The following is a 72,089-nucleotide window of genomic DNA, read 5'->3' as shown; positions in this document are numbered from 1 at the left end:
TACATAGCTTGAAAGAAAACAATATTCAACTGAAATGGAAACTTTTAGTTCTTTAGAAAATTAGGTATACCAAATGATGTTTTGCCTCAGAGAGCAGGGAGGCCTGGTATGTGTGTAGGGGGTTATTCTTTTGGTGACGGGGAAGAGGAATGGGATGAGGAACTGTTGGAGGGTAGACTGGGAAGGTGATAATGCCTGGACTATAAAAAAATGATTAAATATGATTTGAAAAATTCAGCCTTCTGCTAATGTAATTAATGGCAAAGAGTGAGCATTATTTAGTGATCTACATTTGTTTGGTCTCCCTCATATTGTTATAAACACCAACATAAATGACCTTGTTACTACTGAAGGACAAGTCAAAAGACCAAAAATAGAAAGTATAAATCACATGTTTTTTTTCTATTATGTTTAAATTTTGCCAATGAAGAGGTACTGGGGCTGATGACACCATCCTGGAACACACTCAAAAGGTGAATGATGTAAATATAGGGACCTCTTGTCATCCTACTTATTTAAAAGTTTTGAAGACATTCTCTACATCCAGTAACTCATATGTGTCTGTAAGTCAAATACCTACTCTAGTGAGAATCATCAACTGAATGAAGGTCAGTTGACAGGAGGTCAAGTCCCTAGGACTTGGTCTGTGACACAGGATTATGAGAATGCAAATAGGGCACTGCCCCTTTCCATCAGATGTGGTAGACCTGTGCCACATCTGACACTGGAAAGATCCTACTTCCTAATACTCGCTAGAGAACTGGCAGGAGCAGGGCATTCAATAAGAATTGCCCCCATTCTGTAATTACCCCATTCTGTAATCACCCCATCCTCTAATTACACATTTGTTAGAAGTTATGGCCATTATGCGAATGCCCATACAAATTAAAATAGACAACAGTCAGACATATGTCTCTAATAAGATGAAGCAGTTTTTGCATATTATAACACATGTTACAGTCATATCACATAAACCTACAGGACAAAAGATTGTGAAGAGATCTAATTGAACTCTAAAGGATATGGTTAACAGGCAGAAGGAGTCAACAAACCCCCCAAAGATAAATTATATAGTGTCTTAATAATCTTAAAACTTTTAAATGCTAGTGAACAAAACACTACAGCTGCTGAAAGACATTGTTTTGTGGAAAAAAACTACTGAACTAAATCAGCTTTTTTATATTAAGTATATTCTAATAACAGAATGGAAAACTAGAAATGTATTAGGCTGGTGGAGGGGTCATGCTTATATTTCTGCAGGGATAGAAAAGCAATGGATTTCTTGGGTTTCTTCCTAGTTGATAAGGACCACACATGGCCAAGAAAGACCTCCTGAAGATCTTGGTGATGGTGATTCCAGCTCTGGAATCAGCGGAAACTAAAATGTCTATACACAGCCAATAACATTTATGGGGTACACAACTCAAATGACTTGATATTACATACCATCCTTTAAGATGGCATGTATAGAAATTTATATTGCACTTTGATTATGAGATCAAACTAACATCTAGAGAAAGGCAGTTGTCTTTATTGATCTTCACTAATCAATCTGTGTGTGCTCCACTGAATGGTTTTATAGAACTATATTGCTTGTTAGTTTTATATACTGCAGAGAAGTAGAAGTGAAAGAAAAGAAAAACAGTTCTGACAAGATTCAGACTCTAGGATGCTGAGATTCTGGGACCTTCCGTTCCAGCTCCTTGCTTGATTCTACCTCAACTACATTGAAGCTCTTTCTTTTAAAGACTTGATTCCAGAACTTTTCCAGAACTAGGTCACCTATCCAGCGTTTCAGACTGTCATAGTCAAAATATCAGCTAAAATGAACATTTTTAGCACATAGTGACTGGGAAGGCAAATGGTGCTTCTCCTATGACAAAGCCAATTTTCCTATTTCTCCTTGGGACTCCAGAAGGGAATTCTTTGCCCCTATTCAGCTGGAAGCACACAAGAGAATATTTTCATCCCAGTCCCTTATGTTTAGGTAAATGATTCTGGTGAATTTATGAATTATGGATACATAGTCATTTTAAGGAATACTTACAAATGTTGTAGCTTTAAACAGGGTTGGAACTAGAGAACTTAAACTCTAGGCTTTCTACCTTTCCTTTCCAAATTTCTCTCCTTCCTTTATAGGTATGAGAGGGGGAGGAAGAAAAAAGGGAGGATATAATAATATCATAGAAATTAGAGCAATAGACAAACAGAGATAGTTTATCAAATCTACTCTTTTTTATTTGATATATACTTTATTTACATTTAAAATTATTTCCTCTTTCCTGGATCCCCCATCCCTGAACATTCCATAAGCCCTTTTCCCTCCCCCTGTTCCCCAATAAATACTGTACTGCTTCCCTGTCCTGGTATTCCCCTATACTGCTGCACTGAGCCTTTCCATGACCAGGGTCCTCTCCTTCCTTCTTCTTGGGCATCATTTGATGTGTGAATTCTTTCTTGGATATTCTGAACTTCTGGGGTAATATCTGCTTATCAGTGAGTACATACCATGTGTGTGTTTTTTTGTTACTGAGTCACCTCACTTAGGATGACATTCTCCAGTTCCACTCACTTGTCGAAGAATTTCATGAATTCATTGCTTTTAATTGCTGAGTAGTATTCCATAGTGTAAATATACCACATTTTCTGTATCCATTCCTCCATCAAGGGACATCTGGGTTCTTTCCAGCTTCTGGCTATTATAAATAGGGCTGCTATGTACATGGTGGAGTATGTATCCTTATTGTATGCCAGGGAATCCTATGGGTATATACCCAGGAGTGGTACAACAGGGTCCTCCGTAACTGCCATGCCCAGTTTTCTGAGGAAACACCAGACTGATTTCCAGAGTGGTTGTACCAATTTGCAATGCTACCAGCAGTGGAGGAGTGTTCCTCTTTCTCCAAATCCTCACCAGCACCTGTTTTCTCCTGACTTTTTGATCTTAGCCATTCCGACTGGTGTGAGGTAAAATCTCAGTATTGTTATTTGCATTACCCTGATGATTAAGGATATTTAACATTTCTTTAGGTGCTTCTCAGCCATTTGATATTCCTTAGGTAAAAATACTTTGTTTACTTCTGTACCCCATTTTTGAACAGGGTTATTTGGATCTCTGGAATCTACCTTATTAAGTTCTTTGTATATCTTAGATATTAGCCCTCTGTAGGATGTAGTGTTAGTAAAGATCTTTTCCCAATTTGTTGGTTTTTATTTTATTCTTTTGTCAGAGTCCTTTGTCTTACTGAAACTTTGTAACTTTATGAAGTTCCATTTGTCAATTCTTGATCTTAGATCATAAGTTATTGTTGTTCTGTTCTAAAAATTTCCCCCTTTACCCATGTGCTCAAGGCTCTTTCCCAGTGTCTCTTCTATTAATTTCAGTATGTCTGGTTTTAATTGGATGTCCTTGATCCACTTGGACTTGAGCTTAGTACAAGGAGATAAGAATGGATCGCTTTGCATTCTTCTGCATGCTGACCTCCAGTTGAACCAGCACCATTTGTTGGAAAGGCTATCTTTTTTTCCACTGGATAATTGCAGCTTCTTTTTCAAAGATCTAGTGACCATAGATAGGTGGGGTCATTTCTGCATCTTCTATTCTATTCCATTGATGTACCTGACTGTCACTGTCCCAATACCATGCAATTTTTAAGACAATTGCTCTGTAGTACTGCTTGAGGTCAGGTATACTGATTTCCCCAGAAGTTCTTTTACTGTTGAGAATAGTTTTAGCTATGCTGAGTTTTTGTTGTTCCAGATGAATTTGAGAATTGCTCTTTCTACCTCTGTGAAGAATTGAGTTTGGATTTTAATGGGGATTGCACTGAATCTGTATATTGCTTTTGGAAAAATGGACATTTTTACTATATTAATTCTGCAAATCCAAGGGCATGGAAGATTTTTCCATCAGCTGAGGTCTTCTTCAATTTCTTTCTTCAAAGACTTGAAGTTTCTGTCATACAGATCTTCCATTTCTTTCGTTAGAGTCACACCAAGATACTTTATATGGTTTGTGGCTATTGTGAAGGGTGTCATTTCAGTAATTTATTTCTCAGCCTGTTAATCCTTTAAGTATAGGAAGCTACTGATTTGCTTGAGTTAATTTTATATCCAGCCACTTTGCTGAAGTTATCAGCTATAGGACTCCTCTGATTGCGTCTTTTGGGTTGCTTAAGTATACTATCATATCATATGCGAATAGTGATAATTTGACTTCTTCCTTTCCAATTTGTATCTCTTTGACCTCCTTTTGTTATCTAATTGTTCTAGGTATAATGTCAAGTACTATATTGAATAAATATGGAGAGAAAGGGCAGCTTTCTAGATCTTGTCTAGTCCCTGATTTTAGTGGGATTGCTTCATGTTTCTCTCCGTTTAGTTTGATGTTGGCCACTGGTTTGCTGTATAGTGCTTTTATTATGTTTAGGTATGAGTCTTGAATTTCTATTATTTCCAAAAACTTTAACACAAAAGGATGCTGAATTGTGTCAGTTGCTTCTTCAGCATCTAATGAAATTGCACTGTGTTTTTTTTTCTTTGAGTTTGTTTATGTAGTTGATTACATTTACAGATTTCTCTATATTGAACCATCCCTGCATCCCTGGGATGAAGCCTACTTGATCATGGTGAATGATCATTTTGATCTATTCTTGGATTCGGTTGGCAAGAATTTTACTGAGTATTTTTGCAATGATATTCATAAGGGAAATTGGTCTAAGGTTCTCTTTTTTGTTGGATCTTTCTGTGGTTTTGGTATCAGCAAAATTTTGGCTTCATAGAATGAGTTGAGTGATGTTCCTTCTGTTTGGATTTTCTGGAATAATTTGAAAAATATTGGTATTAGGTCTCCTTTGAATGTCTGATAGAATTCTGCACTAAAACCATCTGGTCCTGTGCTTTTTGTTTTGTTTTGTTTTGGTTTTTTGTTTGGTTGTTTGTTTGTTTGAGAGACTATCAACTTCTATTTCTTTAGGGGTTACAGGACTATTTAGATGGTCTATCTGATCCTGATTAAATTTTGGTATATGGTATCTGTCTAGGAAACTGTCATCATCCAGATTTTCCAGTTGTGTTGAGTATAGGCTTTTATAGTAGGATATAATTTTTTTATTTCCTGAGTTTCTGTTGTTTTTTCCTCCCTTTTCATTTCACTAATTTGGGTATTGTCTCTGTGCTGCCTGGTTAGTCTGGCTAAAGGTTTATCTAGCTTGTTGATTTTCTCAAAGAACCAGCTTCTGGTTTTGTTGATTCATTGTATAGTTCTTTTTGTTTCAACTTGGTTGATTTCAGCCCTAAGTTTAATGATTTCCTGCTTCTTACTCCTCTTGGGTATATTAGCTTCTTTGTGTTCTAAAGCTTTCAGGAGTGCTGTTAAGCTGCTAGTGTATGGTCTCTCCAATTTCTTTTTGGAGGCAATCAGAGCTATGAGTTTTCCTTACAGCACTGTTTTCATGGTTTCCCATAAATTTGGGTATGTTGTTCCTTCATTTTCATTAAATTCTAAAAAGGTTTTGACTTTTTTCCTTATTTTTTCTTGACCAGGGTATCATTGAGTAGAGCATTGTTCTGTTTCCATGTGTATGTGAACTTTCTGTTATTTTTGATGCTATTGAAGATCACCATTCCTCCATAGTGATCTGATAGGAGGCATGGAATTAGTTCGATCTTCACTAACAGACTGGATACTTAAATAGTACCCAACTCTTTGCTACATACAGGAAAAGCATCTCATTGTCAAAGACAAACACTACCTGAGAGTAAAAGCCTGGAAAACAGTTTTCCAAGCAAATGGTCCCAGGAAACAAGCTGGAGTAGCCATTCTAATATCAAATAAAATAGACTTTCAACCAAAAGTCATCAAAAAAAAAAAAAAAGGAAAAGAAAAGAAAAGAACATGCAAGGACACTTTATACTCATCAAAGGAAAAATCTACCAGGAAGAACTCTCAATTCTGAACATCTATGCTCCAAATACAAGGGCACATTCATTCATAAAGGAAACTTTACTAAAGTTTAAAGCACACATTGCACCCCACACAATAATTGTGGGTGACTTCAACATCCCACTCCCCTCAATGAACAGACCAGAGAAACACAAACTAAACAGACACAGTGAAACTAACAGATGTTTTGGACCAAATGGGTTGAATAGATATCCATAGAACATTTCATCCTAAATCAAAGGAATTTTACCTTCTCCAAAACTGACCATATAATTGGTCGCAAAACAGTCCTCAAGAGATATAAGAAGATCAAATTTACTCTTAAACAAAACATTACATAGTGATATGTTGATGAAAAGTTAAAGCTATAATTTCTTAATTGGTACAGAATTTATTTTGATACAGAATCGCTGTAGTCTCTTAATTATCATATAATCTGGAGAAGGCAGTTCTGATATTGAGGTTGTTATAAAGTGGTACCATCAAATAGAAAAGTGATCTTCTCTAGTTTCCAAAAAAAATGGTATGGGAACAGGTGAGGTCTAGTTTCCCAAATGTAAGTTGCTCTCCATGGCATATGTGTCTGTGTGGATTAACTGATGCCAATACTTGGTAAAACAACAAAGTAACAATAATATTATTTCACTTAAAAGAAGTAGAAAACATTTTAGATTTCCCAAGTTATGCTTCCTGCTTCCTGCTTCTACCATACTTACTTGACAGTAGCTTTATCATCTCCCTAGAAATAAGCAGCTCTTGTGATAAAATGAAGAAAATATCATCTTCTCCAAGCACACTTAAGAAAAGTACTCATTCTTGCATAACACACAGAAGTGAGGTACTGTAACTGTATTATCAGGAGAAACTGTACTGTGTATCAGGGATTTAGCTCAGTGAAAGTGAATGCCTAGAAAGTTTTGTTTATCTGGGATACCATGGTATAAGTCAAACCTTCAGGTTATAGGCAAAAATAATTTCAAGTCAATGGCAAACACAAGAGCTTCAATAAAATCATAAAAGAAACCAGCCCAAAGACACACCCTTATCCCCACAGGAAGCACAGGAAAAACACAGAAAAGACAAAAGCAGAATAAAAATTTTCTATGCATCCTACAGATAAAACAGTAAGCATACAGAACTAAAAACTTGATTGAAAGCTCTGAGAGAAATACTGAAAGACACAAATGAAGAAAACCTATTAAATGGAAAAATGAACTTCCCTTAGCAAAATGTTCAAGTAGGAGCTGCTGATTTTTCAAGGAAAACTTTCAAAGCCAGAAGACCCTACTGTAATACATCCCAATTGGTAAATGAGAGCCAACAAAAATGATATAGTGAGTAAAAATATTGTCATGATAAAGAAAAAACCTTTTTCCAGAACATAGACAGCCAAAACAAATTTTATACTCAACAAACTAATCAAAAGGTACCAGGAGAAGCATTATTTTTGGCTGAAGGGAGAAATGAGAATAACAGAGGGATGCAGAAGAATATGAAGCCATAATCACTATGACACAAAGTACCACTGAGAACAAAACATCAAAAATCAACCTCATGTAAACCATAACTAGCACATACATATAAATAACACTTTAATATTAATGGTCTCAATTCTCTACTCAAAAGTCAAAGACTGAATGAATGGATCAAGAATAAATTTAGATTTTTCTGCTGCTTCTAAGAAATCCATCATATGCCCTACTTTAATATGAATGGATAATAAAAATATTCCAGTGTAATCAGGAAGAAATCAGATGTGTCACTACCCTAAATCTGAAAAATTAGTCCTTGAACTAAAAATAATCTGAACAGATTTAAAAAAGAAGAACATTTCATTCTAATCAAGGGATTTATTGACCAAGACCACATTGACATCCTAAACAAATATGTATCAGGGACACACAATTTCATATAAAAGAAAATTTACAACTGCATTAAAAGATGCAGGTTAACTCCTGGGCATATACCCAGAGGATTCCCCAGCATGCAATAAGGACACATGCTCTACTAAGTTCATAGCAGCCCTATTTATAATAGCCAGAAGCGGAAAAGAACCCAGATGTCCCTCAATGGAGGAATGGATACAGAAAATGTGGTATATTTACACAATGGACTACTACTCAGCAATTCAAAACAATGAATTCATAAAATTCTAAGGCAAATGGCTGGAACTGGAAAATATCACCCTAAGTGAGGTAACTCAATTACAAAAGAATACATATGGAATGCAGTCACTGATAAGTGGATATTAGCCCAGAAGGTCTGAATACCCAAGATACAATTAACTTATCAAATGACACCCAAGAAGGAAGGAGAGGGCCCTGGTCCTGGAAAGGTTTGATGCAGCATTGTAGGGGATTACCAAGACAGAAAAATGGGAGGGGGTGATTGGGAAATGTGCAGAGGGAAGAGTGCTTATGGAACTTATGGGGAGGGGGGAACAAGGAAAGGGGAAATAATTTAGAATGTAAACAAAGAACATAGAAAATAATAATAATAATAATAAATTATTGAGAAGAAAAAAGATGCATGTTAACATAAATGAATTAATAGTAGGTGAATTCAGTAACCAACAGGATTTGTGTCCTAGGCCTGTAAATTTTTGAAATGAGGAATTATATTTGCTCTTGGAAATTCATGAACAGTTCTCTCCATTTCTCCCCCTCTACTTCTCTCTCTATTCCCCTCCCTCTCTCCCTCTCCTTTCCTCTCTCCCACTCCATTTCTCCTTCCTCATATTATTATTCTCTCTTTTCCCCTGTATGCCTCTTTCTGTTTCTCTTTTGCAGTAAATCGCCAACCACAATCCCATGTGCAAAGAATGCACAACTCTGTTTTCCTCTTAGCCCTGCTTTCATTGTGTCTCATAATTTTGGATATGTTGGGCTTTCATTTTCGTTAAATTCTAAAAAGTCTTTAACTTCTTTCTTTATTTCTTCCCTGAACAAGTTATCATTGAGATAGTTGTTCAGCTTCCAGATGCATGTGGGCTATCTGTTTTTGTTATTGTTTAAGACCAGCCTTAGTCTGTGGTGAGCTGATAGGATGCATGGGATTATTTCAATCTTCTTGTATTGGTTGAAGCTTGTTTTGTGTCAAATTATATGGTCAATATTGAGGAAGGTACTGTGAGGTGCTGAGAAGGTACTTTCTTTTGTTTTAGGGTGAAATGTTCTGTATATATCAGTTAAGTCCATTTGGTTCATAACTTCCATTATTTTCTATGTCTCTCTGATTAGTTTCTGTTTCCGTGATCTATCCATGAATTAAAGTTGGGTATTATAGTATCCTACTCTTGTGTGAGTTTCAGTGTGTGCTTTGAGCTTTGGGAATCTTTCTTTCGCAAATGTGGGTGCCCTTGCATTTGGGGCATAGATGTTCAGAATTGAGAGTTACTCTTGATGGATTTTTCTTTGATGAATATGCACTGTCCTTCCCAATCTTTTATGATAACTTCTGTTTGAAATTGTATTTTATTAGATAGTAGAATTGCTACTCCAGCTTGTTTCTTGGGACCATTTGTCCAGAATTTTTTTCCAGCCTTTTAATTTGAGGTAGTGTCTGTCTTTGTCACTGAGGTATGTTTCCTGTATGCAGCAAAATTCTGATTCCTGCTTACATATCCAGCCTGGTAGTCTATGTCTTTTTATTGGGGAATTGAGTCTCTTGATATCAAGAGATATTAAGTACCAATGACTGCTGTTTCCTGTATTTTTGTTGTTATAGATAGATTTACGTTTCTGTGGTTCTCTTTTTGGGGAATTTTTGGGAGAAGATTAGTTTCTTGCTTTTCCTTGGGTGTAGTTTCCCTTCTTGTGTTGGAAGTTTCCCTTCTATTATCCTCTGTAGGACTGGATTCATGGAAAGATATTGTTTAAATTTGGTTTTGTCATGGAATATTTTGGTTCTTTCTCTGTGGCAATTGAGAGTTTGACTGGGTATATTATCTTGGGTTGGCATCTTTTTTTCTCTTAGGGTATGTATGAAAACTGCCCAAGACTTTCTGGATTTTAGAGTCTCCTTTGGGAAGTTTAGTAAAATTCTGATGGATCTCCCTTTATATGTTACATGACATTTATCCCTTACAGTTTTCACAATTCTTTCTTTGTTTTGGGAATTTGGGGCTTTTAATTATTATATAGCAGGAGAAATTACTTTTCTGGTCCCATCTTCTTGGTGTTCTGTAGGCTAGTTGTATGTTTATGAGCATCATTTTTTTAAGTTAGGGAGAATTTCTTCTATAATTTTTGTGAAGCTATTTGCTGGCCCTTTGGCTTGTGAAAGTTCACCCTCTTCTATACCTCTTATTCTTAGTGGTATTTTCATTGTGTACTGGATTTATTTAATGTTTTGAGTTAGGAGATTTTTTTCTTTTTTGTATTTTCTTTGACTGTCATGTCAATGTCATCTATGGTATCTTCTATACCTGGAATTCTCTGATCTGTCTCCTGTATTCTGATGGTGATGCTTGCATTTGTGACTCCAGACCTTTTTCTTAGGTTTTCTATCTCCTGGGTTGTCTCCCTTTCTGCTTTCTTTAATGTTTCTATTTTCATTTTTAGATCCTGGATTACTTTGTCCAATTCGTTCACCTGTTTGATTGTCTTTTCCTATATTTCTTTAAGAGATCTATGTGCATGCTCTTTAAGAGCTTCTACCTGCATTCTCCTGTATTTCTTTAAGGGATTTATTTATGTCATTTTGAAAGTCCTCTGTCATCTTTATGAGATGGGATATTAGATCTGAATTTTGCTTTTCAGGTGTGTTGGGCTATCCAGGGCTTTATGTGATATGGGGGTAGAATTGGGTTCACATGTTGTCAAGTAGCATTGGTTTCGGTTGCTTATGGACTTGTCCTTGTCTCTCCTCATCTGGTTGTCTCTTATACTAATTGCCCTTGCTGCAACTGACTGAAACCTGTCCCTCTTGTGATTCTGTTTGTGTTAGAACTCCTAGGAGTACAGCTGACTCTGTGACCCTGTGATTCTGGAATTCTGTGATGCTGAGACCATGCTGTTTCAGAGCTCCTAGGAGTCAAGCTTTCTCTGGATATTGCAGGACAGTATGGGGAATCAGAGCCCTGGTTCCACTCTGGGCACATGTGAAAGCCAGAAAGAACTTATGCCTCTGGCTGGGTGGGACTTTCTGCATTTCTGGATCTCAGTGGGTCCCAGCTATTTTAGGTGTTGGGACATATGTTGTGGCCTCATCTATGATCCTGGGTGTGTGATAGCACCTAGGAGTTGAGCTTCATTGGGTGTTTTGGGAGTGGGGAGTCTTAATACTTTCTTTATGTTGTGATTCTGATATTGTTGCATCTAACTTATATTGATGTACCAGATTTCATATATTTTCCTCTAGACTCTGTTTCCAAATTTTATCGCTATCTCTTTGCAGTTTAGTCTGATCTGTGAAATTATGCATCCTCTTATTCTCCCATTTTTTTCCAGTGCCCATCTCCAACCTTCATTTTCCTCTTTCTGTTTTTTATCTTGATCTATGGAATCTGAAACTTTACTTCTAGTATTTCTTCTGGCCATATTGCCAAGTCTTAAGTTTATTTCTCTGTTGCTCAGCCTAGTCTATGAACTTCTGAAATTCGCTTTCTAGCATCTCTTCTAACTTTTGTCTCCAACCTTTATTCTCCTCTTTCTTTTGCTTATTTTGAGCAATAAAATCCTGTGTCTTTAGTTCTATTGTTTCTGCTAATCCCTTTTCTAAGGTATGGAATACTTAGGGCCATGTCTTTTGAAAAGACAAAGTAAATCAAGAGAATACATGCTGCAGTACATGTAAATGAACAGTATCTATTTCCTTTAAATCCATCCCTGTCAAACCATTGAAAATATTATCCCATAAAGTCCAAAATTTATGTATTGTGTTTCTCCTCTTTAAGTATCAAAAATTACATATGTATGTATATATTCAATGTATGCCAATTATTAACTGATCCTGAGCTCTTTGTATCTTTGTCTCCCTCTGCTGTTCAATTAAGAACAATTCATAGTTACTTAGCCTTTTTCTCTTACTGCCTTTAATAATCTTTCTTTGTTAAGTATATTTTGGGTTTTGATTATTATGTAATGGGAGGTATTTCTGTTCTGTTCCAGTCTGTTTGGAGTTCTGTAGTCTTCTTGCATATTCCTGGGCATCTCTCTCTCTCTTTAGGTTGGGGAAGTTTTCTTCCATAATTTTCTTGAAGATATTTGCTGGCGTTTTAAGTTGTAAATCTTCACTCTCATCAATGTCTATGATCCTTCGGTTTGGCCTTTTCATTGTGTCCTGGATTTCCCGGAGGTTTTGGGTTACAAGCTTTTTGCATTTTGCATTTTCTTTGACTGTTGAATCTATGGTTTCTATGGTATCTTCAACATCTGAGATTCTTTCTTCTATCACTTGTATTCTGTTGTTGGTATTTGCATCTATGGCCCCTGATTTCTTCCCAAGGTTTTCATCTCCATAGTTGTCTCTCTTTGTGATTTCTTAGTTGTTTCTACTTCTGTTTTTAGAGCCTGGATGGTTTTGCTCAGTTCCTTCTCTTGCTTGTTTGTGTTTTCCTATAACTCTTTAAGAGATTTTTGTGTTTCCTCTTTCATGATCTCAGCCTGTTGACCAAACTGCTCCTGTATTTCTTTAAATGATTTTTGCATTTCCTCCTTATTGACTTCTATCTTTTGACCCATATTCTCCTGAATTTCTTTTAATAACTTTTGTGTTTCCCTTGTAAGGGCTTCTAATTTTTGATCCATTTCCTCCTGAATTTCTCTAAGAGATTTATTTATGTCCTTCATGTGTTCCTGTAACAGCATCATGGCCAGTGCCTTTACATCCAAATCTTGTTTTTCTGGTGTTTTGGGTATCCTGGACTTGCTGTTAATGGAGAATTGGTTTCAGATGCTGCCATATTTCCTTGATTTCTGTTAGTAACATTCCTACATTTGCCTTTTGCCATCTAGTTCTCACTGGTGTTAGTTGGTCTAGTCACTGGCTGGCGCTTCAACCTCCTTTGAGCCTATGAGGCTAATTCTACAACACTGGGTGGCTAGGTTTCCCATGTTACAGGTTGCTGATATGCTGCCCTCCTCTGGGGTACCATTGGAGCCCTGGTGTGTCCTGCCCCAAGCAATGTTATGCTTGGGTTGTCTCTGTGGAAGGGTACTGCCCGTCTGCTCTGTACCAGAAAGCAAGGATGGCAGTGGGGATCCCTCTGGGCACCGGCCCCACACCTGGCTGGAACACAGGAACTACTGTTCTCCCAGTTCCTGGGCACAGGTGGCAGCCAGCATCTCAGTTGCCTGCGTCCTCCAAGGTCTTACAATTTGGATAGCTCAGTACCTAGGGTGCCCTGTCTTCACTGGCTGGGGAAAAAGATGGTGATATTCTGTAAGGCAATGGACACTGTCAAAAGGACAAAACCACAACCAACAAACTGGGAAATGATATTCACCAACCCTACATCTGATAGAGGGCTAATATCCAATATATATAAGGAACTCAAGCAGTTAGACCCCAGGGAACCAAATAACCCTGTTAAAAATGGGGTGCAGATCTAAACAAAGAATTTTCACCTGAAGAAATTTGGATGGCTGAGAAGCACTTTAAGAAATGTTCATCATCATTAGTCATTAGGGAAATGCAAATCAAAACAACCCTAAGATTTTACCTCACACCAGTCAGAATGGCTAATGTTAAAAACTCAGGAGACAACAGGTGTTGGGAAGGATGTGGAGAAAGAGGAACACTCCTCCACTGCTGGTGGGATTGCAAGAAGGTACAACCACTCTGGAAATCAATCTGGAGGTTCCTCAGAAAACTGAACATGACACTACCGGAGGACCCTGCTATACCACTCCTGAGCATATACCCAGAGGATTCCCCAGCATGTACTAAGGACACATGCTCCACTATGTTCATAGCAGCCTTATTTATAATAGCTGGAAGCTGGAAAGAACCCAGATGTCCCTCAATGGAGGATTGGATACAGAAAATGTGGTATATTTACACAATGGAATACTACTCAGCAATTAAAAACAATGAATTCATGAAATTTGTTGGCAAATGGTTGGAACTAGAAAATATCATCCTAAGTGAGGTAACACAATCACAAAATAATATAAATGGAATGCAGTCACTGATAAGTGGATATTAACTAGCCCAGAAGCTTTGAATATCAAAGACACAAGTAGCATATCAAATGACTCCCATGAAGACGTAAGAAGAGGGCCCTGGCCCTGGAAAGGTCTAATCCAGCATTGTAGGGGTGTACCAGGACAGAGAAAAAGGAGGGAGGTGATTAGAGTATGGGTATAGAGAAGGCTGATGGGACATATGGGGAGGAGGGAACTGGGAAAGGGGAAAAGCTTTTGGAATGTAAACAAAGAATTTAGAAAAGAAAAAAGAAAAAGAGAAAAAAAGAACACTTCATAGTAATTCTAGTACTCTTCTTGAAGCAGTAGGTACAAATTTGCTAAGTAAGCATATGTGAATTTAAGCAAACCCACTTACTGCTCAAACCCCACTTTACAATATGTTTCCTCCTCAGTGAATTATCTTCCATAGAATACTGTGTCATTCTTTAAGTGTGCACCTACACTCAGCAACTCAGCCACATGTCCATATCCTCAATTTGTGCCATGGTAATTTACCAAAGAATGAATATAGATCCATGTGCTGGATAGCTTTATGTCAATTTGAGTCTAGTTAAAGTCAGTAGGAAAGCTCAATTTTAAAAAGCCTCCAAAAGATATAGCTGTATTCAAGACTGAAGGGAATTTTATTTTTGGTGATTTATGGGAAAGATCCAACTCATTGAAGGTGATGCTATTCCTGGGATGGGTCTAAAAGGAAGCAGAAACTCTAAAAGCCAGAAGATATTGGAAAGATGTCATCCAGACCACAAGAGGACACAAATGCCAGCCAAGGCTACTAAAGCCAGCAAAACGCTCAATCAGAATAGATGAAGAAAACAAAATATTTTAAGACAAAACCAAATATAAACAATTTTTTTCTCCTAATGTACTACTACAGAGGATAATAGAAGGAAAACTCTTAACATGAGGAACATAAGTACACTCAAGAAAACATGAATTTAATCATCTCACAACAAACCCAAAAAGAAGAGAGTTAGACATAGATAATGCCACCTTTAACAACAAAAATAACAGAAACAAATGATCAGTGGTCTTTAATATCTCTCCACATCAGTGAACGCAATTCCCCAATAAAAAGACTCAGGGTAACAGACTGTATATGTTAAAAAGATCCAGCATCTTGCTCCATACAAGAAACATACTTCAGTGACAAAGACAGACACTGCATCAGAGTAAGAAGATGGAAAAAAGTTTCTCAAGTATATGGTCCTAAGAATCATGCTGGTTTAGCCATTCTGATATACACTAAAACAGACTTTCAACCAAAAGATATCAAAAGACATGTGGAAGAACACTTTATACTCCTCAAAGAAAAATCATTTCTGAGAATCTATGCCTCAAATGCAGGGCACCCACATTTGTAACAGAAACTTAATAAAGCTCCAAACACACATTGAACCTCATAAACTAATACTGGAAAACTTCAATACCATACACTCACCAATGGACAGGTCACTGAAACAGAAACTAAACAGAGACAAAGTGAAAATAACAGAAGTTATGAACCAAATGGAATTAACAGATATCTACAGAACATACACCATAAAGCAAAAGAATATATTTTTATTTTTATTTTTATTTTTGATAGATATATTCTTAATTTACATTTGAAATGATTTCTGCTTTCCTGGTCCCCTCCCCCAAAATTTCCATAAGCCATTTCCCCTCCCCCTGTTCCCAAATCAACCCTCTCCTACTTCCCTGTTCTGTTATTCCCCTACATTGCTGAATTGAGCCTTTCCAGGACCAGGAGCCTTTCCTCCCTTTGATGTCCAACAAGGCCATCCTCTGCTGCCTATGCATCTGGAGCCATGGGTAACACCATGTGTACTATCTGGTTGATGTTTTGTCCCTGGGAGCTCTGGCAGTACTGGGTGGCTTATATCATTGTTCCTCCTATGGTTCTGCAAACCCCTTCAGCCACTTGGGTCCTTTCTCTACCTCCCCCATTGGAGACCCTGTGCTCAGTTCAATGGCTGGCTGAGAGTGTCCCCCTCTGTATTTGTCATGCACTAGCAGCGCCTCCAATGTGACAACTATATCTGGCTCCAGTCAGCAAGAATGGTGGGCATTGATAATAGTGTCTAGGTTTTGTAACTAACAGAGACAGAGTGTGGAGCAGAGTTTAAGTGAAGGAATATTTCTTTCTCTCAGCTCCTCATGGAACCTTCTTCAAAACCGATCATGTACTTGGACTCAAAACAAGCTGTGACCCATACAGGAAGATTGAAATTATACCATGTATTCTATCAGATCACCACAGACTGTGGCTGGACTTCAATCAAGCAAAAACTAAAATAACCCCACATACTCATGAAAGATGAACAACTCTCTTATCAATAACTTTGTTAGAGAATAAATAAAGAAATTAAACAATTTCTAGAATTCAATGAAAGGAAAGCCATAGAATATCCAAACCATTGGGACATGATAAAACCAGTATTACGAGGAAAATTCATAGTAATGAGTGCCTTCACAAAGTAATGGAAGTGATCCTATACTAGCAACTTACCAACACATCTGAAAGCTCTAGAACAAAAGTAAGCAAACATACCCAAGATGAGTAGACAGCAGAAAGTAATAAAAGTCAAGGCTGAAATCAAACACTTAAAAAAATAGAAAACTATACAAAGAATCAACAAAATGAAGAGCTGGTTCTTTGAGAAAAATCAACAAGATAGATAAACCCTTATCCATACTAAGTAAAGGGTACAAAGGCAGACATAATCCAAATTAATAAAATGAGAAATGAAAATGGAGAGATAATGATAGAACCTGAGGATTCTCTTATGACAAAGCCTATGCTAAACAAAACTGGAAAATCTAGATGAAATGAATGGTTTTCTATACTGACACAAGTTACCAAAATTAAATCAAGATCAGATCAACTATCCAAACAGTTACAAAGGAAAAAGAGGCAGTCATTAAAAATCTTGCAACAAAAAACTACTTCAACATAAAACTCAAATACTTACTGTCATGAGCCTGATATAGCTGTTTTCCGGGAGGCTCTGCAGAGACTGACAAATACAGATGTGGATGCTCACAGTCAACCATTGGACTGAGCAAGGGAAGCCCAATAGAGGAGTTAGAGAAAGCATCCAAGGAGCAGAAGTTGTTTGTAACCAATAGGAAGAACAACAATATTAACCAACCAGATCAGCAAGAACTTCCAATGACTAAACCACCAACCAAAGAGTACACATGGACTGACCCATGACTCCAGCTGCATATGTAGCCGAGGATTGCCTTATCTGGCATCAGTGGGAAGGGAGTACCTTGGTCATGAGAAGGCTTTATGCCCCAGTGTAGGGGAATGGCAGGGTGATGAGGTAGGAGTGGGTGTGTGAGTGGGAGAGAACCCTCATAGAAGCAGGAGGGATGGGAAAGGGTAAAATTTGAAATGTAAGTAAATAAAATACCCAATAAATAAGCCACATTATCATTTCATTAGATGCTGAAAAAGCATTTCACAAAATACAAAACCCCTTCAGGTTTTAAGTCTCAGATAGATTTATGCCTCATACCTAAATACAATAAAAGCAAATATAACAAACCAACACCAAACATAAAATTCAATGAAGAGGAACTAGAAGTAATATCACTAAGATCAAGGACAAGACAAGGTTGCTCACTCTTTCCCTATCTATATAATATAGTACTTGAATTTCTGTCTGGAGAATTTAGACAACAAAAGTAGATCATTGGACAAAAATTGGGAAGGACTATAGTCAACATATCACTATTTGCAGATGATATAAGTGATTACCCAAATTATACAGGTAAACGAAAATTTCAGTAAAGTGTCTGGATACAAAATGAACTCAAATGAATCAGTAGCCTTCCTTTATACAAATTATAAAGAAGCTGAGAATTTAGGGAAACCACTTCCTTCCCAATAGCCACACATAATATAAAATATCTTGTTGTAACTTTTACAAATCGAATGACCTTCATTAAAAGAACTTCACGTCCTGGAGAAAGAAGTTGAAGAAGACTTCAGATGATAAGAAGATCTCTCATGCTCATGGATTGGTAGGATTAAAACAGTAAAAATGACCAAAAACAACTTACAGATTTAATGCAATCTCCATTACAATTTCAAAACAATTTTTCACAGACATTCAAAAAGCAATTCTCGATTTCATAGAGGAAACAACAACAACAAAAAAAACAACAAAAAACAAAACAAAAACAGGACATCCAAACAATTTTCAACAACAAAAAAAGATATTCTGGAGGAATCAAGATTCCTGATCACAAACTGTACTAAAGAGCACTAGTGATAAAAACTACATGGTATTGGTACAGTGACAGACCAATGGGATAGAGCTAAAGAAGTCAACCCACATACCTAAGAGCACTTGATCTTTGAAAAAGAAGCCAAATCTATACAGTGGGTAAATGACTGCATATTCAAACACAGGTGCTTGCTTAAGTGGAGGTCAGCATGTAAAAGAATGCAAAGTGACCCATTCCTTTCTCCTTTTACACAGCTCAGGTCCATGTGGATCAAGAACCTTCTCCACATAAAACCAGATACACTGAAAATAATAGAATAGGACATGGGGGAAGGTCCTCAAACACATGGGCACAGACAAAATTCTGAACAGAACATCAATGGCACAGGCTCTAAGATCAATTGAGAAATTAAATTTCTTGAAACTGAAAAGTCTCTGTAAGTGAAAAGACACTGCCAATAGGAAAAAATGGCAACTTATAGATTGGGAATGATCTTAACCAATCCTACATCTGATAGAGGGATAATATTCAAAATACACGAAGAACTCAAGAAGGTAAACTCCAGAACACTAAATAACCCAATTAGAAAATTGGGCATAATACTGAATATAGAATTCTTAACTGAGGAATCTCTAATGGCCAAAAAGAACCTAAAGAAATCTTCAACATCTTAGGTCATCTGGGAAATGCAAACCAAAATGACCATGAGATTCCAACTTATACCAATCAGAATGGATAACATTAAAATGCAGGTGACAGCAGACTCTGGTGAAGATGTAGAGAAATGGACAAACACCTGCATGGCTGGTGAGACAGTAAGCTGGTGTAACTATTTTGCAAATCTATTTGGCATTTCCTCAGAAAAATGGAAATAGTTCTACCTAAAGACTCATCTATACTATTGCTGTGCATATACCCAAAAGATGCTCCAACCTCTAACAAGGACATGTGTTTCACTATGTTCTTAGCAGGCTTATTTATAGTAGCCAGAAGCTGGAATGAACTAGGTTGTCTCTTAACTAAAGAATGGATAAAGAAAATATGGTACATTTACAAAATGATACAGCTAAAAAACATCATTCTCAGTGTGGCAACCCTTAAGAAAAAGAACATAAATGCTATGTACCCACCGATAAGTACATATTGGTCCAAATGCTCAAAATACCAGTGATATATTTCACAGACAATATGAAGCTTAACAAGATGGAATGCTAAAATGTGGGCACTTCAATCCCACTAATAATGGGTAACAAAAGAATCATGGGAGTCAAAAAGAGGGAAGGTTGGATCAGTGGGGAATGGAAAAATTAAGTAGGTAGGGAAGCAGTAGAGAAGCCTAGAGGGCCAGGAGAATGTGTGGAAATATGCAGGTTCTGAGGATTACCATGGGAGAAAATATAGAAGGTCCCAGAGACCCAGGATATGAAAAACTCCCAGAACTCAATGGGGATGACCTTAAATGAAATGCCCAACAGTGGGCAAATGGAACTTGAAGAGAAAACCTCCAGTAGATAGACAGGGTCCCCTAGGGAGGAATTTGGTCATCAACCCACCCTCAAATTTTCCGACACAGAAATGTTCTAGTCTATAACAATTACAAGGACAAAAATGGAGAAGAGACTGAAGGAAAGGCTGTCCAGTGAAAGGCTCAACTTGGGATCCATGTCATAGTGGGACATGTGGGTTATTTCCAATTTCTGGCTATTATGAATGAGGCTGCTATGAAGATACTGGGGCATGTGACTTTGTGGTGTGCAGAATCTTTGGTTTAAGTAATGGTATGCCCAATTTATATGCCTAGTAGTGATATGGCTTGGTCTTCCAGTATAACTATTTGCAATTTTTTCAAGGGCTGCAAAAATGATTTTCGGAGGGGTTGTACCAATTTGTAATCCCACCAGCAATGAGGGAGTGTTCTCATTTCTCATCATCCTCACCAGCATCTGACACTTGAGTTTTTGATCTTAGCTATTCTGATGTGTGTAAGGTAGAATCTCAGGGTCACTTTGATTTGTATTTCACTGATGACTAAGGATAGTGAACATTTCTGCAAGTACTTATTTGCCATTCAAGATTCTCCTGTTGAGAATTCTCTGTTTAGCTCAATTCTCCATTTTTAATTGGCATTCTTAGTTTGTTGGTGTTCAATTTCTTGAGCATTTTATACATTTTACATATGAGCCTTTTGTCGTATGAAGGGTTGGTGAACGTCTTTTCACAGTCTGTATTCTACAACCACTTTTGTTCTATTGATGGTGCCCTTTGCTTACAGAAACATTTCAGTTTTATGAGGTCTTATTTATTAAATGTTGATATCAGTGCCTTAACCACTGAGGTTTTGTTCAGAAAGTTTTCTCCTGGACCAATGAATTCAAGGCTATTGCCCACCTTCTGTTCTATTAGATATAGTGTATCCAGGTTTATGCTGAGGTCTGTGATATACTTGGACTTGAGTTTTATGCAAGGCAATAATTATGGATCTATTTGCATTCTGCAACATGCAGACATCCAGTTAGTCCACCACGATTTATTGAAGATGGTTTTGGCTTCACTGTCAAAAATCCATAATTGTGTGAGCTTATTTCTGTGTCTTTAATTTGATTCTATTGATTAACCTGTCTGTTTCTATAGAAACATGATGCACTTTTTATTGCTATTGCTCTGTAGTACATCTTAAAATCATTGATGGTGATACCTCCAGAAGTTCTTTTATTGTCCAGAATAGTTTAAGAATAATCTGAATCTGTAGGCTGTCCCTGAGACCAGGCACCGGGTAGATGCCCAGGAGTCAATGCAGCTGACCTTAGACAAGATGCCCAATAGCTGGAACATACAACCTGAAAAGGCCACTATCTATAACCATGCAGGGCCTCAGAGGACACCAACCCACCCATAAAACTTCAACCCAAATTTTCCCCCATTTAAAAGAAATACAGGGACAAAAATGGAGCAGAGACTGGCAGAATGGCCAATCAATAACTGGCTGCCTTGAGACCTGTCCCATGGGCAACCACTACTACATGAAACCATGAATGATACACCATTATGCTTACAGACAGGAGTCTAGTATTACAGTATCTAGTATTCTCTAAAAGTCTCTAACCAGCAGCAAATAGAAACAGATGCAGATACCTACATTTAAACATTGGATGAATGCCAGTGACTCTTATGGAAATGTTGGGAGGAAGGACTGAAGACTGTGAAGGGGATAGGTTCCTCACAGAAATAACAACATTGTAAACTATCCTGAACCCCTGGTAACTTTCAGACTCTAAGGTAACCAAAGAATATACATGTGCTAGACAGAGGCCCCTGGCATATGTGTGACAGAGGGCTATCTTGTCGCGCCTCATCAGAAGAGCATACACATAAACTTGCAGAATCTGTGAGGTGAGGACAGGGAAGGAGCAGTATTTGGGATGTAAATAATAAAATAAATAAACAGAAAAAAATTTCACACCTAGAAGTAACATGATGGAACAAATGAGATTAGTTAGAAAAACTTTTATTTTCATATGAAAATACAGTAATGTAAACAGAGAAACAAAATTCTAACAGATAAAATATATTTTAGTGAAGACTGATCACCAACTATCACCAAGTATGATGAGCATTAAAAATATGAAAAATTCTTGTGATATAATCTACTTTAAAATACTTTGAGTATTCCAGTAGCTATAATACATTGCCAAGAAAAATACTGAAGACATTTCTATAGAATGAAGGTTCTGTATTCATTAGTACCAGAAAGTGTTTTTGCTATTTTAAGTTTAAATGACTGATATTGAAATTGAATCTGAAGTATAAAATATTAAAATACAGTCTGATCCCTAACACTATTAATTATACTCTGTTGCAATTGTAGATAAGAGTCTAGTATAACTGTCATCTGAGAAGCTCCACATAGCAAATTACAGAAACAGAAGCAGATACCACAGTTAAACATAAAACTGAGGTTGTTGACTCTTATGGAAGAGTTAGGGGAAGGATTGAAGGCTCTGAAGGGGATAGAAACTCCAAAAAAAAAGACAATGAGAGACAGCTAACCTGGATCCTTGGCAGCTCTCAGAGACTGAACCACCAACCAAAGAGAAATATATGGGATGGACTGATGTCCTCTAAACCATAGGGCTGCCTGGTCTGTTCTCAGAGGGAACAGATGATCCTAATCCTGTGGACACTTGATGTTCCAGGGTAGAGAGATAGACAGGGGTTTCCAGAATCTTAGTAGGGAAGTGGAGAAGGTATGGGAGGAGGGACTCTGTGAGGGAGGGACTAGGAGAGGGGACAAACTTTGAGATGTAAATAAATAAAAAAATATTTTTTCTTTTTTATTTATCCTTTAATTTTTTATAACAATATCAGGGAGAGCAAGAAGAGGGACATTTGAAAAGTAAAGGAAAATAGTAAAAAAAAAAAAAAAAAGTACAGTTGCACAAAGACTGCAAGTTTTTCAGCACCTTGATTATTCTCTTATCAAACTGATTTGTACCAAAGAAGTAATTATGGGATAGGTATACATCACAACAGACATGATCAAAAGGACAAAATGACAATCAACAAATTGGGAAAAGATCTTCACCAACACTATAACCAACAGAGGGATAATATCCAATATATACAAAGAACTCAAGAAGTTAGACCCCAGAGAACCAAATAACCCTATTAAAAATGGGGTACAGAGCTAAACAAAGAATTTTCATCTGAAGAACTTCAAATAGCTGAGAATCACCTTAAGAAATGTTCAACATCATTAGTCATTAGGGAAATGTAAATCTAAACAGCTCTGATATTTCACCTCACATCAGTCAGAATGGCTAAGATTAAAAATTCAGGAGACAGCAGGTGTTAGTGAGGATGTGGAGAAAGAGGAACACTCCTCCACTGCTGATGGGATTGCAAACTGGTACAACCACTCTGGAAATTAGTCTGGCTGTTCCTCAGAAAACTGGGCATGAAACTTCTGGAGGACCCTGCTATACCACTCCTGGGCATATACCCAGAGGATTACCCAGCATGCAATAAGGACACATGCTCCACTATGTTCATAGAAGCCTTATTTATAATATCCAGAAGCTGGAAAGAACCCAGATGTCCCTCAATGGAGGAATGGATAGAGAAAATGTGGTATGTTTTCACAATGGAATTAAAAACAATGACTTCATGAAATTACTCAGCAATTAAAAACAATGAATTCATGAAAATATTAGGAAAATGGTTGGAACTGGAAAATATCATTCTAAGTGAGGTAACTCATTCACAAAAGAACACACAAGGAATGCAGTCACTGATAAGTGGATATTAGCCCAGAAGCTCTGAATATCCAAGACACAACTCATATATCAAATCATTCCCAAGAAGAAGTGAGGAGAGAGCCCTGGTCCTAGAAAGGCTTGATGCAGCATTGTAGGGGATTACCAGGACAGAGAAGTGGGAAGGGGTTGATGGAGGAACAGGCAGAAGGAAGAGGGCTTATGGGACTTACCAGGGAGAGAGGGGGACCGGGAAAGAGAAAATTGTATGGAATATAAAGAAAGAATATAGAAAGTTAAAAAAATAAAAAATAAAAATAAATAATTTTAAATTTTCTTTTATTTATTTATTTGTTTGTTTGTTTGTTGATTACAATTCTCAGGAAGACCACAAAGAGGGACATTTGAAATGTAGATAAAGAAAATAGTAAAGAAAAACAGTACAGATGCACTAAGACTGCAAGTTTTTCAGCACCTTGACTATTCCTTTATCAAATTGATTTGTACCAAAGGAATAATTATGGGATAGACATCATACATCACAAACTTCTGAACAGTCATGATGACTGGGTTGTACATTCATAACAGGGCTGAGGTGAATGAGGTTCACACAGTGCATATCCACAAAGAAAACCACTGCCAGCAAGATGGTCTGGGTGGCTCTTTTCTCAGGGGACACTCTTATGTGCCTGATGCTATAAAGATGTTTGCTTTGCCTCTGATGTCTACACAAGATAATCACCATGTATGTGCTTGTGGTCACCATGACTCCTACAAGAAATACATCTCTGGATATTGTCACTGTTGAAATTTACCCCCTGATGATGAAGTTCATGAGGAAGAGTGAGCAGGATTTTGAAACCTTCATCTGGTTAGTCTCACATTGGTAAACAAAGAAGATCAGGTTACTACTTACAGATATATTGAAAGACAAAAACTAAAAGAAAGGATAGATCATGTATTTAGTTAGGTTATGTTTAAATTTTTCCAACAAAGAGGTACTGTGACTAATTGTAACAGCCAGGCACACACTCAGGAGGCAGGTAATGCAGATAGAAAGGCCTCTCATCATCCTCATTGTGCAAAATATTGTCAATACCATGCAGTTTTTATCACTATTGCTCTGTAGTATAGCTTGAAGTCAGGGATGGTGATTCACCCAGAAGGTCTTCTATTGTAGCCGCCCGTGGCCACATGCGAACCGGGGACCTGGAAGAAAATTCTGGGGATAAACGGGAAGGGGACGAAAGAGAATTGAGTTGAGACGACAGTTTGCCGATCAAGTCTGACTTTACTATTATTTAGCCAATATATATAGTCTTTAGAAAACAACCCTGCCCCCCAAATGGCCGAGAATTCCTTGGTTCTTCTTCTCAGTGGGTTGCCTGCTTCCAGTCACATAGGTTTCTGCTGGTCTCCAGGTGAGACTGCCCTGAGGCAGCCTTGGTTGTTAAGGTGAAAGCGGCTGTATTGTTCCCAATGGAACAAGGGCCGGAGATAACACCAGGGGAAGGGTGGAGGCTGCAGGCCCTGAATGTCACAGCTAAATGCTGTGGGGGAAGGGACAATTCCCCCTTAATTATTAATTTTTAACAACTCAGTGGATATAAATATATTCTTCCAATGGACGAGGGGCTTTTACCAGTGTTGAAAACAGAGGTCCGACCCCCTTAAACGTTAAACGACAGGGGAGGGGAAATAGACTGCCTTAATAATTTAAGGACAGTCTCTCAATGTCAACCCCTATGTAGCCGGACGTGCTTTTCAGGGAAATTCGGAAGCAGGATTCTTTTCCTTTTCCCTTGCAGTGCCTTGCCTCTCACCTCAAACTGATGCCCATGTTTGTTATATTAACAAACATGCATAGTTCCGTATACTATGCAGCCTCATTTTTGAGGATCCACTGGTAAAGTAAATATTCTGTGGATACGAGCTGGCTGGCTGCCCTTTATAACCACCCATCCTCATCCTGGTGTCCATTGCTGTAGAGGCTGATCTTCTGAGTGTTGAATCTGAGAGACACCTGCTTGAAGCACAAAAGATTAAGAGAAAAAACCTGTTTGGTCAGTATCGGAAGGCCCAAGGAGTTCAATTTGATTGCAAATTTGTGGCTCAGGCAGGAGGCCTGGCTTGCAAATTAACTGTAAGAATACAAAGGAACCTTTCTTCCCAAGTAAGTGAGAAGTGGCTTAGGGAATGCCTTTGTGAATTAATTATACTTACCAGCAGCTTTAGGGTGTGTTTACCTATTTTACCAATCTCTCTGGCAGCCAACGTGCTCCATCTTCTCTTTGAGAAAAAATACAAACTGACCCTCTCCCCCAAATTAAAACAGGGTCTGGACCATTCCATGTATTAGTTAAAGGGTCCCGCCACTTAACCATGGCATAGGAATTGGAAGTAACTGGGTGCCAATGTCGGTCTGCTGCAGACTGACCTTTAGCATCAGTTTTCAGAAAATTCAAAACAAATAAGAAAAAGGCAAGATGTGCTTTGGGGGACATTGGGGGGGTATAGATTCCCCTTCTTTGCTTTAAAAAGCCAGTTTTTAAGGGTGCGATGAGCATGCTCCACGATTCCTTGCCCCATTGGGTTATAAGGAATTCCAGGTTTATGTTTAATACCAAATTCTTTCCAAAATGAGATAAAGTTCTTACCAGAATAGGCTGGTTCATTGTCTGTCTTAATGACCTTGGGTAATCCCATGGCATTAAAGGCTTGTAAACAATGATCGATTACATTTTTAGAGACTTCTCCCGAAGGTAGGGAGGCAAAAAGGAGTCCTGAGCAAGTATCACTGCAAACATGTATATATTTTAATTTTCCAAATTCTGCATAGTGAGTTACATCCATTTGCCAAATTTGATAGAGCATAAGGCCACGTGGATTAACCCCTAAATGGGGAACTGGGGCTAAAGTAAGACAATTAGGGCATTGTTTTACAATCATTCTTGCTTGCTCCTTTGTGATCTTATGACGGAGTCTTAATGTATGGCTAGAAAGATGAAATTTATCATGATCACGTTTAGCCATTTCTACAGGTTCTAAAACTAAAGCCTCTCCTATAAGAGCTCTGTCAATGTGCTTATTACCCTGAGCCAAAGGTCCAGGAAGACCACAGTGAGCTCGTATATGGCCAATATAAAAGGGATTTTTTTCTAGCAAGAATGATACATTGCAATTGTGAAAACAAGGATCCAGCTGGCGTATTAAAATTAAATGTGCCACAGGTTTCTAATTGTGGTATAGAAAATGCAACATAAGCACTGTCAGTAAAGAGATTAAAAGTACTATCTATAGATTGAAAGACACACAACACCGCTGTCAGTTCTGATAACTGAGCAGAAAGCCCAGGGGTCTCTATAACCACCTGTTGATTATTAATAAGATATCCAACTCTTCCTTTGGAAGAGCCGTCTGTGAAAATTAAAAGAGCATTATGCAATGGCTGTAAAGATGTCATTTTAGGAAATACAACCTCATGCATATTTAAAAACTTTATCAATTTGTCTTGAGGATAATGGTTATCTATAGGCCCTTCAAAGCCTATTTGAGCAGGCAACCAATCTGTGCTATGCTGTTTTAACCAAGCATCTTGATCTACGTTATAAGGCTGAATAATAATATCTGGTTCTTTGCCAAAATACGTTAGCACCTGCTTTCTTCCAAGCACAATTACTTGGGCTACTGCCTCATAATATGGCAAGATATTCTGCCTTGAAGACACCCTCAAATGAATCCACATCAGAGGAGCCTTTTGCCATAATAAACCTGTAGGCAAATGAGTCGTATTCAAAATTAGCAGATGCAAAGGTAAAGAATAATCTATATAGGTAACAAATTGATTTTCAATAGCTTTTCCCACTAGCTGTAAAGCCAAAAGTCCTTCTGAAGTTAATAATCTAGGGGATGTAGGATTAGTATTCCCCTTTAGAATATCAAATAAAGGTTGTAATTCTGTAGTAAGCTTTAAATATGGCCGAAGCCAGTTAATGTCACCCAATAACTTCTGAAAATCATTTAACGTTTTTAAATTGTCCCTGCGAATAATTATCTTCTGGGAAAAATAGCTTGATCTGTAAGATGAAACCCAGATAATTGTACGGATCCTGGGTTTGTATTTTCTCTGGAGCTATTTGCAATCCTTTAGTGGCTAAAGCTTGCTGTAAATCTTTAAAACATAAAAGCAAAGTCTGAGGCTTTTTTCCTGCAACCAGAAAGTCATCTGTGTAATGGATAAAGTAAATATCTGGCCACTTTTGTCTTACAGGCTGAATGGCCTGTACCACAAAATTCTGACATAAGGCAGTGCTGTTAGCCATGCCCTGAGGAAGAACTGTCCATTGATATCTTTTCATAGGTTCCATGAAGTTAATAGAACGAACACTGAAAGCAAATCTTTTGCAATCCTCAGGATGCAATGGAATAGTAAAGAAACAATATTTTGAATCTATGACTATTTTATGAAATCCTTTAGGAATAGCCACGGGAGATGGAAGACCAGCTTGTAAAGATCCCATGGGCAACATAGTTTCATTAACCTTTCTTAAATCTTGTAGCAATCTCCATTTACCGGATTTTTTCTTAATAACAAATATTGGGGTATTCCATAGAGATAGAGTGTCTCTTAAATGTCCTGCCTCTAACTATTCCTGCACTAGCAAAGAGGCAGCTTCTATTTTTCTTTAGATAAGGACCACTGATCAACCCACACAGGATTATCATTAAGCCACTGAATTTTATCGGCGTGGGATGCAGGCAAGATAGTGGCCATTACTGAAAATGCCCCAGACTTCTGGAATTAGGGTTAGGCTGGGAGCTTTTAAACTTTCTAGTGCCTTGCCCTTCTTTCCCAGGCCCCTGAGCAGGCAAGGATTCTTGCTCTATCTTTTGCCTAGAGGCAATTTCGTTAGGACTACACATAACCAGATTCATTTGTGACAAAAGGTCTCTCCCCCAAAGGTTAGTAGGCAAGTTTTGCATAACATAAGACTGGATTTGCCCTGAATTTCCCTCTTTATCTTTCCAAGTTAGAAGTCTCGCACTCTCTTTTGGATTATTAGCATATCCGATGCCTTGGAGATGTGTAAGTGTCTCCGTCAAGGGCCAGCTAGATGGCCAGTCTTGTCCTTTAATAATAGTTACATCAGCTCCCGTATCTATTAATCCTTCAAAACCCTTTCCTTCAATTGTCAATTTAAGGTTAGGTCTCTTATTGGTAATAGATTGAACCCAATACACTCTGGAGGAGCCAAAGCCTTCCTGTCCTCTTTTATCTTTAACGAATTTGGAAGGCAGTGGATGTAAAGGAACCAAAACAAGTTGAGCAATTCTTTGGTTAGCAGGTATAGTTATGACACCATGAGGGGAAGCAGCCATAATTTTTATTTCTCCCTCATAGTCACTGTCTATGACACCTGGAAATCTGCAGCCCCTTCACAGTAGAACTGCTTCGTCCTAGAAGTAATCCCCAAGTTCCTTCAGGTAAGGGTCCAAAAATTCCTGTAGGCAGGATCTGGACACCCATTTCTGGGGGTAATACGACATAGAAGGTGATACTGAGGTCCAGTCCCGTGCTTCCTGGTGTTGCTCTGGCAAGCTCAAAGATAGATTTTCTTGGCTTGGCAGCAGATGTGTTATTACATAAACTGTCTGTCCTGGATGAATTGGGGCCTGGGGTGGGCCCCTCCTCTGGTTTTCCAACACGGGTCTGCCTTGAATATTAGTTTTGGACTCGCATCCCCTAACCCAATGGTTTTCTTTCCTACACTTAGGACAGATTCCTGGGGAGCAAACTGATTGCCCGCTTATACCACCCCTGTTATCAGGGCAATCACTTTTAAAATGACCCAGACTGCCACATTTAAAACACTTTTTATTTCCTCGTCTCTGTGAAAGTATTCCCTGGATGGTGGTTCCCTGCAATGCTGCGGCCATTGCTAGACCCTGATTATACGAGGGGCCAATTTCAGAACAGAGATGAATATAACCAGCCAAGTCTGTCTTCCCCCTGTGAGGTCTGATGGCCTCGCGGCAGGCTGCATTAGCATTTTCATAAGCTAGTTGAGTAACCAACAGATTTTCTGCCTGAGTATTTCCAAAAATTCTATTAGATGTTTTTAACAATCTATCCACAAAATCCTGAAAAAGCTCATCAGGAGCCTGTTTGACACCAGTTAAGTTTCCACTAAGATCTCCCTTTGATGGTAAAAGATTCCAAGCACAGCGGGCAGCCATCGCAATCTGCACATATATTGTGATGGGAAACCCAATCTGATTAGTATTTCCTGTATATACACCTTCTCCCAGTAACATATCTGCATTCCATTCTGGATGGCCTGCCTGAGTATTTACGGTGGCAGTTCTTTTGCTAGCCTCACGCCATTCAGAACTCCAAAACAAGAAATCTCCTCCTGATAAAGTAGCCTTACACAAAGTTCTCCAAACCTGTGGAGTTAAGTTTGACTCTATCACAGTATCCAATAAAGCTTGTGTAAAAGGGGCTGTAGGGCCATATTGAGCTACAGCTGCCTTTAATTCTTTTATCACTTTAAATTCCAAAGTCTGATATTGTCTAATCCTATTCTCCTGGTCTTCAATCTCAAGGACAGGAAAAGCTAAGAGTTCTGATGTATACTGCCCTTCTCCACGAGCCTGGCTTATCACTCTTTCTAGTGGCGATTGGCGCGTCTCAGGCTCATCGTTCTCTCTAGTATTTGATACCCTTTTTAGCTCCTGTAATTCATTAGTCAATTTCTGCAATTTAATTTCAAACTCCAACTTTTATGACTGCATATCTCTCTGGATCTCATCTCCTGCCATCAAAGTCATAGGCGGAGCAGATGGCACGATAGGGGCCCATTCTTCCCCATGAAATTCAGCTGTTCTCTTTTTGGGATGAGCTACCTTTTCTATAATTAGCTCATCAGCACTATCTCTGTGTTTTTGTAACTTAGGGTGAGGAGGGTCCTTCTTTGCAGAGGTCCTCTCCGGCAGGCTTTCTTCTTGAGATTCCTCAAGTTCTTGAATAATATCTAATTTCTCTAAGCCTCCTTCATCTATAATATCCTTTATAAGTGTCCAGAGGCAGAGGGTAATATTATCTGCCTTGGCTGCCTTTAGCGAATTACCAATTCTTCCCCAGGTTCTCTCATTTAACGTTCGTTTTTCTTGGAACCAAGGACAGCAAGAATATATTTGATCCAAGAAATCTTCCAACCTTCCTTCTTCAAACCCTATCTCTTTCGCCTGAAGCAACTCTTGAATGTTGCGGGCGCAAATTTCACGCGAACTTTCCTGTCCCATTTTTCCCTATCTATGTATCCCAAGCAGCCACTGTGCTGGGTCAGCACAATTCTGCTTGCCTATCCGTATCCTTCTGCACCCACAACAATAGTTTCAAAGGATAAAATTTTACACTAGCACTAGCATTTAACTCCTATAGTTGTTTATCGTGCACATACCATCTTCTTTCAACTTTTTCTGTGAAGCTTCGCCAGATAGGGTCACCTCAGGAAATTCTCCCATATCAGGTCTGTCCCTGTTCAGGTGCCATTATGTAGTCGCCCGCGGCCACATGCGAACCGGGGACCTGGAAGAAAATTCTGGGGATAAACGGGAAGGGGACAAAAGGGAATTGAGTTGAGACGACAGTTTGTCGATCAAGACTGACTTTACTATTATTTAGCCAATATATATAGTCTTTAGAAAGCAACCCTGCCCCCCAAATGGCCGCAAATTCCTTGGTTCTTCTTCTCAGTGGGTTGCCTGCTTCCAGTCACATAGGTTTCTGCTGGTCTCCAGGTGAGACTGCCCTGAGGCAGCCTTGGTTGTTAAGGTGAAAGCGGCTGTATTGTTCCCAATGGAACAAGGGCCAGAGATAACACCAGGGGAAGGGTGGAGGCTGCAGGCCCTGAATGTCACAGCTAAATGCTGTGGGGGAAGGGACATTCTATTGTTGAGAACAGTTTTCGCTATCCTGGGTTTTTTGATATTCCAGATAAATTTGGAAATTGCTCAGACTGACTATGAAAAATAGAGTTGGAATTTTAATGAGGATTGCATTGAATCTGTAGATTTCTTTAGGCAAGATGGCCATTTTTACTATATTAACCCTGCTAATCCATGAGCATGGGAGATCTTTCCATCTTCTGAGATCTTCAATTTCTTTCTTCAGAGACTTGAAGTTCTTGTCATATAGATCCTTTACTTACTTGCTTAGAGTCACACCAAGGTATGTAATATTATTTGTTACTATTGTGAAGAGTTTCATTTCTCTAATTTCATTCTCAGTATGTTTATCCTTTGAGTATAGGAAGGCTACTGACTTGTTGGAGTTAATCTTATATCCAACTACTTTGTAGAAGTTATTTATCAGGTTTAGGAGTTCTCTGGTGGAATTTTTGGGCTTACCTAAGGATACTATCATATCATATACAAATAGTGATATTTTGACTTCTTCCTTTCCAGTTTTAATCCATTTGACCTCCTTTTGTTGTCTACTTGCTCTGGCTAGGACTTTGAGTACTATATTGAACAGGTAGGGAGAGAGTATAAAACTTTGTCTAGTCCCTGATTTCAGTGGGATTGCTTCGAGTTTCTCTCCATTTAGTTTGATGTTGGCTACTGGTTTGCTATATATTGCTTTTACTGTGTTTAGGTATGGGCCTTGAATTCCTGATCTTTCCAAGACTTTTATCATGAAGAGGTGTTGGATTTTTGTCAAATGCTTTCTCAGCATCAAATGAAATGATCATGTGTTTTTTCTTTGAGTTTGTTTATATAATGGATTACATTAATGGGTTTCAGTATATTAAACCATCCCTGCATTCCTGAGATAAAGTCTACTTGATCATGGTGGATGATCCTTTTGATGTGTTCTTAGATTCTGTTAGCAATAATTTTATTGAGTATTTTTACATCGATATTCATATGGGAAATTGATGTATAGTACTCTTTCTTTGTTGGGTCTTTGTGTGGTTTAGGTACCAGAGTAGTTGAGGCTTCATAAAAAGAATTGGGTAGTGTTCCATCTGTTTCTATTTTGTGTAATATGTTGAAGAGTATTGGTATTAGGTCTTCTTTGAAAGTCAGCTGATAGAATTCTGCATTAAACCCATCTGGTCCTGTGATTTTGTTTTTTTGTTTTTTTGTTTTTTGTTTTGTTTTGTTTTGTTCTGATTTTGTTTGGGAGACTGTTAATGACTGCTTCAATTTCTTTAAGGGTTAAGGGATTGTTTGGATCATTTATCTGAACCTGATTTAACTTTGGTACCTGGAATCTGTCTAGAAAATTGTCCATTTCATCTAAATTTTCCACTTTTGTTGAGAATAGGCTTTTGTATTAGGATTTGATGATTATTCTGATTTCCTCAGTATCTGCTGTTATGCCTCCCTTTTCATTTCTGATTTTGCTGATTTGGATATTGTCTTTGTGCCCTCTAGCTAGTTTGGCTAGGGTTTATCTATCTTTTTGGTTTTTTCAAAGAACCAGCTCCTGGTTTGGTTGATTCTTTGTATAGTTCTTTTTGTTTCTACTTGGTTGATTTTAGCCCTGAGTTTAATTATTTTCTGCTGTCTACTCCTCTTGGGTGTATTCTCTTTGTTCTAGAGCTTTCAGCTGTGCAGTCAAGCTGTTCGTGTATGATCGTTCCAGTTTCTTTTTGTTGGCACTCAGAGCTATGAGTTTTCCTCATAGCACTGCTTTCATTGTGTTCCATACGTTTGGGTATGTTATGCCTTCCATTTCCTTAAATACTTTATACATAAAAGTATATATGAAGTATAAAGTATTTTATACTTTCATTACATACTCATTAAATAACTAAATTTCTTTAGTTATTTCTTTCCTGACCAAGTTATCTTTGAGTAGAATGTAGTTCAGTTTCCATGTGTATGTGGTTTTTCTGTTGTTTTTATTATTGTTGAATACCAGCCTTTGTCTGTGGTGATCTGATAGGGTGCATGGAATTATATCAATCTTCTTATATCTGCTGATGTATGTTTTGTGACCGAGAATATGGTCAGTTTTGGAGAAGGTACCATGAGGTGCTGAGAAGAAGGCATATTCTTTTGTTTTAGGATAAAATGTTCTGTGGATATGTATTAAATGCATTTGGTTCATAATTTCTGTTAGTTTCACTGTTTAGTTTGTGTTTCTATGATCTATCCATTGGTGAGAGTAGAGTGTTTGAAGTTTCCTACAATTCTTATGTGAGGTGTAATGTGTGCTTTGAACTTTAGTAAAGTTTTTTTTTTTTTTGAAATGTGGGTGCCCTTGTATTTGGAGCATATATGTTCAGAATTGATAGTTCATCTTGGTAGATTTTTTTACTTAGATGAATATGAGGTGCCCTTCCTTATCTTTTTTTTATTACTTTAGGTTGAAAGTTGATTATATTCAATATTAGAATGGTTACCCGAGCTTGTGTCTTGGGGCCATTTGCTTGGAAAATTGTTTTCCAGCCTTTTACTCTGAGGTAGTGTTTGTCTTTGTACCTGAGTTGAGTTTCCTTGATACAGAAAAACGTTGGATCCTGCTTATGTATGCAGTCTGTTATTCTATGTCTTTATTGGATAATTGAGTCCACTGCTATTAAGAGATAGATGCTGAGGAGAAATTATTGTTGCTTCCTGTTATTTTTGTCATTAGAGGTGGAGTTATGTTTGTATGGCTCTCTTCTTTCTGGTTTGGTAAAAGAAGATAAAGTTCTTGCTTTTTCTCTATACTAATTCCCAATTAACTTGTCTCTTTAACTTTTGATGTTCCAGAATGTACACCATAACCTGCATGTCTATGTGCCTTCAATGTATCTCCTGTACATATGGGTTATTACAAATAATAAATGCATTCACATTCATATCTATCTATAATAAAAATTTTGTCTGATGCATCTGATTCTAATGACTTAGAAATCCAATCCTATTGACATAAATGACCTTATTTTATACTTTATATCTAAAACAGAAAGAAGTAATTAGGATACTAATTAGAATTCAAATTAATATTCATTTGATACTAATTAATATTCAAATATAATTAGAATATTAACCATATTTGAACAACTTAATGAAAATACTTTGATCTGGGAAAAAAGTCACATAAGATATTCAAAAGAATCAGGTAATTCTGGATTATATTCCATAATTCCACTATATTCTTTTTCAACTATCCAGGTTTTGAGTCATAATTTTAATGGAATCACCATTGTAATTCATGACAATCTCCCCACTTTAATCACCAAAGTTCTATCTCAATTCATCCTTTTAATGGTTCTTTTTCCATGAAATCATACTCCCCGAGAATCTAGTACTGAAGACATAGATGCAGTGGGAGGTCAGTAGTTTACTATATTTACACTATTAGTTGCCTTACTCTTATGTTTATAAATGACTATAAGTGGCTTGTTTTCAGTTCCCATCTCATTTAAAAAGTTTGTGAACTCCAATTCAATATTAAAGAACTAATCTCAGCTATCAAAACAAACACCATTTCTGTTTCCTTTTAATGGGGGAGGGATATAAATCATTTCCAGTATGATTCTTCATGGCCTTTTCAACCATCCACATTGTTATTTGCCTAACAACCTCCATCTCTGTATTTGTCTCCTTTCTATTTATCTATAAACCCACACATTTTCCCATTGCACTGTCTGGTAAATTATTTCCTACTCCTATACTTTATCTTCCTCCACCTCTGTGTTTACCTCACTTTTCCCCAATAGGGAACCCTATCTTTCCCATTTCTCTAATAATACCACTCCTACTCTTCTATACTCCTCCATTCCCCACCACTATCCCTATCCTGGCCATGGTCTAGTTTTGCTCTCCTGGTTTCTGTAGTTACCAAAAGCTACATACTCACTTCTAAAGATGTGGAACCTGGGTTCTCCAACAAGAGAAAATATGTGATATTAAGAAAGCATTATTATACACATTATGAGAAGCATAAACTTGCTGAAGATGACCACATAGTGATGCTGTTGGCTATGTCACTCTAATATGTACTCTTCCCATGTACTGGAAAAGAAGGTCCCACGTGTTACCATACATGTATGTCAGCACCCAAACATTCTTTACAGTTTCACGCAAGAGTCTTATCTTTGGTGCTTATGTAAGTTTTTTGTCTGATCACCAGGATCAATTTATTACTGAATTAATTTAATATAGTTCCATTCATTTGTCTAAGAATTTCATGAATTCATTGTTTCTAATGGCTGAGTAGTACTCCATTGTGTATATATACCACATTTTTTTGTATCCATTCTTCCATTGAGGATCATCTAGGTTTTTTCCAGCTTCTGGCTATTATAAATAGAGATGCTATGAACATAGTGGAGCATGTATCCTTATTACATGCTGGGGAATCCTCTGGGTACATGCCCAAGAGTGGCATAGCAGGGTCCTCAGGAAGTTTTGTGCCCAGTTTTCTGAGGAACTGCCAGACTGTAAGCTGGTACAACCACTAAGAGTGGAATTATTTTTATATTTCTTTTTTTTTTATTTTCTAAATTCTTTGTTTGCTTTCCAAATGCTATCCTCTTTCCTGGTTCCCCCCTCCCCATATGTCCCATAAGCTCTCTTCTATCCACCCATTCTCCCATCACCTCCCTCCTTTTTCTCTGTCCTGGCACTCCCCTACAATGCTGTGTCAAGTCTTTCCAGGATCAGGGCCCTCTCTGTACTTCTTCAAGGGAGTCATTTGATATGCTAATTGTGTCTTGGGTATTCAGAGCTTCTGGGCTAATTAATATCCACTTATCAGTGATTGCATTCCATGTGTATTCTTTTGTGATTGGGTTCAATATATGGAAACCAATCAATGCAATCCACTACATAAACAAACTCAAAGAAAAAAACCGCATGATCATTTCATTAGATGCTGAAAAAGCATTTGACAAAATTCTGCATCCTTTCATGCTAAAGGTCTTGGAAAGAACAGGAATTCAAGGTCCATACCTAAACATAGTTAATGCAATATATAGCAAACCGGTAGCCAACATCAAACTAAATGGAGAGAAACTTGAAGCAATCCCACTAAAATCAGGGACTAGACAAGGCTGCCCTCTCTCTCCATTTCTTTTCAATATAGTACTCAAAGTTCTACCTAGAGCTATTAGACAACATAAGGAGTACAAAGAGATACAAATTGGAAAGGAAGAAGTGAAATTATCACTATTTGCAGATGTATGATAGTATACTTAAGTGACCCAAAAACTCCAGCAAGAACTCCTACAGCTGATAAACAACTTCAGAAAACTGGCTGGTTATAAAATCAACTCAAGCAAATCAGTTGCCTTCCTATACTCAAAGGATCAGCAGGCTGAAAAAGAAATTAGGGAAATGACACCCTTCACAATAGCCACAAACAATATAAAGTATCTTGGCGTGACTCCAACCAAACAAATAAAAGATCTGTATGAGAAGAACTTCAGTTCTCTGAAGAAGGACATCAAAGAAGATCTCAGAAAATGGAAAAATCTTCCATGCTCGTGGATTGGCAGGATTAATATAGTTAAAATGTCCATCTTGCCAAAAGCAATCTACAGATTCAATGCAATCCCCATCAAAATCCCAACTTGCTTCTTCATAGAGTTAGAAAAAGCAATTCTCAAATTCATCTGGAATAACAAAAAACCCAGGATAGCTAAAACTATTCTCAACAGTAAAAGGACTTCTGGGGGAATCAGTATCGCAGACCTCAAGCAATACTACAGAGCAAAAGTGTTGAAAACTGCATGGTATTTGTACAGTGACAGGCAGGTGGATAATGGAATAGGATTGAAGACCCAGAAATGAACCCACACACCTATGATCACTTGATCTTCAACAAAGGAGCTGAAAACATCCAGTGGAAACTAAAATAGCTTTTTGAACAAATGGTGCTGCTTCACCTGGAAGTCAACATGCAGAAGAATGCGAATTGATCCATTCTTATCTCCTTCTACTAAGCTCAACTCCAAGTGGATCAAGGACCTCCACGTAAAACCAGACACAATATTTTTCTTACTACTAATAGAATGCTTACTCAATTTTATATCATTATCAATATTACCAGGTTCAATTTAGAAAATTTCACATACCGAAACTAAATTTATTTTAAGTGAAACATTCAAATACCTCCTGAAAAATTTCCTAAGATTTCCTGAGTCTATGCAGACTTAACAGACTAGAATATTACTGAAGAATAAATTCATTGATATTTGCTGAATACTCTTGGATTCAGTTTCATATAATTAAATGAACACAGTCAGTTAACTTGAGGAAAGTAGTAAAATAAGAAAATAAAAATATTAATGAATGTTAACATTATAAATATATTCCTGCAAACCAATATATTTCTGGTCTTTGTTTTTCACCCTCAAAAGTATTTCTGTTTTGTTGTTGTTGTTGTTGTTGTTGTTGGTTTTTTTGTTGGTTTGTTGTTTTGTATTTTTTTTCTTGTTGTTTTGTTCTGTTTTTGTTGGGGGATGGCAAGCTAATAGTTGACATTATCTCAGTGGAAACATTGTGAGAGAACACACTCATGACGCATAATAACAGATGTTAAAATGTTGCATATGGAGTTATTATTACTCATATGTGAGTATACATCCATTGTAAATGCTGATGTGTTTCATGATGTTTTCAAACAGAATGTATTATCCACTGATGATCTTCATCCTATGAGCCTTTCCTTCCTTTCTATTCAACTGTTTATTTGGCCCTGGCCTCCTTCCAATAACCTACTTCTAGTATCACATACATAATCAGAAATCACATTTAGTGAAATATATGTTTCCATTAAAAATATTTATACTGATATTTCTATGTCTACAAAAAACTTCTGTGTTTGATAATGGTACAGTTGGCTTGAAAGCAAAATTAAAAGCAAGAGAATCCTTTAATCACACATTACAGAAAATTCTGCTTCATTTTAACACATACTTATAGCTCTCACTATGATGAACAGGAAAATAAATGGTCACCCTGCTGAGCTTTTGAGAAACATTCTTGTAGGATGAGACCCTAAAAATAGTTAAGAGGAAGAATTGTCATCGCACATCTCCCTATAGATCAATAGTTATCATGTCATGGAGAAGGCACTTCTGAGTTTAGGGTCCTTACAAAGTGGCATCATCAAATGGAAAAGTAAACTTCCTCAACTCCAGGAGAACAGTGGAGTAAACACGGCTGAACTCTGAGTTTCTGTTAGATGTGGTATCCCCCCAAGGCCATCTCTCTGTGTGGATTAACTGATCCCAGTCCTTGTGATCAAACAAAACTTAGAAAAATAATATTCTATTGAAAAGGAGGTAAATAACATTTTAGATTCCCTAAAGTATTTGTTCTCTTCCCAAACTATTGCAATGCTCTCCATGCTTATTTCACAATGGCTTCAATGCATAATCTAGAAATTAACAGCTCTTTTGATAAAATTAAGAAAAGTTCACTTCCTCCAAATGTTTTCTTTCTTATATTAAACACAGAAGTGTGGTACTATAACTGTATTACCAGTAGAAATGGGGCTGTTTTGTTTGTTTACCTCAGTTTCCTTAAAGCATTCATTTATTTCCTCTTTAAAAGCCTGTATCATCTTCATTAGAACAGACTTAAGGTCATAGTATTCCTCTTCAGTTGTGTTAGGATTATCTAGTGATTGCTGTAGTAGGAGAACTGGGTTCTGACTGTGCCATACTGCATTGGATTCTGTTGACTATGGTCATGAGCTTGCTTTTCACCATCAGATCTTTTCTGGTCTTGGTTGGCATTGTAGTCCCTGTGAGTCTGGGTTTAGATCAGGACTCCTGTGACTCAGGTAGAACTGAGGGATGGGGAGTAGTGAAGAGTTCTGCTGTTTGAGGGGCAGGGAGGGAAAGAATGGGCAGGAAGAAGATGGAGCTTAAATTCGGGAGCAGACTTCCTGGCTGATGGGCTGGCCAATGTCTCAATGAGAAAGGGGATAGGGGAGAAGTTGGACCATGAGCATTTCACCTCCCAGTCCTAGGTTTGAGCAGGCCTCCAAGAAGTCAGATAATCTATGGTGTCAGGGGCAGTGTGTTGATCCATAGTTTCATGTGGAAATTGGCCTGGGAGGGAAGCCATTTGTTATTTTGAACTATGATTCTGTGAGCTGAGCCTGAAGAATCAGCTGTGATTACCAATATACAAGAAGTGCTAAATTGAAGCCCCTGCTTTGCTGGAATATTTGATTCATGCCAATGGATACTGAGGAATTAGTGATTAGGAAGAGACCAACATCATTGCAATGAATTTTTTGGAAAGTGTTTCCTGAGAGTCAGCACACAGAAGCTGTGTTCCAGACAGAGATAAGGCTGACAGCCATAATTGTTAGTGTAAGGATCACCTATATGCTGTTGGTTATGAAGGTATGAAGAGGACATGAAGAGCATCTTAGTCTTAGCATTGAGTTCTTTTTTTAAATTTTTACTTATTCACTTCCCATCATACTAAGTGCCTCCTCTCAGTCAGTCCCTACCATAACACTTTCCCCATCCTCTCCCCTTCATCTCTGAGCAGGTGGAGCACCCCTGTGTATCCTCCTCATATTGACATTTCAAGACTCTGTGAGGCTAGGCACTTCCTCTCTTACTGAGGCCAGACAAAGTACCCCAGCTAGTAGAGCATAAAACATGTATAGGCGACAGCTTTTGTGACAGCCCCCGCCCCCTTTCCAGTTTTTTGGGACCCAAATGAAGGCCAAAATTGCTTTCCTAAGGCCATCTTACCAAAAGCAACCAACAGATTCAATGCTATCCTAATCAAAATTCCAACATAATTTTTTCTCATGAAAGAGAAATTTTGAACTTTATATAAAAAAAATTAAGCCCAGGGTAGCCAAAAATAGACAAACAATTGTCAAAAATAGCCACAACAATTCCTTAACTTTGTGAGGAATCACCATTCCTGTGCTCAAGCTGTACTACAGAGCAATAGTGACAAAAACTGCCTGGTATTGATGCAGAGTCAGACACATTGATCAATGGAATCAAATCAAAAAACCAGGAAAAAAAACCCACGTACCTATGAACACTTGAACTTTGATAAAGAAGTCAAAGCCAGACAATAGAAAAAAAAAAAGAAAGCATCTTCAACACATGGTGAATTGTATATTAAATGCATTGGTACAGAAGACAACTTCCTAATTAGAACACCGATAGCTCAGATTCTAAAATCAACAATTGACACATGGGACCTCAAAAAACTGCAAAGCTTTTGTAAAGCAAAGAACACTGTCAGTAGGACAAATCAGCAGTCTACAGACTCGGAAAGGATCTTCACCAACTCTACATCTGATAGATAGCTAAAGTCCAAAATTTATAGAGAACTCAAAAAGTTAGATATCAAGAAACCAAATAACCCAATGAAAAATAGGTTACAGATGTAAACAGAATTCTCAACAGAGGAATCTTGAATGTCTGAGAAGCACTTAAAGAAGTGATGACTAAGGCCTTAGTCATCAGGGAAACACAAATCAAAACAATGCTAAGAATCCATCTTACATTGATCTGAATAGCATAGATCAAATTCTCAAGTGATAAAGCATGCTGGCTATAATGTGGAAAAAGTGGAAACCCCTACATTGCTGGTGGGAGTGCACATTAGAACAATTACTTTGGATATGAATTTTGTGGTTTTTCTGAAAATTTGGAATAGTCCTAACTCAAGGCCCAGCTTTACCATTCCAGGGCATATACCCAAAACATACTCCAACATCACACAAAGACATTTGGTTAACAATGAACATATCAGCTTTATACATAATAGCCAGAAACTGGAAGCAACCTATATGTCACTCAAATAACGAATGGGTAAATAAAATGTGGTATATCTAAACAATGGAATACTATTCAGTTATAATAAAACAGAGACATGAATTTTGTAGGAAAATGGATGGATCTTGAGAATATCATTCTGAGTGTGGTAACTCAGTCCCAAAAGGACATGAATGGTATGTATTCACTTATAAATGTATATTAGCCATAAAATACAGGGTGCCTGTGCTACACTCCAGAGATTCAAGGAGGCTGGACAGAAAGGAGAGCACAAGCAAGGATTATTGAGCCTCATTTGGAAGGGGGGATGGAAAAGTCATGGAAGTCATATGAAGAAAGGATGAGAGAGGGGATGAGGGGGTTAGATTCCTCAGGGTCATGTATGGAGAGGGGCAAGGATGATAGCCCAATGTCCATAAGATTTAACAGAAATCTGAGACCAACAGGGGCAGGGAGAGGTAGGGGGTATCTACGGATAGATTGAGACCTGGGGTAGGCGAGGCACCAAAAAATAATGGGGGTATCCTTAACAGTGACTCAAAGCATTGTGGGTATGGACTCCTGGGAGGTTGACTCCTGTGGTCAGGCAAGAACCCCAGTGGAACCATAGGGAAACCAACTCACCCACAAAACATAAAACCCCCAAATTATCCCATCTATGGGATGCAGGGAGGAGGGATAAAGCATAGACTGAGGGAATGTACAGCCAATAACTAACACGACTTAATACCTATGGACAAGTAGCAATTCTTGACACCATTAATGCTACTATGTTATGCTTAGAACAGAAGTCTAGCATGATTTTCCTGTGAGAGGCTCCACATAGAAGCTGACTCAGACAGATGTAGACACCCACATCCAAACTGTGGATGGAGCTTCGTGACACTCATGGAGGAATAGGAGAAAGGATTGTGCCCCAAAGAGGATAGAAAATCCACAGGAACACCAGACAGAGTCAACTAATCTGGACCATTGGATCTCTTATAGATTGAACTCCTGACCAAAGAACATACATAGACTAGATCTAGGCTTTCTCATACATATGTAACAGATATGCAGATGGGTTTTCACGTGGGTCCAACAACTGGAACTACCGTTATCCAAAAACCTGTTGCTTGTATATGGAATATGTTCTTCTATCTGGGCTGCCTCTCCCACCTCAGTGGGAAAACAATCCTTAGGTTCACAGAGACTTGCAGTGCAAGGATAGGGTGATGCCTAGGAGAGTAGGGTGAACCCTTTCAGAAGAGAAGGTGAAGCATGTATGTGGGAAGGATTGTGGCAGAAGGTAACTGGAAGTGGGGACTATGAGTCTTATAAAAGTGAATATATAAAAAAAGAAAAAAAATCTAGTGGCATGTTGACTGCAAGTTTTTTAGCACATTGATTATTCTCTTATCTGGACTGATTAGTACCAAAGGACTAATTGTAGGATAGGCATTCACCACAAACTTCTGAACAGTCAGGATAACTGGGTTATACATCCATAACAGGATGGAGGTGGATGAGATGATGAGGTCCAACCAATAAATGGCAACAAAGAAAACAACGAGTAGCAAAATGGATTGGGTAGCCTTTTTCTCATGAGACACTCTCAGATGGCCGATGCTATGAAGATGCTTGCATTGCCTCTGATGTCTGAACAAGATAATCACCATGTATGTGCTTGTGATCAGCATGACTCCTACAAGAAACACATCCCTGGAGATTGTCATTGTTAAAATCATTCCCCTAATGATGTAATTCATGGGGAGGAGTGAGCAGGATTTAGTAACCTTCATCTGCTGGGTTTGGCTCACATTGGTAAAACCACTAACATAGAAGATCAGGTTACTACTAAGAGAAAAATTGAAAAACCAAATGTAAAAGAGAGAAACATTGATAGTGTGCTTTTTTAGTTTATGTTTAAATTTTGCCAGCAAAGAGTTACTGGGACTGATAGTGACAGCCTGGAACACACTCAGGAGGCAGGTGATGCAGATAGAGAGGCCTCTCATCACCCTCTGTGTGTATAGAGTTGCCTTACATTTGATGCCATTGTCAACATTCAGAGCCTCAAATATGTCTATATGAATGATATTTCCTCCTGTCAGGATCATCACTATGTGAACGAAGGTCAGCTGGCAGGAGATGAGGTCAATTGACTTAGGTCTGTGACTTAGGATTATGAAAATATAAAAACCTAGAAGAAACATATTGGCTAGGACTCCAAGTCCAACTTGAAAATAAAAGACATTCTCTGATGAGAACATAAGTGGAAAGTGTTTCATCTTAACAGCATAGTTGGAAGCATATTTCCTCATTCCTAGAAAACAAAACAACAGAGAACACATGAAATTTGTTATTCACTGGACAGCCCATCTAGATCATTATTCTATTTTCCATACTAATTCTTGATTAACTTCTCTGTTTAACTTTGGTGTTACAGAGTGTACAACATGGCCTACACATCTAGATACTCTCCATGTATCACATGTTTATATAGACTATAACAGATAATAAATGCATTCACAGTCATCTGTACATAACAAAAATTTTGTCTAATTTAACTGAGTCTAATTATTTAAAAATACAATACTATTAATATAATTTCTTTCATTTTATACTTAACACATAAAACAGTAGAGATGAGCACAGAATATTAATCAAAATTTTCAACTTAATAAAATGTATGTTGGACTTGGAAAAAAGATCACAAAAGATATTCAAAAATCTGGTGACTCTGTCTCATATTCCATTCTTTTACTATGTTTAGTTTTACAATTATTCTTTTTTTGACTCATAATTCTAATGGAATCACAGTTGTAATTCATGATTATATCCTTATTTTAGTCAGCAAGAGGTCTATCTCACTTTATCTTTTTTCTATATTTATTTTTCCATGAAATAGTTTATCACCAGATTCTAGAACTGAAGACAGATACAGTGCGAGACCATTAGTGCACATTCTACACTCTATTATTTGTATAACCACTATGTGTATGAGTAGCTGTAAATAGCTTTGATTTTAGTTTCTATCCCATTTAAACCCTTCACAAACCCCATTTCAACTTAAACAACTAATTCTCAGATATCAAGAGAAACACTATTTTTTTTCCTTTTTATTTGAGAAGGGAGTAAATCATTAACAGTATGATTTCTTATGGTTTTTTTCAGACATCTATATTTTAATTTTACCTAACCCTATACTTCTCAAAATTTATCTCCCTCCTCCTTACCTAAAAAAATCTCACTTATTTGCCTATTTCCTTCTTTGATAAATTGTGTCCTGATATACCCCTTTCTACCTTCCTCCTACCATCTTGTATATATATATATACTTCCTCCACTGAGTAAGCACTGTCTCTTCCATTTCTCTGATATGAAAATCCTGCTATTCTACCCTCTATTGTTCCCCTCCACAAAACCTGCCCAGTCAATTCCCCTTTTTTTTTTGATTTGTGTAGTTTCTACAGGTTACATAATCATATCTGAAGATGACAAGCTAGGAGCCCACAACAAGAGAGAACTGGTGACAGAAAGACAAGCAGTATTTTCCTACATTATGACAAATATGAACATGCTGAAGATGACTACTTAGTGATGCTGTTTTAGAATTTCTGTTTTAAAAGGGATTCCTACCCATGCAGTAGAAAACATGGTCCCAAGCGTCATCATACACTTTTTACAATCTTAATTTTGGTGCTTATGTAAGTTACTTTGCCCGGTTATCAGATCATGTTGTTAAGTTGATTTAATTTAGTACTTTCAAATCATTTTTGTGATAAATGAATACAATGCAACTATACCAGTTCAGATTCTTATGAGACTCTTATGTCCAATTATATTTTCAAGTTTACTCATATATTCCACATTTATATAGTTGCATATGTGCATGTATACATAGAAATAATGCAGAAGGTATTGGATGCAACCATCCTATAACATCTCCATAAATATGACATGATAAATCACACATTTTGTTTTTATGTGACTTTTGCTCTTTAAATGTGAAATCAAGTAAAGGCATGGATTCATATCACAATCCAGAGCCAGAAATTTAATTCTCTCATTTACATCCATGTATAATAGCTGCATAGTGATAGTCTGTTATTTGAGAGCATGAGCATATGGGCTTGAGAGACATAGGTTGTTAAGAGACTAGACATGGCTGCCCCCTTTCTCCTTATCTTTTCAATATTGTACTTGAGGTACTAGCTCGGGCAATTCGACAACATAAGGAGGTCAAAGGGATACAAATTGGAAAGGAAGAAGTCAAACTATCATCATTTGCAGATGACATGATAGTCTACGTAAGTCACCCAAAAAACTCCACTAGAGAACTCCTACAGCTGATAAACAACTTCAGCAAAGTGGCAGGTTATAAAATCAACTCAAGCAAATCAGTGGCCTTCCTATACTCAAAGGATAAGCAAGATGAGAAAGAAATTAGGGAAATGACCCCCTTCACAATAGCCACAAACAGTATAAAGTATCTTGGGGTGACTCTTACCAAACATGTGAAAGATCTGTATGACAAGAACTTCAAGACTCTGAAGAAGGAAATGGAAGAAGACCTCAAAAAATGGGAAAACCTCCCATGTTCATGGATCGGTAGAATCAATATAGTTAAAATGGCCATTTTGCCAAAAGCAATATACAGATTCAATGCAATACCCATCAAAATCCCAACTCAATTCTTCACAGAGTTAGAAAGAGCAATTATCAAATTCATCTGGAATAACAAAAAACCCAGGATAGCTAAAGCTATTCTCAGCAACAAAAGAAAGTCTGAGGGAATCAGTATCCCTGACCTCAAGCAATACTACAGAGCAATAGTGTTAAAAACTGCATGGTATTGGTACAGTGACAGGCAGGAGGATCAATGGAACAGGATTGAAGATCCAGAAATGAATCCACACACCTATGGCCACTTGATCCTTGACAAAGGGGCTGAACATCCAATGGAAAAAAGATAGCCTTTTCAACAAATGGTGCTGGTTCAACTGGAGGTCAGCATGCAGAAGAATGCGAATTGATCCATTCTTGTCTCCTTGTACTAAGCTCAAATCCAAATGGATCAAGGACCTCCACATAAAGCCAGACACTCTGAAGCTAATAGAAAAGAAACTGGGGAAGACCCTTGAGGACATCGGTACAGGGAGAAAGTTTCTGAACAGAACACCAATAGCATGTGCTCTAAGAGCAAGAATTGACAAATGGGACCTTATAAAATTACAAAGTTTCTGTAAGGCAAAAGACACCATCAAGAGGACAAATCGGCAACCAACAAATTGGGAAAAGATCTTCACCAATCCTACATCAGATAGAGGGCTAATATCTAATATATATAAAGAACTCAAGAAGTTAGACTCCAGAAAACCAAACAACCCTATTAAAAATGGGGTACAGTGTTAAACAAAGAATTCTCACCTGAAGAACTTCGGATGGCAGAGAAGCATCTTAAAAAATGCTCAACTTCATTAGTCATTAGGGAAATGCAAATCAAAACAACCCTGAGATTTCACCTTATACCAGTCAGAATATCTAAGATTAAAAATTCAGGAGATAGCAGGTGTTGGAAGGGGTGTGGAGAAAGAGGAACACTTCTTCACTGCTGGTGGGGGTGCAAATTGGTACAACCACTCTGGAAATCAGTCTGGCGGTTCCTCCGAAAACTGGGCACCTCACTTTCAGAAGATCCTGCTATACCACTCCTGGGCATATACCCAGAGGATTCCCCACCATTTAATAAGGATACATGCTCTACTCTATTCATAGCAGCCCTATTTATAATTGCCAGATGCTGGAAAGAACCCAGGTATCCCTCAACAGAAGAGTGGATGCAAAAAATGTGGTATTTCTACACAATGGAGTACTATTCAGCCATTAGAAACAATGAATTCATGAAATTCTCAGGGAAATGGATGGAGCTAGAGAACATCATACTAAGTGAGGTAACCCAGACTCAAAAGGTGAATCATGGTATACACTCACTAATAAGTGGATATTAACCTAGAAACCTGGAATACCCAAAACATAATCTACACATCAAATGAGGTACAAGAAGAAAGGAAGAGTGGCCCCTTGTTCTGGAAAGACTCAATGAAGCATTATTCAGCAAAACCAGAACGGGGAAGTGGGAAGGGGTGGGTGGGAGGACAGGGGGAGAGAAGGCGGCTTTCAGGACTTTCTGGGAGGGGGGGGGCTAGGAAAGGGGAAATCATTTGAAATGTAAATAAAAAATATATAGAATAAAATAAATAAAAAGAGCACTTTTATCTCTTGCAATAGACCTCTATTAGCTACTCAGCAAAGACTTGGTAGATCATGACCATCTTTAACTCTAGTTCTAGAGTGTGCATTGCCCTGTCTGTCTTGCTACGTCAGTGTTACACAGACATACATGTAAGCAAAACAATCATATATGTAAAATAGCATAAATATTTCCTAAATAAAAGTTCCTGGATAATATTTAATTCAAAACTTCTTACCCCAATTGAAAGAAACACTATCCTTACTTGAATTTTAAAACTGCTAAGTCAAAAATGCTGTTAAGTATAAATTTTTTTGTTATTTGTACATATAAAATTTATTATAATAGAACATGTAATATAGAAATATAAAAGGATGGGAATATAAAGTAAGAAATAGTATTCTAACATGTTTTTCCCCTAAGGTATGTTCTTTCTCTAGTTCATCCATTCATTTGCAAATATTTATCAAATTAAGAAAATGACACATCTTGTAAGTAACCAAGTGGAATTTTTATCTGTGGTTCACAGAAGATAATAGTAAACCAGAAAAGACCATCACTAACACAATTATAGAGCTGTTATCATATGATGCACTAATAAAAGTCATCTGTTTTATTTGCTAAACAATTGAAAATATTGCAAAATATTGAATTTTATGTACTAAACCATAAAGCATGTCAATAAATCTTAATGAAAATAGAGAAGCCATCACTATTAAATTGACCCAGACCAAAAGACTAAGTAATATCCAAGCAGATGCCTGAAGGGATGAACAATAAGAGAGGAAGAGTAGTTTTCTGCATAGGTTTGTATTTTCCAAGAAAAATCATTTTAGCCCTCAATTATGACAGGTTTGATTTTAAACTTCTTTTATGAATTTATGGTAATCTTTGCATTCTTTGTGGAGATTAATACTGTCAGGTAGATACAAATATTCTAGGTGAAAAGTAACATTTTTATTTTAAATTTTACCATAGTTAGTGACTAATGACCTAAAAGCAGTATAAATACTCAGAATATCAACTGACTGTGTGACTTCAGGTGACGAGATACATGGTGATGCCTGATATATTCTCCACAGTCACCAAAGAATGAGTCTTCAAGAATATTGGAACCTTAGGCAACCATGCTAGTTCTGTGGATCTTTATAAATTAGATAATGACAGCAGAACTAAATACTGGTCAGTTGTTGGCAAGATATTAATGCAGAGCTATTATCTGATACTCTTAGATAACTTAAAGGGATAAGTTGTTCTTTGGAAATTGAGTTCATGACATGTGTAACTGGAAGCACACAGATGATGAAGAGTATTACCACCTCATGTTTACCAGCCAGTTTCCCAGGGAAAGGAGAAAAGCAGAAATGTCACTCCAGAGATGGTGGGAAACCAATCATATCCAGAGTTTTATAACAAGCTGTATGGCCTGAGTTTTGGAGAAATTTGAAGATGTGCTCTGGAAGTGCATGTGTGTGGGGGGTGTGTGTGTGAAATTATTGAACTACTGTGACTATGAATAAAGCAATGACCCACTGTGAACCAGGGCTGCTAACAGAGTACCTTTACACCAACTGAGTGAAAAACTGAGTGAATTATGGTTGTCCAATAAAATGAACTTTTAAAAAATGGAGAATGGGTTTCCCATTGACTTAATCCAATTCATGGACCCTGACTATACTATTGGTACAAACATTTGATGTGAATTATTTGAAACAAAATGAAAATTCTGTAATGATTACAAAAGCAAACTCAAGGTTTTTTTCATTTGGTTTTTATAGTGTTGTTACTCTGTTGCTATTAACATAATGACATTAACTGGCATAATTTTGTTCCACTTGTTAAAAATCAGCAATTTCACCAATCTACATTATCTGTTTCCAGGTTAATTTTGTTCTCTCTCTCTCTCATTCTCTCTGTCTTTCTGTCTCTGTATCTCTCTCTCTCTCTGTTTCTCTGTCTCTGTCTCTTTCTTCCACCCCCCTTTTCTGTCTCTCTGTCTCTCTGTCTCTCTCTGTCTTTCTGTCTCTGTCTGTCTTTGTCTGTCTCTGTCTGTCTCTGTCTGTCTGTCTGTCTGTCTGTCTGTCTCTCTCTCTCTCTCTCTCTCTCTCTCTCTCTCTCTCTCTCTGTGTGTGTGTGTGTGTGTTTATGTGTGTGTGTGTCTGCAATCAAAAGAGGGAGGGATATTTGGCTCTCTGGAATCTAGCTTCTTGAGTTCTTTGTATATATTGGATATTAGCCCTCTGTCGGATGTAGGGTTGATGAAATACAGAGTTAAACAAAGAATTTTCACATGAAGAACTTCGAATTGCTGAGAAGCACCTTAAGAAATGTTCAACATCATTAGTCATTGGGGAAATTAAAATCAAAACAACCCTGAGATTTCACTTTATACCAGTTAGAATGGCTAAGATTAAAAACTCAGGAGACAGTAGGTGTTGGCAAGGATGTGGAGAAAGAGGAACACTCCTCCACTGTTGGTAGGAATGCAAATTGGTACAACCACTCTGCAAATCAGTCTGGTGGTTCCTCAGAAAACTGGACATGACACTTCCAGAGGACCCTGCAATACCATCCTGGGCATGAACCAGAGGATTCCACAGGATGCAATAAGGACACATGCTCCACTATGTTCATAGCAGCCCTATTTATAATAGCCAGAAGCTGGAAAGAACCCAGATGTTCCTCAATGGAGGAATGGATACAGAAAGTGTGGTATATTTACACAATGGAATACTACTCAACAATTAAAAACAATGAATTCATGAAATTCTTAGGCAAATGGTTGGATCTGGAAAATATCATCCTAAGTGAGGTAACCCAGTCACAAAAGAACACTCATGTAATACAGTCACTGATACGTGGATATTAACTCAGAAACTTTGAATACCCAAGACACAATTCACATATCATATGACTCCCAAGAAGAAGGAGAGGTCCTAGATCCTGAAAAGACTTGTTCCAGCACTGTAGGGGAGCACCAGGACAGAGAAATAGGAAGGGGTTGATAGGAGAATGGGCAGAAGGAAGAGGGCTTAGGAACTTATGGGGAGGGAGGAACTGGAAAAGGGAAAATCATTTGGAATACAAACAGAATATATAAAATTATAAAAAGGGAAGGGATATGGTAATGTGTACTTCAAACTGGCTTCATTCAAATCTATGATGTTTCTAAACTTAAAAGTGTCTCCATTTTTCCCATGGCTTCTTTTTTTCCTCTGTCTTTTAAAATTAAAGAAGTATTTCTGTATATTGAACCACCCCTGCTTCCCTGGGATGAAGCCCACTTGTTCACGGTTAATGTTCGTTTTGATGTGTGACAGAGAAATAGGAGGCGGGTTATTGGGGAATAGGTGGAGGGACGAGGGCTTATGGAACTAATGGGGAGGGGGGAACCGGGAAAGGGGAAATCATTGGAATGTAAACAAAGAATATAGAAAATAAAAAAAATTAAATTAAATTATAGCAGTACTGGACTCTCAGACCAACCTGCCTTAGCCAATCCCGTGCACACACTGTACTGTTGCTCACCTCTGAGGCAGGAACATGGGAGGAGGAGGAGGATGTCCTTCTGCCTTTGGGTAGAGGGTTGTTTTATAACATCTGAAATAAAAGTCAGTCTGTCCAGGGTTTGTCTTCCTATTCCATAGATCTCCTGCTCCTCTTAGCAGGAGTCAGATGTCCTGTCTGATTCTGCTCACTGGACTGTATTGCAGTGGTTTCCAACTGCATGGTGAATTCTGCCTTAGCCATGAGATACTTTAATTTCCAGGACTTTGAAAAACTTAGACAGTTGGGGCTGAAGGGAGGGCACCTTGTTTTATGTATTGGCTGTTCCTCCAAAGAATCAGGGTTCAATTCCCAGCACCAAGACAGTTGCTTGCAAGTATCTGTAACTCAAGTTCCAGGGGACCCAACTCCAAAACACTGACATACTTGTACAACAAAGGCAAATGCACATTAAATTAAAAAAAAAACTTGGACAATGATAGATTTTAAAAAATGTCATACTTTTGTACATTTTTTGTATTGACAGGTACTATACTGCTACACTGCTAACTGAATAAAGTGAACTTACCAGCCCCCAGTTAGCCAGGAGTTCGTTAGTCCTTGGCCTGCAGAGTACCAGTTAACACAGTTGGTCACTGGAAATCTGCATGTCTCTGTTGTAGCAAAAGCACAGGCACTATACTGCTGGTGAGGTTTCTAGTTTGTACTCTTAGGTACTCTATAAGCCTAGAGATCACAGTAGATATAGCTTCTCCGACATGGTGTCCTTACCTCAGGATCAAAAACAAATCAGGCAGAGAGGTCAAATATATTCCATCTTGGGACCAGCCTCCATCTTACAAAAGAAAAAAGAAAAATATCCTGAGAACTTGACCTGCAGCAAAACCCAAGCTGAAGCCACCTACCAGGAAGACCCTACAACTTGTCCTTGTCTAGAGTTACTTCCTAGATACTTCCTAGCAACAGTTAAGCAAAGATTTATCTGATTCTTTCAGATGTACTTTCAGACCGTTTGTGATTATGTAAGGTCTTGCTTGACACCATTCACCTGTTGGCTCATAGTCATTCTATTAGATGTTGCCAGACTGGACACCCCTTCCCTTTCCCCCACACTGCTTCTATTTTCCTATAAAATCTTGTTCTGCTGAGCATTCAAGGCCATTCCACCTTTTCTTCCCATCCTGCTGTGTCAGGACTGGGTTGGAGGAGATTCCATACCCAAAGAGTTTGTAATAAAGAGACCCTAACGCTTTTACATCAGAACAACTTCTTGGTGGTGTTTTGGGTTCAAGAACACTTCCTGGCACAACAGCCTGAAGGGAGTAAGCCCTGTAATTGAATATCCAGTCATGGTGCGAGGTTTCCTCTGCTCTCTATGGGAGCCATCCTCAGTTTGTATGGAGCCCTGAAACACTGCCAGCCTGGGCGTGAGCTGCTGAAGACCTTTAGCAGTCAGGTTCTTTCCTCCTGAGTTCAGGGAGAGTCCGAACAAAAAGCAAATGTTTAGTCCTCCTACTTTTACATTTGGTTTTGATGCAGGGCTTTGAGGGGCTTTGGAGCATGTGTGGTAGCAGGGATTTCACTGAAGAAACTGCATTGAAATTTACATGAGTTTCATCATTAGAGTGGATCAAATAAATATTCTGTAAAGGCATTATGGATGGCTATGGGACAGTGTGTTATGTGCTCTGGACTGGTTATATAACAGAATTATCTGTTGCTCTGCATCAGAAATACTTTGCACAAGGTGTCTTGGTTACCCTCTGAAATGACTTAAAATATTACTCACACAAAAGTTACTGTTGGATTTTTAAAAACTTTAGTGCTTTATGTATTTTTCTAAGTCACTAACTATACTTTTAAAATAGGTATTTTGTATCTACTTTCATAACTTCATCAGAATAAACTATATTGACAACAAAAAGAGAAAGAAAGGAAGGAAGGGAGGAAGGAAGGGAGGAAGAGCTGAGATGACAAGTGTGATAGGTGTATGCCACCACACCTGCCTTCATATTCCAGTTTAACCTTATATACAAGGCTAAAATATATTGCAGAAAAACAATAATGGTGTTTGTGACATTCAACATCTAAACTTAAATTTACACTGCATTTCTTTGTGAATGCATATTTTAATAAGCAATTGTATTTGTAACTATTGTAGGAAAACTTGGGGATATTGACTTTAAATAATTTCATATTATTTGATAGTTGAAAATATTTTTCTCATTGCTAATGAAAAGCTTACTAAATATTATATCAGTAGCAATGCCACAAGGTTCAATTTAGAAAACATGAAATATTAAAACTAAATTTATTTTACTGGAAACATACAAATATCTATATCAAATTATCTAATTGATATTTTTATAAGGATAATATTACATGTATTTAATAAATAAGTGAGATGAGATTTCCAGATACTTTTGAAATACCTATAAAAGATCAACTTTATTAGAAATTATTGCAGTAGAATAAACAAATCTATTTTTAAATAAACATATTATACGATGTTAACCATGCCTTATGTTTTCCTAGGCCATGGGTTAAAACTTTCTAAAGAATTACTAAGTATAGGAAAAGTTTAAAATAACAGAAAATTACTGATAAACTTCAAATTAATTGATATTTCATATATATTTCTACCTTACACTTTATATAATTAAACACATACAGTTAACTTGAGAAATGAAAATACAAATAACAACTTAAATGTAATCTAATACTATAAATGCACTCATGTACACCAACAAATATGTGTTCTTTAATTTTTACCCTCTAAAGTATTTCAGTGTCTTGTTTCAGGAGTGGAAAACTAACAGAGTTGGTAATACCTAAGTGGAACCATGATCTTAGAATTATTAGAGTACAGTCTCAGGAGAATCCTATGTTATATATACTGCTTGAATATAGCATTGGGAGCTACTTTTAAACATGCACATGAATGTACATTCATTGTAAAAAGTGATGGGCTTCATGACATGCTCACTCAATACATAATGCTATTGATCACCTTCACACTTTCTTATCTCTCTTTCCATTCTTCTGCTAGGCACCTGTCTTCTTTCCAATAGCCTCCTTCTTCTGTGATGTATATAATCAAAGATCAAAGTAAAATCTATGTTCTTGTATAAACTATTACACTGATACCTTTATATGTCCAAGAATCTGTAAAATGCTTATTATATAGTAGGTTGCAAAAGTAGTATTATAAGAAGCAGACTTTTAATCACTGAGAAGAGAAAAAAACCTGCTTCAATGTAACACCAACTTAAAGCTAACTATAATGAAGAAAAACAGAAACACTCACCGGGCCGTGCCTTTGACAAGCATTCCTGTAGCATGAGTCTCCAAAACTAGCTATAAGGAAATAATGTCATCATCTCATCTCCTCATGGTCCCACAATTATCATGTCATCTGGAGAAGGCAGTTCTGACCTTGACATTTAACAAAGTGTTACCTTCAAACAGAAAAATGAACTTTGCTAATTCCAGGAGAGCAGTAGATTAGGAAAAGGTGAACTTTGGGTTTCCCAGGTGTGAGCTATTCTCTTTAGGCCATAACTGTCTGTCTGGATTATCTGATCCCAGTCATAAACAAAACAAATGAACAATAATAATATTATCCCAATTAAAAGAAGTGGGAAAAAATCTTAGATTTCCCATGATATCATTCCTGCTTCCCAAACCTCCATGGTGTCCTCCATACTTACTTGACAGAGGTTTCAGAGTTTCACCTAGAAATTAACAGCTCTTTTGACAAAATTAGGAAAATGTCACATCCTCCAAATACACTTAGGAAAAAGTTATCTTTCTTACACAGCACACAGAAGTGAGGTAATGTGATTGTTTTATCAGGAGCACTACCTTTACCTAGGCTGTATAGTTGAGATGTAGCTCAGCTGATAGAAACTATGCCTAGAAACTATTGTGTACATAAGACACAATGAAATATGTCAAACCTTCAAGTTATAGGTACAGATGAGGGAAAACAATGCCAAATCAATGGCAAACACAAGACCTTTGATAAGATCATAGAAGAAACCAACCCAATGACATATCCATAAGACTCAAGAGACCCACAGAACACACTGAAAAGACAAGAGCAGAATCAAAATTTTAAATGCATCTTATAAGTAATACAGTATGCAGAATTAAAATGTGGATTGAAAGCTCTAAGGGAAAAACTTCAAATGACAAATAAAGAAAACCCACTAAATGTAAAAATTAATCTCCCTGATTATAGGGAATGGTGAAAGAGGAATAGCTGATTTTTCAAGGTAAACTTTCAAAGGCAGAAGAGCCTGCTCAATACATCCCAAGCACCAAATGACAATAATCAATAAAAGTAGTGCTGTGATTGAAGGAAGAAGGCCCAATTTACCTGTTACAGTAGCAGATAGAGACTTGTGTGGAGCTTTAGCAGACCCCCGTGTGTGAATCACAATGGCAGTTCAAATCTTGGAATTTGAAATGAAGACTCTACCATCATCAGCAAGTAGATAGTCTCCCCTGGAGAGAAAGCTCTGTCCCTGTTATTGCATCTTAGAAGAAACCGAACATTTGACAGTGGGCCACCATTGTTATATGATTCTAGAATCTATTTAAACTTGGTATTTGACCAACCAAGTTATGAATTCGGGGGGGACACAGTATCCATCAATCATCAAATTCATGTGGTGATTATGTGATAATGCCTCACCAGGTTCTGAGGGTAGAAGAAGAAATTAAAAATGCCTATGAATCTACTCCTATTACAATGTCTTTGGACACCTACCATCTACTAAATGGATTACATGGTATGACCTATGATCAGATAGTGTTTACTGTACACTATCCAAATTCCATCTAGAAGTATGCACCTATTGCATTAAAAACCTATTTTTAGGATATCCATGAAAGATATAAATGAGGAAACTTATATAGAACTTCAGGGTTTACAAATATATTTGACATGAAATTAGATATGGACAGATGTGCAAATGTTTAGTGATTCATGGGCTATAACCAATACATTGGTGGAAAACTGAACTTAGGACATACTGAAAATATAGTTTTTATACATTCTTCATTTTATACTGACTAGCATATTTCTTGCACAGGTCAGTTGCTGATGGAGGTTATATGTGGAATTAGAAAGAGACATTTCTTCAGTGCACAGCATATGGATGATTCCATTGAATTAATATCATTTACATCCTATTTTTCCAGAATTCAACAATAAACACAGAAGGCAGTATGTACTCATTTCAACTGGACTATAGAACCAGAGATCTCATAAACTTAAACCAGTGATAAACTCTGTCAAATTAGAATATACATAATGTGATGGCTTATACCATATAAATTATTATACATAAGTACATTTCTCATAGATAGAAATATAGATAAATCTTGATATTATATGAAAGGAATACTCTTGATATAGAAAGGTAAGTACCATAAAGTTTATTTTTATATAAGGTTTTATATATATATATATATATATATATATATATATATATATATATATATATATATATTATTTATATTTATAAATGTATATGATATATATTTTATATATCATATAAAGGAAGAGTTTAACATTTAACCCGGGTTAAACTATTAGTTACTATGTAACTCAGTATGAGAGATCAACTTATATACTATTGTTGAGATAAACATTAAAATCTTGAGCATTGTTAAGAATGACTTGCCACAAAAAGAACTACCTAGAGAAGATGGGAAAGATATGATAAAAGTATATCTTTACACATGCAAAGTATACAAAAAGCTGAATTGAAAATGTCTACCTGCCTGCTTGCCTTTCAGATCCCCCACCAACCACTAAATTCTAGAACTACATAGGCCCTAATCTGAACATTAATTACAGAAACCCAGAGCCTATCTTTCAGCTTAACAGCACATTGTTGGACTCAGGAATCAGAATGGTCCCAAGACCTAAGAAAATTGGGCAGACATTTCCGGAGGACCCTGCTATACCACTCCTAGGCATATACCCAGAGGATTCCCCAGCAGGTAATAAGGGTATATGCTCCACTATGTTCATAGCAGCCCTTTTATAATAGCCAGAAGCTGGAAAGAACCCAGGTATCCCTCAACAGAAGAATGAATGCAAAAAAATGTGGTATATATACACAATAGAGTATTATTCAGCCATTAGAAACAATGAATTCATGAAATTCTTAGGCAAATGGATGGAGCTAGAGAACATCATACTAAGTGAGGTAACCCAGTCTCAAAAGATCAGTCATGTTATGCACTCACTAATAAGTGGATATTAGTCTGGAAAACTGGAATACCCAAAACATAATCCACACATCAAATGAGGTGCAAGAAGAATGGAGGAGTGGCCCCTTGTTCTGGAAAGAGTCAGTGTAGCAGTATAGGGCAAAACCAGAACAGGGAAGTGGGAAGGGGTGGGTGGGAGAATAGGGGGAGGGAAGGGGGCTTATGTGACTTTTGGGGAGTCGGGGACCAGAAAAGGGGAAATCAATTGAAATATAAATAAAAAATATATCGAATGAAATAAAATAAAGCTGAAAAAATAAATAAATACACTTGGACCAGGGAATGGCACTATTAGGAGGTAAGGGGTGAGCTTTAAGAAGTCAGTCTTCTCCTGTTTGCCTTCAGAACAAGATGCAGAATACATAGTTCCTCCAACACCATGCCTGCCTGGATAGTGCACTGCTTCCTACTATGATGATAAAGAACTGAACCTCAGAACCAGTAAGCCAGCCCCAATTAAATGTTGTCCTTGTTGGAATGGGTGTGCCCTTGTTGGAGGAAGTGTGTAACTGTGGGGGCTAGCTTTGAGAAACTCCTCCTATGTACCTGGAAGTCAGTCTTCTGTTTGCCTTCAGTGCCACACCTCCTGGATACTGCCATTCTTCCCACCATGATGATAATGAACTAAACCTCAGATCCAGTAAGCCAGCCACAATTAAATGCTGTCGTTCCTAAGAAAAAAAATTTCAAAAAAAAAATAATAATAATGGTCCCAAGACAGAAAAATCATGCACCATTGATCTGATCTAACTCTGATCATAAGTGCTACCAATTTCCCAAGGAGGAAAAAAACCAAAGGCTAACATATAGATTAAAATAACCATGACCCATCCTCTGCTGCAAAATATAAGCAAACCATAACTTTGATTTAAAATGTGACCGAAAGATACAAGAATGTCAGACTTTCCAAGCAAATGGACATAAGAAGAAAGCTAGTGTAGATTGGATTATCTTTCTTTCTTTTATTTCAATTGGTTATTTTATTTATTTATATTTCAAGTGTTATCCCCCTTCCCACGATCCCCTATACAAACTACCAATCCCCTCCCCCTGCCTCTGTGAGGGTGATCCCCCACCCGCACACCCACTTGGGCCTCAGCACCTTACCATACTGCTACCATGGGTCATCGAGCCTACACAGGACCAAGCGGCTCCCCTTCCAATGATACCTGATAAGGCAATCCTTTGATTCACATCCAGCTGGAGCCATTGTTCCTCCCATGTATACTCTTTGGTTGGTGGCTTAGTCTCTGGGAGCTTTGGAGTGTCTGGTTGTTTGATATTGTGGTTCTTCTTATGGGGTTGCAAAACCCTTCAGCACCTACAGTCCTTGCCCTAACTTCTTTATTGTGGTCCCCATGCTCAGTCTGATTGCCCATATACAACTGCATCTGTGTTGCTCAGGCTCTGGCATAGCCTCTCAGTGAACAGCTATACCAGGCTCCTGTCAGTAAGCACTTCTTGGCATCAGCAATAGTGTCTGGGTTTGGTGTCTGCAGATAGGTTGGATTCCTAGGTGAGACGATCCTGGATGCCCTTTCCTTCAGTCTCTGCTCCACTCTTTGTCCCTGCATTTTCTTTTGACAGGTGGAATTCTGTACTAATAATTTTGAGGTGGGGTGGCCCCATCCCTCAAACAGTGGTCATGCCTACAGTTTCTATCTCCCCTTTGTTGGGTATTTCAGGTAATGTTCTCCTTGTTGGGTTCTGGGAACTTCTAGAGTCCCTGGCATCTAGGTCTTTCCAGAGATAGTTTATTTATTCATCCTCAAGATCTAAGTAAGTTTATAAGTTCCACAATTTTAAAGATTCAAATACATTAAAATGTCAGTCCTTTTATAGTATCCAGGCTCGTGATATTCATAGTGTTATACATTTCAAAATCTCTTAACTGTGGGCTCCATTAAAATATTTTCTATTTTTATTCAACTTGCCAAGCTGTGACTGTTTACTAACTGATCAGATTATAAAAATATCATGGGCTATACCTTAGCTAATCTGTCTGGCAAGCCTGTTTATCTGGTCTTCTCTCTTGCCAGCATTTCCACCTTCTACAAAGTGAGTTGTCTTTTTCTTCATTCCACCTCATAGGGAAGGTAATTTAAAGGGCCACGGGAAGGTATTTTCTTCCTTGAAGTGTTTCCCAACTGTATAGATTTCATGAATTAGAGTCTCCATGGAAATGATGCAAAATTTACCAAGAGATCAAACAATCAAGGAATTATCAGTCAAAGCAATCTATTTTTTGTCATAGGCTCACTTGTACTGACTTCAGGTTGGGGTATTCCCCCACGCAATAAATGGTTCCATAATCCTTAGCATGTTAGTTGAAGCTGTGTTAAGCTTAACAAAGGTGCCATTGAAGATCTGTTGAAGACAGATCTGCAATACCTTGTGGGCTTTTGGACTTACTCCACTGATACCTCAGATTCTGATGACAAACACCGATTATGGCTCTGTTGGCACATAGAATTTCCCAGCTTTCCTTGCCATCCTGGCCATCCAAATTTCAGTCTGGTATATCTGCCTGCACTTCTTGTGATCGTGTTTTGCCTTCTCATAGATGAACTTCCTCCTTGCCTTCACTGTGTTTCTAGGGCAAACTTTTTCCTGATGTGCTTCACCTTCAACTCTGAGAAATTCCTTTGCTTCTTCTTTTTTTTTTTTTTTTTTTCCTTTTTTTTTTTTTTTTTTTTTGATTTTTTTTTTTATTTGATATAATTTATTTACGTTTCAAATGATTTCCCCTTTTCTAGCCCCCCCCCCACTCCCCGAAAGTCCCGTAAGCCCCCTTCTCTTCCCCTGTCCTCCCTCCCACCCCTTCCCAGTTCCCCGTTCTGGTTTTGCCAAATACTGTTTCACTGAGTCTTTCCAGAACCAGGGACCACTCCTGCTTTCTTCTTGTATCTCATTTGATGTGTGGATTATGTTTTGGGTATTCCAGTTTTCTAGGTTAATAACCACTTCTTAGTGAGTGCATACCATGATTCACCTTTTGAGTCTGGGTTACCTCACTTAGTATGATGTTCTCTAGCTACATCCATTTGCCTAAGAATTTCATGAATTCATTGTTTCTAATGGCTGAATAGTACTCCATTGTGTAGATATACCACATTTTTTGTATCCACTCTTCTGTTGAGGGATACCTGGGTTCTTTCCAGCATCTGGCAATTATAAATAGGGCTGCTATGAACATAGTAGAGCATGTATCCTTATTACATGGTGGGGAATCCTCTGGGTATATGCCCAGGAGTGGTATAGCAGGATCTTCTGGAAGTGAGGTGCCCAGTTTTCGGAGGAACCGCCAGACTGCTTTCCAGAGTGGTTGTACCAATTTGCAACCCCACCAGCAGTGGAGGAGTGTTCCTCTTTCTCCGCACCCTCTCCAACACCTGCTGTCTCCTGAATTTTTAATCTTAGCCATTCTGACTGGTGTAAGATGAAATCTTAGGGTTGTTTTGATTTGCATTTCCCTAATGACTAATGAAGTGGAGCATTTTTTAAGATGCTTCTCCGCCATCCGAAGTTCTTCAGGTGAGAATTCTTTGTTTAACTCTGTACCCCATTTTTTAATAGGGTTGTTCGGTTTTCTGGAGTCTAACTTCTTGAGTTCTTTATATATATTGGATATTAGCCTTCTATCTGATGTAGGATTGGTGAAGATCTTTTCCCAATTTGTTGGTTGCCGATCTGTCCTCTTGATGGTGTCCTTTGCCTTACAGAAACTCTGTAACCTTATGAGGTCCCATTTGTCAATTCTTGCTCTTAGAGCATACGCTATTGGTGTTCTGTTCAGAAACTTTCTCCCTGTACCGATGTCCTCAAGGGTCTTCCCCAGTTTCTTTTCTATTAGCTTCAGAGTGTCTGGCTTTATGTGGAGGTCCTTGATCCATTTGGATTTGAGCTTAGTACAAGGAGACAAGGATGGATCAATTCGCATTCTTCTGCATGCTGACCTCCAGTTGAACCAGCACCATTTGTTGAAAAGGCTATCTTTTTTCCATTGGATGTTTTCAGCCTCTTTGTCGAGGATCAAGTGGCCATAGGTGTGTGGGTTCATTTCTGGATCTTCAATCCTGTTCCATTGATCCTCCTGCCTGTCACTGTACCAATACCATGCAGTTTTTAACACTATTGCTCTGTAGTATTGCTTGAGGTCAGGGATACTGATTCCCCCAGATTTTCTTTTGTTGCTGAGAATAGTTTTAGCTATCCTGGGTTTTTTGTTGTTCCAGATGAATTTGATAATTGCTCTTTCTAACTCTGTGAAGAATTGAGTTGGGATTTTGATGGGTATTGCATTGAATCTGTATAGTGCTTTAGGCAAAATGGCCATTTTAACTATATTGATTCTACCGATCCATGAGCATGGGAGGTTTTCCCATTTTTTGAGGTCTTCTTCCATTTCCTTCTTCAGAGTCTTGAAGTTCTTGCCATACAGATCTTTCGCATGTTTGGTAAGAGTCACCCCAAGATACTTTATACTGTTTGTGGCTATTGTGAAGGGGGTCATTTCCCTAATTTCTTTCTCAGCCTGCTTATCCTTTGAGTATAGGAAGGCCACTGATTTGCTTGAGTTGATTTTGTAACCTGCCACTTTGCTGAAGTTGTTTATCAGCTGTAGGAGCTCTCTAGTGGAGTTCTTTGGGTCACTTAGGTAGACGATCATGTCGTCTGCAAATAATGATAGTTTGACTTCCTCCTTTCCAATTTGTATCCCTTTGACCTCCTTATGTTGTCGAATTGCCCAAGCTAGTACCTCAAGTACAATATTGAAAAGATAAGGAGAAAGGGGGCAGCCTTGTCTGGTCCCTGATTTCAGTGGGATTGCTTCAAGTTTCTCTCCATTTAGTTTGATGCTGGCTACCGGTTTGCTGTATATTGCTTTTACTATGTTTAGGTATGGGCCTTGAATTCCTGTTCTCTCCAAGACTTTAAGCATGAAGGGATGCTGAATTTTGTCAAATGCTTTTTCAGCATCCAATGAAATGACCATGTGGTTTTGTTCTTTGAGTTTGTTTATGTAGTGGATTGTATTGATGGATTTCCGTATATTGAACCAACCCTGCATTCCCGGGATAAAGCCTACTTGATCATGGTGGATGATCGTTTTGATGTGTTCTTGGATTCGGTTGGCAAGAATTTTGTTGAGTATTTTTGCATCGATGTTCATAAGGGAAATTGGTCTGAAGTTCTCTTTCTTTGTTGGATCTTTGTGTGGCTTTGGTATCAGCGTAATTGTGGCTTAAGGGTTTCTGGCACACCAAGAACCTTTTTCTTAAGAGTTTCTGGCACAGCAGCAACCTTCTTTTTTGTCTCTGGAACAGCCTACAATGGTTCCAGCTGGAAAAGGAGAACAATATTTTCTTTTTTTAAGAGGGAAAAATAAGGGTACAATCACAATCAAGTCAAAACAAAATCAAACTCCACTGTCCAGTGACTGAGATAGACTTATGATCTTCTGGAGTCCTCCAGAAAGCTTGTGTCCCTTCTCTAGCTCTGCCCTTCATTCACACATCTTGTCTTGTCTTATTGGCTCTAGCTGGCTGCTACTATTCTTGATGATCATCCCATGATACAGTCATCTCTGAAACTGGTGGGTGTTCTTGATGCAAGTGGATATACACGTGCACTTGTCATAGTCTCGCTTCCTGATGTGAAGCCTTAACTTCATTCTATGATCCTTTCAGTTCTGAGTCTTCAATTTCCAACAAGGCTGAAATGACCTCTCTTTGTCAGCTACTCTCTATGACTCTCTTCATACCTTTAAAACTAGTACCACCTGGGTAAATGTTACATATTACCATGTTTGACTGGCAACCTGAAGTACAACATTGGTTGCCTCTAAAACATAGTTTCTCTATAATCTCAAATAATGCTTCCAAGAAGATTTCACCTCAGTGATGCTGGTCTCTTCTTACTCAATGTTAATTTCTTACCTCCAGGTAACTAGCATCAAATGACCCAGTAACACAACAGGTTTTGCTTTAGTAGTTCAAGTCCTTTGTTAATCTCACTTGATTCTTTTGCTAAAGATAACCAGATCCAAGGATATTAAATCAAAATAGCAAACATCCCTGATATAGTCTTTAAATGACTCGGAATCCCTTGGAAATGTCAAGATCCATGCCTTCATCTTCTGCACTGCTGTTAACATTTTTATCTTCCAAGCTACTACAGAACATTTTACCAAGCTCTTAACACTCAATGGCATTTCTATCCCACAGTTCCAGCGCCTTTCCACAATCCCCTCAAAGACATGGCCAGATCTGTCCTAGTAATACCTCCTTTATGTACCATGTGAGGTGGAAGTTTATAGTTGTGTCATGTGATGTAGTGTCATGTGGTATCCTGATGAGGCAGACTCACATGATATTTTGCTGAGACAAGACCCATGGAAGGGCACATGATGCTTGGAGAGAGTATAAATAGGATTCAATGGACAGTGAAGGTGAGCTTGCATAGCTAGCTTTCCATGTTTCCTTGGTCTCAAGTCTTGCTGATCTTCATTTCATTGAGAGAGTCACAAAAAGAGAACTCCTGACATGCACACTGGTTCTGTTCACTCCTGGTGACTCATGCCAATTTGGTGGAAGCCTGGCTTTTTCTGCTGGATCTTGCCACTGATGCTGATTTGTATTTGGTATCCTGAAATGATTGAACTGGACTGCCAGCATTCTGACAACAGAGATTGCCATCACCACAGAGAACTACTTCTAAACAGGTCCACATCCCCTTGTCTTATTTACCACGATTTCTCTCCTATATTTAGATGGTGGGCTAGAAGGGCATCAAAGCATTTTAGAATCCTTATTAAAGTTATTTTGAAAAATCTAAGTATACGCCAATGTGTTTTTAGCTAGGGTTTTTGTTGCTGCAAAGAAACATTGACCAAAACGCAAGTTGGGGGAGAAAGCATAAACTTCCACATTGCTTTCATCACCAAAGGGAGTCAGGACAGGAACTCAAACAAGAGAGAACACTCGAGGCAGTAGCTGATGCAGAAGCAACAGAGAAGCATTACATATTGACTTGCTTCCCTTGGTTTGCTCATCCAGCTTTCTAAAAAACTGAAAACTAGCAGCCCAGGGAGGGTGCCACCCACAATAGGCTGGGCCTTCTCCACTGATCACTGATTGAGAAAATGTGCTAAAGCAGGATCTTATAGACACATTTTCTCATCTGAGGCTCCTTCTTCTCAGATGACTCTAGCTTGTATCAAGTTGACACATAAACCAGCCAGTTTACCATCTAAATAGTTTGAGAAAGAAATCTGGGAAAGAACACATCCACACAATAGAAACAATATAAAAATACCTTAGTTTAACTCTAACCAAGCAAGTGAACACCTTGTCCATTAAAAATGTCATCTTTGAAGAAACAAATTGAAGAAATTATCAGAAGATGGAAAGACCTCTTATACTTTTGGATCACTAGGACTGATATAGTAAAAATAGCCCTATTGCTAAAAGTAATCTCCATGTGACAGGAATCACTATCAGAATTTGAACATAATACTTTACATAGCTTTAAAAATACAATATTCAACTGAAGTGGAAACTTCAACTTTAGGAAAATTAGGCATGCCAAATGATGTTTTGCCCTAGGAAGCAGGAAGTCCTGGGGGGTGGGGCATCCTCTTGGAGACAGGGGAAGAGGAGTAGAATGAGGATTTGTTGGAGGGTGGACTGGGAGGGGCATAACACCTGGACTATAAAAATGATTAAATATAACTTGAAAAATTCAGCCTTCTGATAATATAATTTATGGGGAAGAGTGAGCATATTTCATGACCTGTATCTGTTAGTCTCCCTCATATTGTTATAAGCACCAACATAAATGACCTTGTTACTACTGAAGGACAAGTCTAATGACCAAAAATAGGAAAAAGTATAAATCACGTGAGTTTTTTCTATTATGTTTAAATTTTGTCAATAAAGAGGTACTAGGACTGATGGTTATATCCTGGAACACACTCAAAAGGCAAGTGATGTAAACATAGAAACCACTCATCATCCTTCTTATTTAAAAGGTTTGAAGACATTCTCTACATCCAGCAACTCGTATGTGTCTGTAAGTCAAATACCCCCTCTAGTGAGGATCATCATTATATGAATTTATATGAATGAAGGTCAGTTGACAGGAGGTCAAATCCCTAGGACTAGGTCTGTGAGGTCTGTGACCCACGATTATGAAAGTATATGTATATATATATATAATGTATAAAGTATGTATATAGGAGATACATACTGGCTAGGTCTTCAAGTCCAGCTTGGAAATAAAAGAAATTCTTTAATAAAGACAAAAGTGACAAATATTCATCTTAAGAGTATTGGTGGAAGTCTATTTCTTTTTTGATTTTTTTTTTTGAGACAGGGTTTCTCTGTGTAGCCCTGGCTGTCCTGGAACTCACTCTTGTAGACCAGGCTGGCCTTGAACTCAGAAATCCGCCTGCCTCTGCCTCCCAGAGTGCTGGGATTACAGGCGTGTGCCACCACCTAGTCTTCTTTTTTGATTTTTTTTATTGTTTATTTTATTTCTTTACATTTCAAATGTTAGCTCCCTTCCTGGTTTCTACTCCAAATATCCCACTTCCCACCCCCCCTACCCCTGTTTGCACTAGTGTGCTCCCACACCCTTCTGCCCACTCAAGTCTCACTGCCCTAGCATTCCAGTATGGTGGGGCATAGAACCTTCACAGGACCAGAGGCCTACAATTCCTTTGATGCCAAAGAGGATGCATATGTACATCCTCTGCTACATATGCAGCTGGAGACATGGGTCCTTTCATATGTATTCTTTGGTTGGTGGTTTAGTCCCTGGGAGCTCTGGGCAGAGGGGCTCTGTTTGGTTGATATTATTGTTCTTCCTATGGGGTTGCAAACTCTTTTAGCTCCTTCAATCCTTCCCCAACTCCTCCATTAGTGTCCCCTGCTGAGTCTGAGATAGGTGGCTGCTGACATCCCCATTTGTATTTGTAAGGCTCTGACCCAGCATCTCAGGACACAGCCATATTAGGCTCCTGTCAGCAAGCACTTCTAGGCATCAGTTAATAGTGTCTGAGTTTGGTGGCTGCATATATGATATATCTCCAGATGGGGCAGTCTCTGAATGGCCTTTCCTTCAGACTCTGCTCCACTCTAAGACCCTATATTTTACTTAGAGAGGAGCAATTCTGTGTTAACATTTTGAGAATGGTGGATGGCCCTATCCCTCATCCTGAGGCTTTGCTAACCACTAGATATGGTCTCTACAGGTTCTCTCAATCCACTGTTGGATATTTCATCTAATGTCATGCCTGTTGGGTCCTGAGAGCTTCTTGCTTTTCTGGTGTCTGGGACTTTCTATTGACTAACCCAAGTCCCACATCCCCCATTGCTATATACCTCTGTTCAATTTTCTGACTCTCTGCACATCTCCTCTATCTTCTCCCACACCTGATCCTGCTGCCTTTTTTTCCTATTCCCCTCCCCTCTTCCTCCCAAATCCAGTCCACCTACCCTGGTTCTTTTGTTCCCTGTTCTTAGTATGTCTGAAGCATCCACACTTATGGTCCTCCTTCTTCTTGACCTTAATTCAATCTGTAAGTTGTAACATCTATTTATCAATGAGTACATACCATGTGTGTCCTTTTGTGACTGGGTTATGTCACTCAGAATTATTTTCAAGTTACACCCATTTGCCTGTGAATTTCATGAAGTCACTGTTTTTAGTGGCTGAGTAGTGTGCCATTTTGCAAATTTTATCACATTTTCTGTATCCATTCCTATGTTGCAGGACATGTAGGTTGTTTTCAAATTCTGGCTATTATAAATAAGGCTGCTAAGAACCTAGTGGGGCATGTGTGTTTGTGATATGTTGGAGCATCTTTTGGGTATATGCCCAGGAATGGTACAGCTGGGTTCTCAGGTAGCATTATGCCCAATTTCTGAAGAAACACCAGACTAATTTGCAGAGTGTTTGTATCAGTTTACAATCCCAGCAGCAATGAAGGAGTCTTGTATCCTGTAGCTGCCAACAGCTACTGCAAACTGTTTTCTGGAAGAGAACTTAGGTATAGATGAAGAAATGGTGAAAATAGAAATGAGTCAAGTCAACATCATGCCATTCAAGACTAAAACTAATATATATTAGTAAATGTATAGCTTAGGAAGTAACCTCTCCTCCCAGACTTCAAGGAGAGGTCCTAAAACTTGCTGGCTCCAATCTCAGCAGGTCTCCTGCTGAGATCAGAGCACTTCAAGTCCAGCAGATCTTGAATGCTTCCAGGTGAGGCTTTCCTGAGGATGCCCATGGCTTCCAGGTGAGAGCAGCAGCTGTATTCTTCTCTGAAGAACAAAGGCCAGGAATTTCACAGGCTGATAATTGATGATCCCAGCTGAGGCTGGAAAACCCAGCTCAAAGCTGGAAGGGGGGGGGAGAGACAAATTCCCCCTTATTTATAATTTTTTAAAAGAAACAGTGGATAAATATATCCACTAAAGACAGTGGGCTTTTAATCAGTGAGGGAAATCAGTGACCGTGATCCCCTTAAATATTAAATGATGTCCTCTTCAGAGGAGGGGAAATAGACTGCCTTATTATTATAAGGATGGTCTCTCAACATTGACCCCTATGCAGTCAAGTGTGCTTTCAGGGAATTCAGAAGCAGGACATTTCCTTTTCCCTTGCAGTGCCTTGCCTTGCACCTTAAAACTGATGCCCACGTTTGTTTAATTAACAGACACGCAGAGATCCGAGTTCTATGCAGCTCCATTTTTGGAGATCCACTGGTACAGTAAATGCCCTGTAAATGTGAGCTGGCTGGTCTTCATAGCAGCCTCCCTTCAAGTCCTGGAAGCACTGATGTATCTGAGAGATACCTGCTTGAAACACAAAAGAAGAGATTAAAAGGAAAAAACTTCTTGGGCTGTTTCTGGAAGGCCCAAGGTATTGAATTCGATTGCAAATTCATGACTTAGGCACAAGGCCTGGCTTGCAAATTAACTGCTAGTGAACAAAGGAGCCTATCTTCTCAGCTATGGGAGAAGCAGCTTTGAGAATACTTTGAATTAGTTATACTTACCAGCTGGTTCATGCTTTTGTAGCATTTTGTGGAAAAAACATAGACATGCCTTCTTCTCCAATATTAAGTCAGGATCATGTCATATATCAATAAATGAATTCTTTTATCTCATCTAGGCACCAGTATACCTAGTTATAGGATGCCATATACACTCAGCAAGGAGTTCTTTGGCATCCAAATTTTAAAATTTTCTTAAAAATATACAAGCATAATTTAAATGATATGCATAGGGATACAATCTCTCCTATTTTTTCTTTTTAAGAAGATATTGTTTTTAAAAAAAATGTTATTACCTCGTCTTTGAGGATATCAAAAAATTAAATTTTCAAAGACATCTTAGATGAATAACCTTTATTCATTAAATGGCCAATTCCATTGTTTGTTCCAATCCAAGTTGGAACACCAAGCATATATGATAACATAGGTAATAGCTATGTAATTATTAGAAAATAAACGTAGCATTCCCAGTTGATTTTGCTAGAGCAGTTGCAACTAGAATGCCCCAAAACGAATCATAGTTATATGCACATATTTTAATTTTCTAAATTAGAAATATGAGGATCACTTATCTGTAATAATTAAGTCTTCTAAAATTAACACCATTATGTGGTAGAGGTAGAAATTGATGACATTAAGAACAAATCCTCATAATTACCTTTTTGATGATAGATATTGGCCTTTTGTATGGCCAATTCTTTTTGTATAGTCTGTCTTATGTGCCTTGCCTTAAGGGGTCTTTGTCCAGGCACCTTTTAAAAGATTAATTATATATAAGTATATTGCAGCTGTCTTTAGACATGCCAGAAGAGGGCATCAGATCTCATCATAGGTGGTTGTGAGCCACCATGTGGTCCTTGGGATCTGAGCTCCCATGGTCCATGAAGGAAGGAGTAGCCTTTAATGGCTGACCCATCTCTCTAGGTTTTCAACCATAAAATACAAGAGTTCAGCTCCCAGACACCCATGGCTGTCTCCATGTGCTCCAGCCTTTGGATTAGCTCTTATATATCCAAAGGACAGTCATTTAAAGAACATATCATTTTAAATTTGAATTACATTTGCATAAACAATTATAAAAATTAAGAATTAGCAGTATTAAAAAGGGAATAATTTTAAGCAATTGTAAACCATGATATATATATATATATATATATATATATATATATATATATATATATATATATATATAATTAAAAGCTTGATTTTTTTCTCTAGTATATATATATTTTTTATTCGATATATTTTTTATTTACATTTCAAATGACTTCCCCTTTTCTAAGCCCCCACTCCCCGAAAGTCCCGCAAGCCCCCTTCTCTCTCCCTGTCCTCCCACCCTCCCCTTCCCACTTCCCCGTTCTGGTTTTGCCGAATACTGCTTCACTGAGTCTTTCCAAAACAGGAGGCCACTCTTCCTTTCTTCTTGTACCTCATTTGATGTGTGGATTATGTTTTAGGTATTCCAGTTTTTTAGGTTAATATCCACTTTTTAGTGAGTATATACCATGATTCACCTTTTGAGTCAGGGTTACCTCACTTAGTATGATGTTCTCTAGCTCCATCCATTTGCCTAAGAATTTCATGAATTCATTGTTTCTAATGGCTGAATAGTACTCCATTGTGTAGATATACCACATTTTTTGCATCCACTCTTCTGTTGAGGGATACCTGGGTTCTTTCCAGCATCTGGCAATTATAAATAGGGCTGCTATGAACATAGTAGAGCATGTATCCTTATTACATGGTGGGGTATCCTCTGGGTATATGCCCAGGAGTGGTATAGCAGGATCTTCTGGAAGTGAGGTGCCCAGTTTTTGGAGGAACCGCCAGACTGATTTCCAGAGTGGTTGTACCAATTTGCAACCCCACCAGCAGTGGAGGAGTGTTCCTCTTTCTCCACATCCTCTCCAACACCTGCTGTCTCCTGAATTTTTAATCTTAGCCATTCTGACTGGTGTAAGGTGAAATCTCAGGGTTGTTTTGATTTGCATTTCCCTAATGACTAATGAAGTTGAGCATTTTTTAAGATGCTTCTGTGCCATCCGAAGTTCTTCAGTTGAGAATTCTTTGTTTAACTCTGTACCCCACTTTTTAATAGGGTTGTTTGGTTTTCTGGAGTCTAACTTCTTGAATTCTTTATATATATTGGATATTAGCCCTCTATCTGATGTAGGGTTGGTGAAGATCTTTTCCCAATTTGTTGGTTGCCGATTTGTCCTCTTGATGGTGTCCTTTGCCTTATAGAAACTTTGTAATTTTATGAGGTCCCATTTGTCAATTCGTGATCTTAGAGCATACACTATTGGTGTTCTGTTCAGAAACTTTCTCCCTGTACCGATGTCCTCAAGGGTCTTCCCCAGTTTCTATTCTATTAGCTTCAGAGTGTCTGGCTTTATGTGGAGGTCCTTGATCCATTTCGATTTGAGTAAAAGCTTAATTTTTAACATCTAAAAAATAGCCACTACAGCACCCAAGTCAGTTATTTGTGCTGCAGCAGGAAGAAACTTAAAGGAATAAACATGTGATTTAATTATATAAACTTTATTACCACAGTTGATATAACCTTCATGGGATGCATGTATAGAAATATAAAGCAAATTGCAACAACTTATTTTTTGGATAGCATTTATTAATTTTGCCTAAAAAGGCTTGTCATGTAATAGGTCAACCATTAATAATAATTAATTTGATTGCTGTTTGAAGCAAGGAAAAAACATTTTATTAGGCTCTTAAAACATTTTTTTAGAATATCTTTATAACATTTTACCAACATATCAATATCTTTATTGAAGGATGTAAAAACTTTATTTGGAGAGGAACAAAGGTGTTTCTTTAGTAACGTTCCCTTTGCCAAGGAATGGCAGTGAACACATATCATAAACAGCTGATTACAGTAGCCTTTATCATCATCTGTAAAATTATTTATCCTTTGCCAGTTAATCTGTATTTGCCTTGGAAACAGAGGTTTAAATCTTCCTGTGGCAAGCTTAAAGTGATGTCTTAGCCAATTAAGCTATTTTAATAACTTTTCAAAATCGTTTACTTAAAAAACTGTTAAAAAACATAATCAAAGGCCTGTAATGAAATTTCATAAACAAAATATATTGAAAAATCTAAGATCCCAGCTTCTTGTATTGATGCAGAGAAGAAACTTTTTTTTTCATATAAGGTAAGGCTATATTTGAATTGCATTTTGAATCATATCTGTATGAATCCGCCAAAATATTTTTTTTTTTTGGCCAGAAACTCATGCTTTGTTTTAATTAAAGAGTTGGATTCCCCTGGTCTGCACTAGTTTTAAGTCAGCTGCTAGGCACTACTTAGAAAACCGAGGCCCCCGAGACAGACCAGCAGGGAATGAGGGATGGAAGAGGGCATAGAGGTCGCTTGGTTTGTCTAGAGTCATTGCCACCGTGCCCACTCCAGTAGATGCCCAGGCTGTGCTGTTAGCTCTAGGCTGTGCAGCACTTGTATTTTGGCCTGAGCCAGCTCTAGTGCACTCAGCTGCAGGCCGCATGCCATGGCAGCTAGTCCTCCCCAGCCTTAGCGAGAAAAATATGGCCACCCCCAGCGGGAATAAGTGGATGCCCATAGGGGCCATTGTTGGGGTTTTGTCTAAACTCCACCCCACACCT

At 38.0% G+C, this 72,089-nt stretch overlaps 1 protein-coding gene and 2 pseudogenes across 1 annotated transcript; all 3 read right to left on the bottom strand.

The window, feature by feature from the left end:
* Positions 1-15,067: 15,067 nt before the first annotated feature.
* Positions 15,068-24,690, bottom strand: LOC127677934 (vomeronasal type-1 receptor 94-like; annotated as a pseudogene).
* An 18,021-nt stretch (positions 24,691-42,711) lies between these two features.
* LOC127677488 (putative vomeronasal receptor-like protein 4) lies at positions 42,712-43,614 on the bottom strand. Its single transcript, XM_052172562.1, has one exon. The coding sequence runs from the start codon at positions 43,612-43,614 to the stop codon at positions 42,712-42,714; it is 903 nt and encodes a 300-aa protein (XP_052028522.1).
* A 15,767-nt stretch (positions 43,615-59,381) lies between these two features.
* Positions 59,382-68,469, bottom strand: LOC127677933 (60S ribosomal protein L7-like; annotated as a pseudogene).
* Between the last annotated feature and the right edge of the window lie 3,620 nt (positions 68,470-72,089).

The sequence above is a fragment of the Apodemus sylvaticus genome, chromosome 2, assembly GCF_947179515.1.
Source record: "Apodemus sylvaticus chromosome 2, mApoSyl1.1, whole genome shotgun sequence".
In the NCBI taxonomy this organism is placed as follows: Eukaryota; Metazoa; Chordata; class Mammalia; order Rodentia; family Muridae; genus Apodemus; species Apodemus sylvaticus.
Note: the sequence above shows the minus strand (reverse complement) of the source record. Positions and strands in the feature narration are given on the sequence as shown.

Bases quoted from the DNA above. Each gene is read 5' to 3' on its own strand.
- LOC127677488 (XM_052172562.1), bottom strand. From the start codon at position 43,614: ATGTTCTCATCAGAGAATGTCTTTTATTTTCAAGTTGGACTTGGAGTC.